Here is a 71419-nt window from a genome sequence, read left to right as displayed (position 1 = left end):
CAGAGAAAGCTTTTGAAAAAATTCAACTCCCATTTATGATAAACAACCCTGCAGAAAGTAGGTATAGAGGGAACTTTCCTCAACATAATAAAGGCCATATATGACAAACCCACAGCCAAAATCATCCTCAATGGTGAAAAACTGAAAGCACTTCCACTAAGATCAGGAACAAGACAAGGTTGCCCACTCTCAGCACTCTTATTCAATATAGTTTTGGAAGTTTTAACCACAGCAATCAGAGAAGAAAAGGAAATAAAAGGAATCCAAATCGGAAAAGAAGAAGTAAAGCTGTCACTGTTTGCAGGTGACATGACACTATACATAGAGAATACTAAACATGCTACCAGAAAACTACTAGAGCTAATCAATGAATTTGGTAAAGTAGCAGGATACAAAATTAATGCACAGAAATCGCTTGCATTCCTATACTCTAATGATGAAAAATCTGAAAGTGAAATCAAGAAAACACTCACATTTACCATTGCAACAAAAAGAATAAAATAGCTAGGAATAAACCTACCTAAGGAGACAAAACACCTGTATGCAGAAAATTATAAGACAAAGATGAAAGAAATTAAAGATAATACAAATGGAGAGATATACCATGTTCTTGGATTGGAGGAATTAACATTGTGAAAATGATTCTACTACCCAAAGCAATCTACAGATTCAATGCAATCCCTATCAAACTACCACTGGCATTTTTCACAGAACTAGAACAAAAAATTTCACAATCTGTATGGAAACACAAAAGACCCCGAATAGCCAAAGCAATCTTGAGAACGAAAAACGGAGCTGGAGGAATCAGGCTCCCTGACTTCAGACTAAACTACAAAGCTACAGTAATCAAGACAGTATGGAACTGGCACAAAAACAGAAACATAGATCAATTGAACAGGATAGAAAGCCCAGAGATAAACCCACGCATATATGGTCACCTTATCTTTGATAAAGGAGGGAGGAATGTACAGAGGAGAAAGTACAGCCTCTTCAATAAGTGGTGCTGCGAAAACTGGACAGGTAACGTAAAAGTATGAGATTAGATCACTCCCTAACACCATACACAAAAATAAGCTCAAAATGGATTCCAGACCTAAATGTAAGGCCAGAAACTATCAAACTCTTAGAGGAAAACATAGGCAGAACATTCTATGACATAAATCACAGCAAGATACTTTTTGACCCACCTCCTAGAGAAATGGAAATAAAAACAAAGATAAACAAATAAGAACTAATGAAGCTTCAAACCTTTTGCACAGCAAAGGAAACCATAAACAAGACCAAAAGACAACCCTCAGAATGGGAGAAGATATTTGCAAATGAAGCAACTGACAAAGGATTAGTCTCCAAAATTTATAAGCAGCTCATGCAGCTCAATAACAACAACAACAAAAAAACCCAATCCAAAAATGGGCAGAAGACCTAAATAGACATTTCTCCAAGGAAGATATACAGACTGCCAACAAACACATGAAAGAATGCTCAACAACATTAATCATTAGAGAAATGCAAATCAAAACTACAATGAGATACCATCTAACACCACTGAGAATGGCCATCAGCAAAAAAATCTAGAAACAATAAATGCTTGAGAGGGTGTGGAGAAAAGGGAAGACTCCTGCACTGCAGGTGGGAATGTGAATTGGTACAGACACTATGGAGAACAGTATGGAGGTTCCTTAAAAAACTACAAATAGAACTACCATATGACCCAGCAATCCCACTCTTGGACATATACCCTGAGAAAACCATAATTCAAAAAGAGTCATGTACCAAAATGCTCATTGCAGCTCTATTTACAATAGCCCGGAGACGGAAACAACCTAAGATCCCATCATCGGATGAATGGATAAAGAAGATGTGGCACAAATATACAATGGAATATTACTCAGACATAAAAAGAAACGAAACTGAGCTATCTGTAATGAGGTGGATTGACCTAGAGTCAGTCATACAGAGTGAAGTAAGTCAGAAAGAGAAAGACAAATACCGTATGCTAACACATATATATGGAATTTAAGGAAAAAAATGTCATGAAGAACCTAGGGGTAAGACAGGAATGAAGACACAGACCTACTGGAGAACGGACTTGAGGATATGGGGAGGGGGAAGGGTGAGCTGTGACAAAGCGAGAGAGAGGCATGGACATATATACACTACCAAACGTAAGGTAGATATCTAGTGGGAAGCAGCCGCATAGCACAGGGATATCAGCCCGGTGCTTTGTGCCCGCCTGGAGGGGTGGGATAGATAGTGAGGGTGGGAGGGAGGGAGACGCAAGAGGGAAAAGATATGGGAACATATGTTTATGTATAACTGATTCACTTTGTTATAAAGCAGAAACTAACACACCATTGTAAAGCAATTATACTCCAATAAAGATGTAAAAGAAAAAATAAATAAAATAGATGTGATGTAGAAAAAAATAAATAACATTAGAAATGAAAAAGGAGAAGTTACAACAGACACCGCAGAAATACAAAGCATCCTAAGAGACTACTACAAGCAACTCTATGCCAATAAAACGGACAACCTGGAAGAAATGGACAAATTCTTAGAAAGGTATAACCTTCCAAGACTGAACCAGGAATAAATAGAAAATATGAACAGACCAATCACAAGTAATGAAATTGAAACTGTGATTAAAAATCTTCCAAAAGGGGCTTCACTGGTGGCGCAGTGGTTGAGAGTCCGCCTGCCGATGCAGGGGACACGGGTTCGTGACCCGGTCTGGGAAGATCCCGCATGCGGCGGAGCGACTGCGCCAGTGCACCCTGACCGCCGAGCCTGCGACTCAGGAGCCAGTGCTCCACAACGGGAGAGGTCACAACAGTGAGAGGCCCGCGTACTGCAAAAAAATTCTTCCAACAGGGCATCCCTGGTGGCGCAGTGGTTGAGAGTCCAACTGCCGACGCAGGAGACGCGGGTTCGTGCCCCAGTCCAGGAGGATCCCACATGCCGCGCAGCGGCTGGGCCCGTGAGCCATGGCCGCTGAGCCTGCGCGCCCGGAGCCTGTGCTCCGCAAAGGGAGAGGCCACGACGGTGAGAGGACCGCCTATCGCCAATAATAATAATAATTCCAACAAACAAAAGTCTAGGACCAGATGGCTTCACAGCTGAATTCTATCAAACATTTAGAGAAGAGCTAACACCCATCCTTCTCAAACTCTTACAAAAAATTGAAGAGGAAGGAAAACTCCCAAACTCATTCTATGAGACCACCATCACCCAGATACCAAAACCAGACAAGGATACTACAAAAAAAGCAAATTACAGACCAATATCACTGATGAACATAGATGCAAAAGACCTCAACAAAACACTAGCAAACAGAATCCAACAGCACATTAAAAGGATCATACACCATGATCAAGTGGGGTTTATTCCAGGAATGCAAGGATTCTTCAATATACGCAAATCAATCAACATGATACACCATATTAACAAATTGAAGGAGAAAAACCATATGATCATCTCAATAGATGCAGAGAAAGCTTTTGACAAAATTCAACACCCATTTATAATACAAACCCTGCAGAAAGTAGGCACAGAGGGAACTTTCCTCAACATAATAAAGGCCATATATGACAAACCCACAGCCAACAATGTCCTCAATGGTGAAAAACTGAAAGCACTTCCACTAAGATCAGGAACAAGACAAGGTTGCGCACTCTCACCACTCTTATTCAACATAGTTTTGGAAGTCCTAGCCACGGCAATCAGAGAAGAAAAAGAAATAAAATGAATACAGATTGGAAAAGAAGAAGTAAAACTGTCACTGTTTGCAGATGACATGATACTATATGTAGAGAGTCCTAAAAATGCCACCGGCAAACTACTAGAGCTAATCAGTGAATTTGGTAAAGTTGCAGAATACAAAATTAATGCACTGAAATCTCTTGCATTCCTATACACTAATGATGAAAAATCTGAAAGAGAAATTAAGGATACACTCCCATTTACCATTGCAACAAAAACAGTAAAATACCTAGGAATAAACCTACCTAGGGAGACAAAAGACCTGTATACACAAAACTGTAAGATACTGATGAAAGAAATGAAAGATGATACAAACAGATGGAGAGATATACCATGTTCTTGGATTTGAAGATTCAATATTGTGAAAATGACTCTACTACCCAAAGCAGTCTACAGATTCACTGCAATCCCTATCAAATTACCAATGGTATTTTTAACGGAACTAGAACAAAAAACCTTAAAATTTGTATGTAGACACAAAAGACCCCAAATAGCCAAAGCAGTCTTGAGGGAAAAAAACAGAGCTGGAGGAATCAGACTCCCTGACTTTAGAGTATACTACAAAGCTACAGTAATCAAGAAAATATGGTATTGGCACAAAAAGAGAGATACAGATCAATGGAACATGACAGAAAGCCCAGAGATAAACCCACGTACCTATGGTCAAGTAATCTATGACAAAGGAAGCAAGGATATACAATGGAGAAAAGACAGTCTCTTCAATAAGTGGTGCTGGGAAAACTGCACAGCTACATGTAAAAGAATGAAATTAGAACACTCCCTAACACCATACACAAAAATAAACTCAAAATGGATTCGAGACCTAAGTGTAAGACAGGACACCATAAAACTCTTAGAAGAAAACATAGGAAGAACACTCTTTGACATAAATCACAGCAAGATGTTTTTTGATCCACCTCGTAGAGTAATGGAAATAAAAACAAAAATAAACAAATGGGACGTAATGAAAGTTAAAACCTTTTTGCAAAGCAAAGGAAACTACAAACAAGATGAAAAGACAACCCTCAGAATGGGAGAAAATATTTGCAAACGAATCAACAAAGGATTAATCTCCAAAATATATAAACAGCTCATGCAGCTCCATATTAGAAAAACAAAAAACCCAATCCAAAAATGGGCAGAAGACCTAAATAGACATTTCTCCAAAGAAGACATATAGATGGCCAAGAAGCACACAAAAAGCTGCTCAACATCACTAATTATTAGAGAAATGCAAATCAAAACTACAATGAGGTATCACCTCACACCACTTAGAATGGGCACCATCAGAAAATCTACAAACAACAAATGCTGGAGAGGGTGTGGAGAAAAGGGAATCCTCTTGCACTGTTGGTGGGAATGTAAATTGATACAGCCACTATGGAGAACAGTATGGAGGTTCCTTAAAAAACTAAAAATAGGGCTTCCCTGGTGGCGCAGTGGTTGAGAGTCCGCCTGCCGATGCAGCGGACACGGGTTCGTGCCCCGGACCGGGAAGATCCCACATGCCGCGCAGCGGCTGGGCCCGTGAGCCATGGCCGCTGAGCCTGCGTGTCCGGAGCCTGTGCTCCGCAACAGGAGGGGCCACAACAGTGAGAGGCCCGCGTACCACAAAAAAAAAAAAAAAAAAAAAAAAAAAAAAAACTAAAAATAGAATTACCATATGACCCAGCAATCCCACTACTGGGCATATACCCAGAGAAAACCATAATTCAAAAAGACACACGTGGGCTTCCCTGGTGGCGCAGTGGTTGAGAGTCCGCCTGCCGATGCAGCGGACGCGGGTTCGTGCCCCAGTCCGGGAGGATCCCATATGCCGCGGAGCGGCTGGGCCCGTAAACCATGGCCACTGAGCCTGCACGTCCAGAGCCTCTGCTGCGCAACAGGAGATGCCACAACAGTGAGAGGCCTGTGTACCACACACACACACACACACACACACAAAAGACACATGCACCCTGATGTTCATTGTAGCACTATTTACAATAGCCAGGTCATGGAAGCACCTAAATGCCCACTGACAGACGAATGGATAAAGAAGATGTGGTACATACATATAATGGAATATTATTCAGCCATAAAAAGGAATGAAATTGGGTCATTTGTAGAGACATGGATGGATTTAGAAACTGTCATACAGAGTGAAGTAAGTCAGAAAGAGAAAAATAAATATTGTACATTAACGCATATATGTGGAATCTAGAAAAATGGTAGAAATGAATTGGTTTGCAGGGCAGAAATTGAGACACAGATGTAGAGAACAAACGTATGGACACCAAGGGGCGAAAGCGGTGGAGGGGGGGTGGTGCTGTGATGAATTGGGAGATTGTGATTGACATGTATACATTAATATGTATAAAATGGATAACTAATAAGAACCTGCTGTATAAAAAAATAAAATTAAAAGAAAACCAGTGTTCACAAAAACAAAAACACTTTTGCAAATGCTTTTAGTTTTGGTAATTGCCCCAAACTGTAAAGAACCAACGTGACCCTCGAGTGGGAATGGAGTCTCAAACTACTTCCTCCAGATAATGGAAACCTAGTCAGCAAACCAACGGAACAAGCTCCCTGGGCTCGCAGCTACATGGGTGACCTCCACTGTGCGTGCCAAGTGAAGGAAGCCAGGCCAAAAGCCTCCATTCGGTGTGATTCCATTTGCGTCACATCAGTTCTGAGGAAGGCAGAACTATAGCGTCAGAGGAGAGAGCAGTGGTTGCCTGTGCCGAATGCGGGGTGGCGGGTGACAACAAAGGGAGTCTGAGAGAATTTGACTGGGGGCGGGGTGGTACTGATGGAACTGTTTCGTCTTTTAATTGTGGTCGTGGTTACACAGTGCTTTGCATTTGTCAAACCTTACAGGACGTTCATTAAAACCAGTGAATTTTAGTGTGTATGAAGTTTTTCAATGTTTTAGTAAAAAGAGTGTATATTAAAAAAATCATTCATAAACATACCATTATTAGTAATAAATTTTGGTGTGTATTATTTTGTGTTTATACAAAAAATGAGATCAAACTTTTGCAGCTTATTCAGTTAAAGCATATATTGGACAACTTTCCATATCATTAAACATAAATCAACTCCTCCATTTTCAAGGTTCCACGGCACTCCACTCATAAATGTACCATGGTTTATTTATCCCCATAGTTGGGCAAATAGGTTGCTTTCCATTATCTACTATTTCCATTATTTACTATCACAAAAATGTTGCAATGAACAAACCTTCGTGCAAACCTACTGCTCTTTTTGTAGATAAAATGCATAAAGATGGAACAGTGGGCTTAGCTCTACGTTGACAAACTGCTGTCCAGAAAGGCTGCCACACTGTATAGCCCACCAGTTCTATGTGAGACAAAAATTCCACCGTTTTAATTTGTATTATCTGATCACTAGTAATCTTTCTTTTTTTGTATGTATGGCTGTTAACTATTTGATATTCTTTTCCAAACTCTTTATGTCCTTTGCCCCACTCTATCTTGGGATGTTCATCTTCTATTTCCTTATGGATTTGTAAACATTCCTTATATGTTAGTGATAGTAACTCTACAATCTTGATCAGGCCTAGCAATGACTTACTCTATGCTTTTTGTCTTTAGTATTATGTTTACAAAAGCTTTCTCTACTATTTTAGCCTGCATTTTATGGTCGTAAAAGACAGAAGCTCATGCAGAACCTCCACAGAAAGGAGGTGGGATGGGGAGGGGGGAATTGTTAGAGTGGATGTAGGTGACATGAAAATCCGGGAAGCCCAGGAAGCCTAAAGCACTGGTCTCCAGACTCAGGAGCACACGCCACACTGCAGTGTGGGAAGAAAACATCAGCCCTCCTACTTGAGTACATATGCGTTTATAGTTTTTATAGGAAACTGGAACAAACGTACGTAAGATGTACAAAAATACGTGTTCAGTTTATAGAATAATAAAACAAATACTCAGGTATCCATCACCTGGGCTAATAATACCATTAATTTGTTATCTCATCCTTTCAGATGTCTGCTTTTTTCCCCACATGCTACCCCTGACAACCACTTGCCAAATGTTTGTGCAGTAGTACATGTAGATGTGCAAGTAAGTAAATATGCGTGCACTGGAGGAGGCGTGTCAAGTTGTTGACTCTGAGGCCCCACTTGTCTCTGCCCGCCAGCTTCTTGCTCTACCCACAGACCTCCTCTTCTGAATGGTTTGCACCCAGCTCGTGGTGGCTGCGCTGGCCTGGCTCCGGCCCCTCCTCGTCATGACCTTCTTGCTTCATTCAGCTCCTGTTGCTCATCGGCAGAGCCTTCTTCTGTCCGTGCTCCAGAGCCGGCTGGGACCGGTCCAGCTGTGAACTGGCAGGCTCCGGGCTGCGGAGGGTTTGACCGTGTGGTGCAGTAGACTGCACTGCCCACCAGAGACCCGCGTGAGTGGGCTGCTGCCCTCCGGTGTGTTCATTTTAAAGGAGGATGTAGCATTAGAATCTCTGTCTTCATTTCGTTAAGTTCATTAAGTTCCAGTATTAATTTTTAGTAATCACCACCAGTACAATATACTACCTTTGTTAGGCAGTCAAGTTTTGTAAGCCATGTATCTGTTTCCATACTTTCATTTGTGACTTGATCCACCTGTTGAATGCTAGGTAAGCACTACACTTTAACAAATCATTATGGCTTTGTAATATATTTTAGTAACAGTAAGACAAGTCTTTTCTCCTTGCTATTATTTTTACTGTCTTCCCTTACTTTCCTGTATCTTTCCTTGAACTATTTTGCACATTTATTTTTCCAGATTAATTTCAGAATCTTTTTTGTTGAGCTCCCAAAAAACACCCCTGCAAATTTTTAAAGTTTATTGAGGTGTGTATGTATAAACTAAATTATACCCTTCATGCCTGTCCCTGTTAAGGGTGGAAGTTGATTCTCTCAGAGCTCCGTAGCCCCACTCTCTTCTGTAACTGAGAGCCTTTCTGGCGTCTGAGCTGACCAGGAGACGGGCAGATTTAGCTTCCCTCAGCTTCATTTAATTACATCGGCTGTTCTCATCAGCCTGACTGCGCAAGGGCAGGATGGAAGTCAAATGGTCCTCAATCTGGTTTCAATTCAGTATTTGAAAATGCTCAAATGGAAATACTGCATTTAGCCTTGATAAAGCCTCACAGGCTAACCAAACAGCCTATTTCTCCTTTTTGCTGGAATTATAGCAACTCAGTGGAGAACCCTTGGTATCCTATGCTGAACAGAAGTTCTGATAGGGAATGATATATGTCTTTGATTAAAAATTTTAAATGGAGTGATCAAATAATTACCAGAAAATGGAATTTGTTTACTTGAGAGATGCTTTCAAATTATGTGTTTCAAGGAAGCAAAATTAATTAAAGAGCTTCCTGGTCAGGGGAAGATGAATTACTTCATTATTCTTAACTTTTTCTCTTCTCTATTGGGAGAAAATTAGTAGGCTCCGTGGTATTGGGGGCGGGGGGGGGGGAGCCAATGTGCTGCAGAGCAGTGGTCCTCAAACCTTAATGTGCATAAAAATCACGTGGGGATCTTGTTAAACTACAGATTCTGACTCAGGACACCTGGATGGAGCCTGATTCTGCGTTTCTAGTCAGCTCTCAGGTGATCCTGCTGGTCCAGGGACCACTTCTGGGCATCAAGGCTGTAGAGGGAGGTCTAGCTTTGCTGCAGACTTGCAGACAGGTCCCCCATGGCCCTTCCTCTCCTACACAGCGAGGACATACGGGATGGTCTCTGCCACGTCTGATACCGTGATGACACAACAACCTCAAGGTCATCCGAGAGAACTCAGCACCCAGCAGATGCAGAGCCCAAGGCTCTCGAGACTGGGAGGCTCTCGTACCACCTACACAGTTCAGCTTGGCCCCGTACCTCTGCATCATCCCAGTGGAGACTGGATAGGGGGCCCCCAGCTGAGGACCACCCCCTCAAGCAGTACTTCACACGGCTCATGTGTAAGGGCAGCGCCTAGGCTTGGTCCACAGAAAGGGACTCGGCGGGCACAAGAGTCACCAGTCCCGCAGCTGAAACTGACCCAGTGCTGCTACCTGCAGCCCGAGGGGAAACTGCCTGCTCTCCCCTGCAGTTCGTTCCCCGCTCGGCGTCCTGGGCCCCAGAAAGCGCCCCCATGGCCACTGAGCAAACTGCTCTGCCTCTCTGAGCCGGTCCGTGTTGGCCCCACCCTCCAGCTCGAGTCACCAGAGCTGCTGAGTGGGGCCGAGGAACCCTCATCTGGCCGCCTGCATGACCCCCGGCCCCATCCCGCCTCTGCTCCGTCAGAGCTCTCCAGAGCTCTCCGAGAGGCTCCTTCAGCCGGCTCTCACCTGCAACCTGGAGGAGTTGGTACCTCGCCTCCCCGTGTCCGAGCTGCAGTGAATCGCTGCGCGATAGCCGATACCTTCTCCACATCGCACTGTTTTCTTTCAAGTGCCCTTCGTGGGAACTCTCCTTCCCCTCCTCAATTGTTTTCTTTTTTTTTTGAGTTATAGATTACAGACAATCAAATGCAAACACCCGAAGTTTATACTTAACACCTCCTGAGCTACGCAAGTCATCACCCAGATCCAGCCACAGAGCGTCTCCACGGCTCCGGAAGGACGCCTGCGCTTCTCATAGTAACCGCCCACCTCCTGCCGCAGGTGAGCACTGTTCTCATCACCACTGTAGATTAGTATTCCCTGTTCTCACAGCATCTCATCTCATCCTCAGTTATCCCTGTTCTACAAATAAAAAATCCAAGACAAGTGAGTTGGTCTTTCTAACCTGGTCCTGTACCCGAGCAGGACCCTGTGGGGCCTTCCCAGAACAGACCCCTCCCCCACGCCCAGATCCTCCACCAGCCTCTCACCCGCAGGAGAGTTTTAGCCTCCTAGGCTCTCCCTGAGTTCCAAAGAGAAAAATTAATCAGAGAAGAAAATACAGACGAAAGGAAAAGAGTCATGTAAGACAAAATAAGAAGAGTTTAGCTATTAAAGTCAGGGACCTTTAGTTCCTCCTCAAGGGCTGTAGATAATATTCTGAGCCATTTCCTTTGAGCTGCTTTGCAGATATTGAAACTCCCACCAAGTGGAAGAAGTTGACCGCATGCTGATCACAAGCAGGTAGACTTCAGACCAGCTGGAACCAGGTTGACAGTGTTGACTCTCGATTACCTCGCCACTGACCAATCAGAAGAGTGTCCACGAGCTGATCACGCACCCCACAACGCCCCTCCCTCACCCTGTCTTTAAAAACCTTTCCCTGAAAGCTGTCAGGGGAGTTTGGGCCTTTCCAGCCCTAGCTACCTGGATGCCTTGCTCGGTGCCCTGTGATAAATGCTGCACTTCACCCACACCCTGTGTCAGTGCATTGGCTTTACTGCGTGTGGGCTAGTGGACCCAAGTTTGGTTGGGTAAGAGGCCAACCTGAGTACTGCCTCCCCCATGAGTGGGAGTGGTAACCCCTGTGTCCTCCTTGACTGGGTGCAAACACAGTCACATATGCAACCCGGACAGGATGAGGTGTTGCACCTCCATGATGAGGTGTTGCAGCTCCCTGAAAGCAAAGGACCCAATTTATAAACTTGACTTTTCACTGACTGCATATTCAGTGATATTAAGCAAAAATAGATATCTTTTTGGTGTGATGAGTTTTTTTTTTTTTTTTCTTTTGCAGTATGCGGGCCTATCACTGTTGTGGCCTCTCCCATTGCGGAGCACAGGCTCCGGACGCGCAGGCTCAGCGGCCATGGCTCACGGGCCCAGCCGCTCCGCGGCATGTGGGATCCTCCCGGACCGGGGCATGAACCCGTGTCCCCTGCATCAGCAGGCGGACTCTCAACCACTGTGCCACCAGGGAAGCCTGGTGGTTATTTTTAAAAGACTGAGTTGGTATCTTCTATAGATGTGCACACATGTGGGACTGGGTGGGGTGGGAATGGGTGGAGATGTAGAAGAAAAAGGTCAGCCGCGTTGAGAGTTACTGAAGCTTGGTGACGGGCGTATCAAGTTCACTAAACTAGGCCACTCTTTGAGTATGTTTAAAATTTCCCACAATAAAAAGGAAACTCAAGTTTTCCTTCAATTAAATATCCACAGAGACGTTCTCCTGAAGTATGACACAAAGTGAGTGACTTTTAAGACCCCCTAGGAGGGGCAACATTAGCGCCCTCAGACTCCTAACGTGAATCAAAGCAACGGTCACGGTGGGCGCCTGGCGGATGGATCAGATGAAGCTCTGCCCTCGGCACTTCCAGGGCCTCCCCGACACTCAAAATAGAGTCAGAGTCCCTGCCATGGACTCCAGCGCCTAATGAATGTGGCTTCCGGCCCCTTCTCCAGCCTCCTGCCCTCCCTGATTCACCAGCCACTGTCACGCTGGGCTCCTTGCTCTTCTTGAGCGTCCCATGCTCACTCTGGGGTCAGGGGCTTCCCCCCAGATACTCACATGGCTCACTCCCAGTTTCCAAATGGTCACCTCCTGAAAGAGTCCTTCCATGACCAGTCACACTAATACCCATCCTCGTTACTCTCCAAGCCCTTACCTTCTTTTATTTTTCTTCCCCACTATACGATTATCTGACCCCACTTTATGCATTTATCTGTTGATGGTCTGTCTGCCATACTAAAGACGAGCTCCCCCAGCTAGGAGGGTTCCCTCCTGTCTCCCAGCACAGAGAACAGTCCTGGCACGTGGCAGATGCATGATAAATACTGAAGGAACAGACGAACAGCTCGCTCATGACCTGTTGTTGGACCCTCGAAGGCAAGTAAGCACCACCCTGTGAGCCGAGCACAGGCAGAGATGGCACAGAATTAAACCAACTTGGCCCAGACTGGCAGAAACTAGGCCCAGGAAAATGTGAGCAGCCAGACACAGCAACTGGCCCCTTAGGTCAAAGTGGGAGTGACACTCCATTGTTAAAGCCAGAAATCCTCGATAGGAACAGTCACCATCTGACAGAGCAGCTGCACCTGTGGCCGAAGGCCTCGCTGCAGCCAGCAGCCCTCCAACAACCCGCTGTCCTGAGCATCACATTCTAGAACGTGGAGGACTGCCCTCCTCCTTGGAAGACTCAGAGCTGCTTGAAGACTAACAGGCCCCTGCACCCACCCCACTCCTGAGGAAGAAGCTGCTCTGACCGTGTACTCATGCCCTGCTGTTCCTGTCAGGACCAAACGCCCCAAAACTTCTGGTTTCAACCTGATGGTTTTTCCCAGAAACTTTTTTTTCTATATTTGAATACCATTTAAGAAAACAGGTGTGAAGAGTTCATTAAGGTAATGTGACCAAACAGCTCCAGGCTCAGGTATGTATGGGGTGGGGGTGGGGGACAGGAGATGGGGGAGTTCCAGGAATTAAGATACTGCAAGGCAGACTCCAGTGTGGGGAGCAGGGGGGTGGAGGCAGGGTAGAAAACACTTATCATCAAACCCACTTGCTGACACCACCTGTTAAGCATGCCTCAAATCACTGCCCTCATCAGGACCAAAAATAACACCAGGCATCACCTCCTGAGCATGTGCTGGTGTTCCACACGGCTTCTCTAACCCTCACAGCGACCTTACCACACCAGTGCTATTATATCCCCAGGTGACAGGTAAGAAAAGTAAGGCTGCGAGAGGTTACCTTAGCATCGTCAGGATGGAAACCAGGCTGGTTTCAGGGCAATGAACTCCTGAAGAGCAACGCACGATGAATGGACAGGCTGCGTGCAGGCGCTGCACACCAGCCACCCCTGCAGGGGAGGAGCCCGAGTCCGGCCAGCTCTGAGGGTTACTGGCCGTGTGGTCCCCAATTCCACGTCACCATTCCCAGAGAACGAAGTCTCTCCACCAACACACCTGAAATGATGCCATCAATCAACAATGGTGAGGGGACAACTGAAGTTTGCCCTGAAAGCTGTTTTTTTCCTCTAGTGAATCCACTACCTAACCTTGGCAAGAGGGGGCTATTTCGGGCTACCTTCAAGTTCAATAATATAATTACACAAAATATAACAAAAATAACAGCTACATAAAAACTGAGCAGCACTGAGCTAGTTTAACAAGTGTTCATAACTGGAGCCTGAGAACACAGCCTGCGTGGGTCCTTAATACTCTGGAATGATACCCACCCAACACTAAACAGCAGTTGCCTATGAGGAAGGTGGGGCAGTGCTGGTTACAGAGACTTGAGCTTGACCTGCCATGTCTAATTTTTTAAAGGAACACACCGGTGGATTTCCACAAGAAAAGATTAATGTTGAAGATCCAAAGGAAATGCATCCAAATAGTTTCCTGGTGGTGGAACAATGGTGGTTTAAAAATTTCTTCAACTTTTCTGTATATTCCAAATTTTTATGTTATAATCATGGAAAGACAAACTTTAAAGTACATTCTTAAATGAACAGAAAATACCTAAGTTCTAAAGAGGGTATGAAGGAACACGTGGCTAGAGGTTATTAATTGTACCTCATTAATAAATAGGAATAACCACCCGTATCTTTACAGAGTAATGTAACTCAGAACTAAGAGTAAAATGTATCAGCTAAATGGATGAAAAATGCTTGTGTGTGACTGCTCTTTGAAAGGGTAGCTCTCACACACACAATTTAAATTGTGCTATATGCAAAATAAAACACTTCTTCAGAGCACTATTGATTTGAAAATTTTAATTTTTTAATCTTGTATTTAAAAACAATGAGATATTTTACAGTCTCTCATGCAGATGCATTCACAATTTCAAATCATTTACTGGGTTCACATTAGCTGTCCACCCCACACGGGCTTTCTACCGGTATTCAGTGAGTCTCGGCTCTTACACCTGAGGTATTAGCTACCTCACGGACAGCCAGATGCAGAAAGTACTTCCGGGCCTGCTGCATGGACAGCATTCTTATAATTTTCGAATAAATGCCATTTCTTAGAATATTAATTCCGCTGAACAGTCCAGCACAAACACCATAGCCCATCCAGGTCAAGGTCTGCAAGTGGCACTTTGCTGAGAGGCAGCCTTGATTTTAATTTCCCGAGATTCACAATGGAAAGGCTGCCCCATGGGTGCACAGAGCCCCCGTTTTGTCTGGGTTCACAAGGTCCCCATGAGTGCCCCACAGCACTGGGACAGGCAGGGACCTGACTAGAAATTGGGACCCAAGTTCTAATCTAGATTCAGGAGTGAAGCCAGCACCTTAATCTCTGGGATTGTCCGCTCATGAGTAGAGAGATTTGGATTGTCATCTCTGAGGTGCCTTTCCCTGCTTCTAAGCCTCTAAACTTGACACTGGAATGAAGAGCAAATAAAAGTTTCTTCAAAAGCTTCTGTTCCTTTTCTGGATCATGACACAAGCTCTAACCTGCAACAGCTGAGAATGAAGACTGAATTTTCTCCGGCACAAGCTGCTGCCAAGTGATCCACACAAATGTTCTGTGGCTTAAAACAGACCATCTTTTCAAACGTCTGGCATTTTAGATACTTAAGATCTTTGTTACATGAGAGTAGTCTTTTATTAAGTTCCTCACGTTCTTGACAAGGTTCCTGGGAAAGTCATTCCAAACCAACTACTGAGTTGAAGTTTATATAAACTAAATCTTGGTATTTTTTTAGTAAGGGAACCTAAAAGGAGAATGGCACTGTATGAGTTCACTAGGGCGCTTTCACAAAGTACCACAGCACCGGGGCTTGAACCACAGATGTTTATTGTCTCAGCAGTTCTGGCGGCTAGAAGTCCCAGATCAATGGGTCGGCAGGGCTTGTTTCTGGAGGCCTCTCTGTGTCTTCACATGGTCTCCTCTGTGCCTGTGTCCCAATATCTTCTCATAAGAACACCAGGCATGTTGGATGAGGGCCTTCCCTAAAGGCCTCATTTTAACTTCATCACCCTTTTAGAGACTGCCTCCATTGGGTTAGGACTTCAACAAACACATGAATCTGGGGGAAAGTTCGGCCCATAACCACTATAGAGTTTATGACTTTTCTTTTTCACATGCCTTGACATAAATATCTATAGTAGGTTTTAACATTGAGAATTTAAAAACCAAAAGACAGCGCCATGCCACGTGCACAGAGCACAGAACTGATGTGCAAGGAAAGCCCATGTCTGATGAGGCGCCACACCTGTTACGGTCTGTTGAGACTTTCAGAGGCTTTGCAGCAGTTTCAGGTGGAGAATGGTGATAAATGGTCAAGTCCAGACAGCAGGGAAGTTTTGAGTAGTTTTTGTTTCAGAAACAAAAGCCAGCATCTTCCTGAATGGCTGTCTGCCTAGCACTTTGTGGATGGATACACCAGAAGATGACGCACCTAACTCGCCCAGAAGCAAACCTGCCCCCCTCCACCCTCAAAACAGTCTCTCAAGGCCCCAGTCCCCCAGCCACCGCATCAGAGGCACCTGGGGTGGCAGGTGTGAACGCAGGTCTTTGCATCCTTCCTCAGCTCAGTGAACCCAGCCCTGGGCCTGGGAACCTGCACTCTAACAAGCACCCACCTACCTGCCCCCTCGAGTCTGGGGGTCTCAGCCCAGAGAGCTATAAGCTGCCATCTCTGCACCCACAAGAAAGGCCACGGTTGTCCAAGCTGCAAAAGCACACCTTTATTTCAGACAAGTGCAATTCGGTACAGGCAGGAGGGTACTCTGTACACACTCATGGTCTGTATCCTCTTACACCCATTTGGCAGGTCCCTGAAAGCCTGGCACATCGTTCAGCTAAAAATCACATGAAAGGTCCCTAGGGAATCTGATCTAATGGTTTGCCCCAAACAACAGCTTTTCTCTACATTAATAAAATCAGCACCTGCTGACAGGGGAACACAATGCAAACCTGACAGTGGTCTTCATTAACAAGCAAGACTACACTAATGCTTTCAAGCATAAAGGTTAACTGTGAATGTAGAGAGCCTAATTTGATTGTTATCAGCCACCAAGAACTCAAAGAGGAAAGCAAGGTCACTATGGAAGTTACGCTCTTCCTGGAAATTCACTACAACCTGCCAGAGCAAGAGTCCAAGACACTGGAGGGACAGCCATGCTGATCAGAGGGCTCTGCTCACGTGGAGACCCCACGGCTGCGTCTTCTCCAGCTGTGTCCTTCCCTGAGGTCCATTCCGCTGGCTTCACGGCAACTTGGTCCTCTGGTCTCAAGGCGACCATTTGGGAGACTTCTGGTTAAGAATCCATCCTTGCTGAACCCAAGAGTAGCATGCCCTGCCCCAGATTTAGGTGTTCTCCTGGTACGAAGGCCATTCTGTAGGTTGCATGTATACACATATAAGTATCAGCCCCTACGGGAGACAAAGCTTCCTTCCTCTTTAGCAGAAGAGCGCACGGCCGCGCTGCTTTGGCTAGCTCTTTTTCCTGTGTTCCCTCATGTGCGCAGCAATCAAACCAGCTATTTCTGCATTCTTCTTGTTCTGGCCAAAATAATCTAGAAACTCACCATCTGGTCCAATCAAGTACATTATGATTGTATGATCCACCTGCAGAGAAAAGGGGGGAAGGAGAGGATGACAAAAAGTTCACCAAAATAAGCTGCTTATTTTACTGAATAAATGCTACAGGATAAGAGACTTCACATTACTAGTTAAGCAACCTTTGTAGCATCTATTATTTATGGAACAGGCCTGAGTCTATTATACTAAATACACAGCAACGAATTATCTAAAATCTTTCCAGAAATTTGCCGACTATTGCCTGACACATCAGCTAGAACTTGGAATTCTTTTGGTTCAATCCTTAACACACTCATCCACACAATTTCTGAGAAAAGAATGCACTTCTAAGAAATGGCCACTGCCAGCCTTCATTAAACAGCCAATGCTTGGGGAACAGCAAAGCCTGCTTGGGAAGAGCCTACATTTATGACTAAAATATTTCATCTGATCCCTTAACCATATTATAAAGAGATACCGCACGGGATTAAAAGTGTTGGTGAAAAATACTTTCTTTATTAAGTTCTAGGGTATATTCTTTTATGTTTTAGGAAGAACTGGTGATCATTCAACAGGCTAAATTCTGCTTACCATGTTATATTACAAACAAAAACAGAAAAGTAACCACTAAATATATAATATATAAATTCTAATACAGTATTTAGTCCTCATATTAGTGATTCAAATGGAAACATGACAACGAGTGTTGTCCTCCCCTAAGAACAATCCTACTACGCTGAACAATCCTACCTGAAGCACATCACCCAGAAGTTCCTCAGGAGCCGTAAGTGCTACACCCCCAAGGAGTTACCTTAAATCCATTATCCACTTTCATGGCAAAGTTCTTAAAGTGTTCCTAGCTCCACCTAAAGTTTAGACTAGCCATCAATTTTTTTTACTTATATGCTTCCACAAATCCAATTTTAAATGAGTTGAAGACATGGCACTTAGAATCCTTGGAATTTATTCCAGGCTTGATTGCTGTTTGGCAAAACAAAAAGAAAGACAGGAATGCGATCATACATACCAAGCTGGAGACACCCCAAATATACCCAGACACACGATGTGTCTGTTAGATTACCGTGCTTTTATACACACACATTCATAGAGAGTACATGGAAAGAGCCACTTGCTTATTTACATAAGAAAAGAATGTAGACCCAGAGGGCTCAGACAGTTGGTGATCTTGAGGAGGCTGGGAGTAATTCACTGCGGGAGGACAGGGAACCCGCGTTTCTCCAATTGTCTGACAGTCAGAACTAGGTCTCCAGGTGTCTCTTAAAGCCCTACTCCACAGCTTACACCTCTCTTTCTCCCCATTTCTTCCTCTTTCCTATTCTGTCTATTCTCTCTCCCCCTTAAAAGACCAGAATTTCAGCATGTGTTGGGCTTATTTTATGAGTGTTCTTCACATAAATTACTTTCTAATACATAATAAAAAAATTGTTCTACTCAAACTGTCAAACTTGTCAGTGGTCACGTCTCAGTGTTCACTTGGATTGTGGGCAGAGCAAATCATATGTAAATAAGAATGGAAGAATACACAGTAAATGTATACAATGAAGTCTTCCACTCCCTCCAGACTCCCAGAGTCCCTCAGTTCTCCTCAGAGGGCACCACTACCACCAGTTCCTGCTGTTACTCTTCGAGAGAAACCCTCTGCGTCTATTAGTGTGTCGACAACCACCTATTTCTTTTTAGACAGAATTAACAACACACTATACTTGTTTTCTCACTTAGCAATATACTGGACGTTGTTCTGTATCAGTACATATATAGTAGCCTTTTAAAGAATGGTTGCTTGGTTTCCAGTCTTTTTTACAAACAATGCTATAGGTTATCTCTGTAAGACAAATTCCAAAAAATGAGGTCTCTAACCTAAAAAGTATTCCACTTTAAATGCTGATGATACTGACAAACAGCCTTCTTATGAGGGCGTATCAGTTTAATTCCCATCAACAATGCATGGAAGTGCCAGCTCGTCCAATTTCACTCCAACACTGCAGCATTTTCTCTTTTCCTAAATTAGATTTTGACAGTATCTTTGGCCTTTCTGATCTAACAGGTGAAAAATGGCATCACATTATACAGTTCACATTTCTTTTATTGTGAATAAAACAGAACATCTTTTCTTAGGTGTGAAAGCTATTTGTATTCTTTTGCAAGAGTATTTCCTAATTTTTAGAAAATAATGTAATACTATACATATAACGCAATGATGTGCACATTTAGCTTTCAGTGGAATTCTAAACGCTTGTAACCTGCGTTACATATACTATAGGTCAGAGGATGCCACTCGTATTCAAAGCCAGAAGCTCACCTCTGTTGCTATCGAGATTAAGAAAACTTCATTCCTTTATATCTCAACCTTTAAGGTACTCCCTCATTCCCTTCATGTCCTTAAATCTTAAGAGAAGTTTCCCATACCATGTTGCGGATTAAAATCTGTAACCTCAAAGGACAGAAGTCATACTAATGAAAAACCCAAGAAACTGGAGAGTGTCTCCCCCTACTGGTTGATTTGGCAAATGTACAGCAGTGAACTCACTGATTCTTATCAAACGTCACATTCTTATGGCAGTAGACCAGTATTTACTTGTCAAAATGGGGTCTGGGATGGGTTCTAGAGGATCCAAGAATCTCTGTAAGACGTATATATTTACATCTTGATTTTTAAGACTAAAAAACTTAATATCCATATTCTGGATTATCTGCATGGCTACCTTAGAGTGCAAATCTCAGTGCCCAAACCTTATGTGATTTATGTTTATGAGTTCACTGGCACCTCGCCGTATACACACGTAGGCTACACAATGAAAGGTTTCAAAGTAATTTAAATAAAAAACCACGAGGGGCGGCTGACTATAGAGGTGGGTGTCTCAAATCACATTCCTGTGGTGAGCAGCGCTTCGGTTTCAGCCAAGTATCTCTTACTACGTTAACTGAATGTTTTACTTGTTTTTTTTTTTTTTTTTCTTTTTTTTTGGCGGTACGCGGGCCTCTCACTGTTGCGGCCTCTCCCATTGCGGAGCACAGGCTCCGGACGCGTAGGCTCAGCGGCCATGGCTCACGGGACCAGCCGCTCCGCGGTATGTGGGATCTTCCCGGACCGGGGCACGAACCCGTGTCCCCTGCATCGGCAGGCGGGCTCTCAACCACTGCGCCACCAGGGAAGCCCATGTTTTACTTGTTTATAAGTTGTTTCCTCTAATTTGTAAAATTAATTTTAACTCTAGAATTATGAGCTATAAGCAACAAGACTAAAGGGTGTTACCTAGTTTACAACTGTACATATGTAAACAATTTAATAAAACTATTCAGCACTGGAAGTCAGACTGACTAGCTCAACTGCTCCCACTATCATCATAAGTTAAACCTCAAAACCAGTCAATACAACTCTTTCATAGGAAGAGTAACGAATTCTGAAAAGCTCTTGTTTCTCCACAGCTTCCTTTCTGCTCTCCTCTCATTCTTCTCATGCTGCTGGTGTGACAAGAGGAAACCACAGTAGGGTCCCTCTACTTTCCTTAAACTTAGGGTGTAAGAAGAAAATGCTAATTTTTCTTGTCTTTTTCTCCCATGAACCCAAGTTTCCCTAAGTCTATGAGGCACCACAACTAGAAAATGTGTGGGCTTAAGGCAAAGGGACCAGAAACGTGCTTTTAATTTAGGCCAAAGGCTACAGTGCTGGGACTTCCCTGGGGGCGCAGTGGTTGGGACTCTGTGCTCCCAGTGCATGGGGCCTGGGTTCGATCCCTGGTCAGGGAACTAGATCCCACATGCGTGCCGCAACTAAAAGTTCGCATGCCACAACTAAGAAGCCCGCCTGCCGCAACTAAGACCCAGCACAACCAAATAAATAAATAAATAAAACATTAAAAAAAAAAAAGCTACAGGGGCACATGTGCTCCAGGTTCAAAAGTGGTGAGGAAATCACAGTGGGCCATAGAGACAAAGCACCACAGTGGGATGTCCCCTCTGCATGTCACTCTTGGGAGCTGGCCATGGCGTTGCGGGAAGAGCAACGACTCAGGATCCTGACCATCTTTCTTCCTACAAAACCAGCTCTGCGGCTGGAAAGGTTCTTATGATTAATCACTTTGTCTAACCAATACTATAGAGAAACTAGAGCATGACAACTGAGGAAAAAACCTGAAATGATACTAAAATACAATGTCAACTCTTCATGTGATAGGGAAAAACGTCCACACTGAGAAGGAAACTGGGTGCGTAGGGGTGGCGCTTATGCTTCACTGTGAAACCACTGACTAGAACAGGAACAAGGTGACCCAGGACTCCTGGGCAGTGCTGATGAACGTGAAGACGGCTCTTTAATGTAAGAGCTATAGAAGAACAACCTGATAGAATTTGTTCTTCATCATTAAAAAAACTTCATTAAGTTTTTAATTAATTAAAAAAATTAATTAATTAATCCTAATTATGTAGAGCATAATAGCTGCAAATGCAACTAAACAGAAAATTATGCAAACGCATAGTTGGTATGAAAAGAAATCTTATGGGAAGTCTAGTTGCCTATGGCTTTCTTTTCTCTTGCTTTTCAGAATTCTTACTCACTCAACCCAAAAACGCAGTTCCCTACGGCCTAACACTACTTCTCAAAAGGAGTATATTTCTTATACCTCTTCATTGAGGGCAGAGAGAACCAATACGATGTTTATCAACTAAAATGAGCTTTGCCCCAAACGATTATATTATATTATATTGAATCTAAGATATCCCTGATTTTATATTGCTCTATAATTTTATGTGCCACTAGAAAAGCAGGCAATTAAACTCTAAGAACAATGAATATAAATTAAACAATCATCCTTCAAAAAATATATATACTTCTTCTATCCTTTCAAACATCCCTAATTATTAAGGAATTTGCTATGATCTCAGATTATCTTTCGTTTTAATTTCATTTTTAAAGCCAGTCATCACGGAAAGCTATGTGAATGTCTGGGACCTGGGAGCCTGTCCAGGTGTTGAAAGCTGTGCATTTGCTTACTATGTAGTCCTCGTCTTCATCCTTGGGGCCAGGGCTGTAATACACTCTGAATGCTCTGGCCACTTGATCGATCTCTTCTTTTGTGCCAGTTAAGCCAATCAGTTTGGGAGAAAATTCTAAATAAAAAAATGAGAAAGACAGTGAAAAAGAAGCAAGCGAAACAACCATCCCTACACTTCAAAAAACAGTATCCGTTATACAGCAGCCCTACTGCCACTTTCTTCCTGTGAGTCCCTAAACATTTCTTCATGTTTCAAGGAAAAACAAATTCGCATAGAACAAATGAAAATTCTCCTCTGTAATATATGTTACATTCACCAAGATAGATCACACTGGAATTAAACTAGAAATCAATGGCAGAAAGATATCTGGAAAATCCCCAAACGCATGGAAATTAAACACACTTCTAAATAACACATGAGCCAAAGAAGAAATCTCAAGAGAAATTTTAAAAATATCTTGAATAAAATAAAAATGGAAACACAACTTATTGAATCCATATAGTAGAAAAGAAGATCTAAAATCAATAATATAAGTTTCCACCTTAGGATCTAGAAAAAGAGCAAATTAAATCCAGAGTATGCAGAAGAAGAGAGTTAGAGCAGAAATCAATGAAACTTAAAACAGGCTATTAATAGAGAAGAGCAATGAAACCAAAAGTTGGTTTTTGGTAATATATAAGTCAAATCCTTTCATGACTAGTAAAGAGCTGGAGGGAATATATTCTAATTATTTAAATCACAATTTTTGTTAATTTAGTGGTTCTTAAATATTTAGGTGTAGTTCTGAGATATGCTGAAGTTTGAAGATGCTATTATGAATCAAGCGCGACAGTTTTCCATTGTATCATATGAGAAAACAGTTTGCCTGACAATTAGTTCATACCAATCAAAATACCCGTATCTCATTTTCTAACATAAAACCTCACAGCATGCACTTGCTATTAAGTTTTTGGAATTCATGTAAGTAAGCTGGGGAAGTCACTTAAAAGACCTGGATTCATCAGACTACTGAGCCGAGTCCAACATTTAGCAGCAGTACCTTCTTCCAAAGGTAGAGGTAGCCTATTTTTATTCTTTGGACTAACTCATTCTAAATTGGAAAACTGCTCAGGTGCTGAAAAAGCAAGGTGGCTTGTTCTTCTTCCCTACGCTCTGACTAAATGAAGAGAAGGTGAGTGAAGCCTGAATTAGTTGCACATCCAAACCTTTTCAAAAAATTGTTGAAATTGCAGTTAATTTTCTGAATACCAACTTAAATATTTAAAAATCCCCCCCAAATGCAACTAGAAATGATCATATCATCAATCACTGTATGTACCTGCTGATGAAGAATATTACTGTAAGGTTTTGGTATTTCCATTAAGTACGGCAACTCAAATGTCTACTCATTTGGGGATTATCTAAGGTTTGGTTAATATGTGATAATAAACAATTGCCAACACACATTTAAATTGGAGATCATTTATCACCCAATGAGTTATACCTGCTTTAGAAAATAACGATGCTATTGCTCAAGTTTCTGACATACCTGTAAACTGTGGACATAAATTCTGCTTATATATAATAAAAACTCTACAACTTCAACGAGAAAACAAACCCTTGTAACCTTGGGTTAGGCAAAGATCTCTCATATATGAAACCAAAAAAATTATCTATAAAAGAACAAGCTAATAAACTGAACTTCATCAAAATGGAAACTGCTCTTCAAAAGCCATGGCTGACATGACAAGCCATAGACCAGGAGGAAATATTTGCAAATCATACACCTGATAAAAGACTTGTATCAGGACTATAAATGATAAATAAATAAGTAAAAATAAACAGCCCCATAAAAATGAGTAAAAGATGTGGAGACGCTTTACCAAAGAAGACATACAGATGGCAAATAATGGCATGAAAAGATGCTTAATGTTAAAAGTTATTAAGGGAAACGCATTAATAAAACCACAATGAGATACCACTAAGCACCTACTGAAGTGGCTAAAATTAAAAAGACTGGCCCTACTAAGTGTGCGAGGATGTGGAGGAGCTGGAGCTCTCACACTGCCAGCGCAAGTGTAAAAACGTACCGCCACTTCCGAAAAAAGTGGCAGTTTCTTAAAAAGTTAAACATTCACCTATCATATGACCCAGCCACTCCACTCGCAGGTATTTACTCAAGAGAAATGAAAGCGTGTGTCCACACAAAGACGTACATGTACATGAGTGCTCAGCAGCTTTATCTGTAATAGCCAAAGACTGGAATGTCCATCAATGGGATACTACTCAGCAATAAAAATGAACTGTTGACACACGCTACAACATGGATGAATCTCAACAGAATAACACTGAAGGAAGTCATTAAAAAGAAAGAGCATATACTGTATAATTCCATTTACATAAACTTCTAAAAATGCAAACTAATCTATATTGATGGAAAGCAGATCAGTGGTTGCCTGGAGACACGAGGTGGGTGCAGAGGAGGGACATGAAGGAGGAATTAGCAAGGGACATGGAAGCTGCTGGGGGTGATGGATATGTTCACTCTGACTGTGGTGATGGTTTCCCAGGTGCACACATGTGTCAAAAGGTAACACACTGTGCACCTTAAGTATGTACTCTTTTTATATGGCAACTATTTCTCAATACATGAGTTAAATAATAAAATATACAGGTCTTACATAAGACACATTTTAAAATAACTCAAAGTTTTAGTGGATATGCATTAGAAGGTATCATACAATAAAAATAAATAGAAAACTATTCATTAGTCCTTCTGACCAGTAGCTTAAATCAATTCCACCATAATTAAAATGGAAATTCCTGATTTTTAAGCACGCATGTTCCACACACTAGTACAACAACAAAACCTGTCTGATCAGATTTTTATTCTCATCACTTTTTTCAGCTTAAGAAACTTGAATTCAGAGAAATTACCCAAGCTCACAAGAACCTAAACATTCACCCTTAATTCTAGCATAATTTATAGTCTTTAAAAGTACCTTTTAGGGCTTTCCTGGTGGCACAGTGGTTGAGAATCTGCCTGCTAATGCAGGGGACATGGGTTCGAGCCCTGGTCTGGGAGGATCCCACATGCCGCGGAGCAACTAGGCCCGTGAGCCACAATTACTGAGACTGCGCGTCTGGAGCCTGTGCTCCGCAACAAGAGAGGCCACGATAGTGAGGCCCGCGCACCGCGATGAAGAGTGGCCCCCGCTTGCCACAACTAGAGAAAGCCCTCGCACAGAAACGGGAGCCAACACAGCCATAAATAAATAAATAAATAAACAAATAAATAAAATTTGAAAAAAAAAGAAAAAAGGCAAAATTCCTTAAAAAAAAGTACCTTCTAATAGTTTTTAAGTGCATGTTGAGATGTCTGAATTGAAATTCTTCCTTAAAATGGTTATGTGTTTATCATTAATATTTTAGATTTATAAAATATACACTATGAATTCAAAATGTGCTTATATTTCATAATTTTTCTTTAATCTCCCAATGAACATATTCCCAGAATGTCTGTCTGTCCTAATTTTACAAAGGGAAGAGTAAGGTAATCAGAAGCAATGTGTCCCCTCAATTCAAGGGTCTCTTTACTTTGTTGATATATGAAGTTCAATCTTTCCTCTGTGACAAAATAAAGAGCCCTGCACCAGGAACTGAGAGGCCTCTTCCTTATTTATTTACTTACCGGCCTCAGTCACAATTCTGAGACTCTTTTCATCCACCTATAAAACTGGTGACAGTACCATATATCCCCCGTATCTTACAAAGCATTCCAAGGTCCAAATAAGCTGATCTTTCAAAAACTGTAAGAGCTAAACACATGTAAACCATTGTGAATAAACACACCTTTTACATAATTTGCGATGGCTTCTTTTGTGTCCCTCTCCGGGTCAATAGTGATGAAAAGTGGAGTTAAATCTGGCAGAGTTGGAATACTATCTGAAAGAAAGTTCTCATTAATCAGTATTCACATTTTAAGGGAAAAGAAAAACAGCAATTACAGCAGCGTGTAGGGAGTGCTACAGCAAGGTGTTAAGGCAACACAGAGGGACATCTAACACGGATGGGGAAGGGGATGGGACAGCCTCCAGGAAAGGCAGATATATATATATCTGTGGTGCAATCAGATAGATAGCCTATCAAATATCTGCACCCCTGCACACATGCTGTTACTCAGAATCACATCACGTAGATATCCTGTCTCCTAATCCAATGCAATGTTTGTAGGATTCCCCCGCCCCACCCACCATTTCTCAAGGGCAAAGAAACTATTGATAAGGACTGAATATCCTGGAACAATTCATTTTAAGAAGGATATACATCACAGACCATACCACAGATTTCCTAGTCTAACCATCAGTCACCAGGGAAAAAGCAATGGCAGTGTCAGTGATGAAAGGCTACAAAAAGAAAGGGACACAAAGCAGAGTTAAGGGAGACCCAGACCACACCAACATTTTTAAGCAACCTAACATTTAGCATCAAAACAAGCTTCCTTTGGTAAAGAATAAGGTCATGGGAATCACAGCCACTAACAAGCCTAACACTGAGATTTATGTTCTCACAAACTGAATAATTACAACCCTCCACCTAACAGTAATATAAGAATGTGAAAAGCATAGTAACATTAGGGACATCAAGTAAACACATACTTTTTTATAGCAAGAGATGGCTTTCTTACCTATTTCATCCACAACTTGAATCATTTTTTCTAGTTCTTCTGGACAGATATCAGGGCAATGAGTGAAACCAAAATAAATCAATACCCATTGACCGAGGTAGTCCTTATCAGTTTTGGGCTCGCCAGTATGAGTTGTGAGGGAAAATGGGCCCCCAAGTAAAGGCTTTCCGATGCTTCGCTGCCGTTCCTTCTCCAGCTCTTAAACACACACGAACACACACCGAAGGGGAAAAAAAAAGTCAATCTAACCACAGGTACTCAAATGCCTGATCTATGGTTCATTCTATACTACTGACTGAGGGCACAAAATATGGAAGAAATAGCCTCAGTTTTCAAGAAGCTTAAAAAATCTTTTAAATAAGCATAAAACAATAAAATAAAATCAAACGCTATTGTATATAGTAAGGACTACAAGAAAAGAAAGTGGTAAAACTATTTTCTTCCTCCTCCAGAACAATTCAGTCCTTAGCCATCAGGTGTGGCCACGATGGGGGTGAGGGCAGGGCAGAGCAGAATGTCTGAGCCCAAGTGGGCGAGGTGGGTGGCCTGGCAGTGGGTGTCTGAGCCTGAATGTGCTGAGAAGGGCAGCTGTGTGAGGAGAGGACAGCAGCGATGGGAGCTCAGTTACACACAGGGGCTTGACCAAATAAGTAAATACATTAAAGAGCTATGGATGAAAAAGGAGTTAGATCGATGGAAGGAGAGAAAACTAGAATGAACGCTGAAGTATTGGAAAGAAATGGGAGGTACAATACAAACTTATAGTTTCAATATATATAGATACAGAAATAAGTATAGATGTAAATAAGCACATCTCTCTCCTAGCTCTGTCCACTGAAAGGACCCAGGGGTGGATACACCCCAATAGCAATGAGCTCATATCCTGACTTCTAATATCCTCCACTAAAAGGAAATGAGGCTTTTTAGAGAAACGGCTGATACCAGGACTGGGGCAGAGAAAGTACACAAACCTAGAACATCCTTCTATGTCAGAATTAAGGAAGAACCCAAAGCACATAGGAGGCATGTCAAAAGGAAACAGAAGCCTGTGTCGAAGGGGCTCCCACTGACCAATATGGGACGATGTGAGCGTCAAACCAAAGAGAATGATGGATTACAACTCACTGGCTTGCTAGGAAATCATGAATCACACTGATATAAATAAATGAATTGAGAGTTTGATGGGGAACAGAATATTTACATGTATAAATACATAATATTTACATGTGTAAATGTACATCACAAAATACACATTAATTACATTTCCAGTAGAGAAGCCTGACAGACACCACCTTAAACAAGTGATCAAACTGAACTTAAATCAGTAATGGGACAAACTGAAATCATATGACACCTGACTAAATGCAATGAGAACACAGCGTCCTGAATCTAACCATGAGAAAACATCAGACAAACCCAAACGAAGGGACAGTCTACAAAATAACTGGCCTGTAATCTTCCAAGCTGTCAAGGTCATGAGAGTCCGGTAAAGGTTGAAAAACTGTTACAAACTGAAGGAGACCAAAGAAAAAACTAGGTATGAGGTGTGGCTCTGAACTGGATCTTTCTGCTATAAAAGGAGGGCATCAGTTGGGACTTCCCTGGCAGTCCAGTGGTTAAGACTCTGTGCTTGTACGGTGGGGGGCATGGGTTCAATCCCTGGTTGGGGAACTAAGATCCTGCATGCCACAAGGCACAGCCAAAAAAATTAAAAATAAGTAAAATAAAGGAGGGCATCAGTTGCACAGCTTGAATGAGGTCTGAAGATTGAACGGTGTTAACATATTGATGTTAATTTTCTGATTTTGATGGCTGCATTGTGGTTATGTTGGAGAATGTCCTTGTTTGTAGAAAATACACAAAGTATTGGGAGATGGTGAAGCATCATGTCAGCAAATACTCTCAAACAACTTAGGCACACTTTTTTTTTTCAAAGAAGATGTTGGGGGTAGGAGTTTATTAATTAATTAATTAATTATTTGGCTGTGCTGGGTCTTCGTTTCTGCGCAAGGGCTTTCTCTAGTTGTAGCAAGCGGGCGCCACTCTTCATCGTGGTGCGCGGGCCTCTCACTATGGTGGCCTCTCTTGTTGCGGAGCACAGGCTCCAGATGCGCAGGCTCAGTAGTTGTGGCTCACGGGCCTAGTTGTGCCGCGACATGTTAGATCTTCCCAGACCAGGGCTCGAACCCATGTCCCCTGCATTAGCAGGCAGATTCTCAACCACTGAGCCACCAGGGAAGCCCCAAGGCACACTTTTAATACTGTTTCATAATACAAGTTTTTATAAAACAAAATTATTAACTAAAGGTGAAATTCCAAACTAAAGTCATAAGAAGCTTGGTTTTTTCTACAATCGTCTCTACCATTACTTTCCTAGTTTGTCAGGTCTGTTTCATTTTGAAATTGAAGGAACTTAACTGTTTATTAAAATATGAAAATCATATCAATAAAACACTGCTTGCTACACAAAAGAAATATACCTGTATATCAATATGGATCTTATATTCCTAAAGTTCTAAAGCCTATGAATTTTCACTCCCAGCTGTAAACATTATCCTTTATATAATGTCATCAAAAGAGACTCTCTAAAGAATCAAAACAGAGTAAGTGATACTTTAAAGGTTTACTGGAAACTTCTAAAACAAATCTTAAAAGTCCTGAAATATTCACTAAAATATAAAGTTCTTGTAAACAGTTTCTAAACACTCTGAGTGTTAGTCCAGAGCCATTCCTTGCGGTGAAATTCCCTCTGGCCTGGCAGAACCTCATCTAGTGAATCCTTCACTTCTGTGTCTGTTTCACTGTCATGGGCGCCTCAGTGGCTGGACTGCACCTTAGTCATCTTTGCACCCTCTAGACTTCTTACTATCTACATCCAGATCTGTCCACAATAAGTCTTTTCACGTGGTTAGACAGTGGTGCCCTGAACACAAAAGACAGTGGAAAAACAGGTGAAATCCAAATAAAGTTTGTAGGTTAGGGAACAGTACTGTATGAACTTTAATTTCTCACTTTTGATAAATTAGCCATAGTTATACAAGATATTAACATTAGAGGAAGAAAGGGAAAGATACATGGAAACTGTCATTTTTACAACTCTTCTGTAAACCTAAAATTATTTCTAGATAAAAAGCTTAAAAACAACAATGACAAAAAGATGACAGTCCACAGCCAGGAAGGATTTTATTCAGCGCTGACCAGATGATATCTACTTACTCTCTGTCTTTTCTTTCTTGAAGTACTTCATCCCAGCCAGTAAAACTCCTCCAATAGCAAATGTGATGGCTAAGGACTTCCAGGAAACAGGCTACTGGGGCAGAGATTTCAAAAATAAAAATACTAAAAAGATGAAAACAATTAATCACACTAAACTTATTACAGTATTTTTGAAGATACCTACACACAGGCCTCGATCTTGTTAAACGGACAGCATGTTTCACGTTATTTTGGGATGAGAAAATACTGAAAGTTTCTGGGGATGCAGTTGCATCTGGGCTCCTAACACAATTACAAAGGCACTTTTTTCCAAGGGAAGGTTCCCTAAGTCGATTTCTTTTCATGTGGAAAAAAAGACCCAAGGCTCAAGCACCATGATTGTTACCACGTGTGACCCAGATCCCACCTGCTGATTTAAAAACCAGTTAATCACCTGCTTGTGCTGATACTGAGAATACATAGAAATAAACCAAATAAATTTAGGAGGTTAACCTAACTCTGGCTTCCAAAAGTAACAAAGCCGAAGTAGAAGACAGCTAAAAGTGGAACGTCTTGCAAACTGCATCATTATTTCTTTGTACTTTTTCCAAGTCCCAAGATAAAATAACTCATTAACCTTCCCCCAGCTCCGAAGACCACTTCTCTTGCCTATCACTAGAGCCTAATGGCTCTTAAGTTCTTTTGGGGTCAGAACTAGAACCCGGGAGAAACCAAAGAAAAAAGGCATATCCAGCACGCCACTATGACCCACATGTGCTCAATTTCAGCATATACACACCAGACCTCCGAAGGGAGAGCCAAGTGATAAATAATAAAAATGCTCTGACGCGCTTCAATCTTGGGAAACTTAAGGTTGAGACCCAGCCCCCACGGTTAGAACACCTGAAACTTATTTTCTTGGCGCAAAAGCTAACTAAAATCCAAGCCCGGGTATCTAACCACGTGGAGAGGGTGTCGGTTCTGAGGTTCTCTTTACCGCTGAGGGTCCGTGCAAACCGGAGGAAAATGCGGGATGCGATTCTGTGACCCAGGGAGGTCAACCGGCGGAGTGGAGGACAACTTGAGGCCGAGTGGTTTCTGAGGTTATGACCCAGTGGGGTAGGAAGGGCGCGCAGGGTTGACTGGCGAGCAAAGGCAGGGCTCCAGGTGTGCACTCACCCGGGGCTGCGAGGGGCGCGTGGGGTCTCCGCCGCCCTTCGGCTCCGGTCCTGACGACCCGGGCGGGGGCTGCCTCGCCGTGCTGAGGAGCCGGCAGCGCAGGCAGCTGCCAACGAGCCCCGAGGCCCGCCACGCCTCCTCTGGCGGCGCGCGGAGCCGCCCCAGCATGACCTTCGCGGTCCCCTCCCCGGGGCCCCAAACCCCGAGGCCGCGAGGCAAGAGAAACCAAAGTTTGCTACTCGGAAGCCGCATTATCCGGCCGGGCGCACGCAACAAGCCCGCCATGAGCTCGAGAGACCGCGCCTCCTTTGCCCCGCCCCTCGACTTCCGGCACCGTTTCCGCTTCCTCCGAAAGTGAGGGAGAGCCGCTCTTTCCTCTGCGCTCGATGGTGACGCGGTCGGCTAGCCGGTAGTCTGGGAGCCCTTCGCTGCGGAGTCGGCGCGCGGTAGGTGGTTCCTCGCGGCTGGAGGCGGGGCGGGGTGGGCCGGGCTGGGCTGAGGCCTACGCGGGCGGGCGGCAGGGCCCTCGGGAGCTGGCAGGGCCCGGAGGAGCGGGCCGCACCGGGGATCGGGCTGCGCGGCGGGAGCTGGGCCGGGAGGCCTGAGTGGAGCTCAGGGGCCCGGGGCTTCGGCGACCGCAGCCTCTCCTCCCCCACCGGGTGCCCCCAGCCTCGGAAAAGAGAAAACGGCGTCCGGAGACGGCCGGGACCGGGCAGTCTCCGTCCTCAGCCTGGAGGCCGGTCCTTGACTGCTTTACACCCCTAACGTAGAAGCGGACCCATTGCGCTTGAAATAATGTGCGACTTTTTTTTTTTTTTTTTTTTTTTTTTGCGGTACGCGGGCCTCTAACTGTTGTGGTCTCTCCCGTTGCGGAGCACAGGCTCCGGACGCGCAGGCTCAGCGGCCATGGCTCACGGGCCCAGCCGCTCCGCGGCATGTGGCATCTTCCCCGACCAGGGCACGAACCCGCGTTCCCTGCATCGGCAGGCGGACTCTCAACCACTGCGCCACCAGGGAAGCCTTGTGCGACTTTTTAAACACATTTGCTGATTAGGATATTTGAGCGGTTAGGGTGACAAGGACTAGTCAAGTATGACTGAACTGCCTGGGATTTATATTCGCAGGGTATAAGGAACCTGAATAGAAATACCGGCACTGTACGGAGTGGTGTCTCTCCTGCGTCATGTCCCAGCCCATGACTTGGGCTCCCTGGGCCCTAGGATTTCTACAAGCCTGTATTTACGCAAGCCCCCTGTTAACGAGGCGGAGAGTGTTCGTAGGTTGACTTTTCATTCCTTGCGAAAGTTTAACTCGCGTTCATTCTGTCTTGCCTTTGTTTTTGTCTCAGCATCTGCAGTCTTAATCTCTCTCCTCCCCGCCTCCGTGCAGATGTGCAAAATACAAAAAAAGGAGGAAAAAAAAAAGCCTTCTAACGTTCTTAACTTTGGATCCCACTCTCGCGGGGCCTTTTTCAGGGCGTCCGCTGAGCAGAAGCATCCGATGCCTGGTGATGGTGGCCCCGGGGCGGGGTAATTTTTTATGAACTGGCATCATCAGCCAGTGTTCTCCTCTGCTCGCCCACCAGGAGGTTTGTAGTAGTCTGTAATTACCTGTGTTTCTTGATTCCTGAATTGAGCTGGACTTCTCTGGAATATCGGCTCAAAGTAAATGTTCAGCACTTCAAATCATTTTTAATCAAACTGATTTTTCTGTCTTGAACTTGCCCATGCTTCAGATCTTCTCCCCCGCCCCCACCTTATTTCACTGTGTTTGTTTCTCCAGGGAGAAGGTAGTCCTCAAATTGACAAAAAGACACAAAAGTACCCTGCTTATTCAGGCAGTGCGTGTGTAAAATTATTGTTCACCTCTTTGCTCAGTTGTAGGTTAATTGATCAGACAGCCGTCAGATACATTAAAATTGAATTCAAGATTTTTTTTCAGCTGGTCTGTTAATTTTTATTTTCCAGAGTGATTCTTTTAATAGCTGGACCCTTTATTTGTTTACCAAAGCATTTTTATACAACTTCTTCATATTAAATTTATAATGCTAAATAAAATACTAGCTTCTAAAACAGTTCCTGGCTGAAAGTAGGTGTTTTATAGCTGTACATTGGATGAATTGCTAACACCTCTGAGCCTGACTTCATGCACCTGTAAAACGTTAGTGTTAAAAGATACCTAAAACACTGTCTAGTGTACACCTGTCACTTGTGAGAGGAAAATCAGAATGGTGTTGGTATTGCTAAGAGAGCTCACTGAAATGGAGTCGGGAGGCCCTTGAGGATGTGTGACTTAGGCATGTCTCAGCCTGGATGGAATCTGACCTTTGACCATTTATTGTCCTAATGAAGTCATCCAGAACATGTGCTGGAAACTCACGATACCTAGCGGACCCCTAGTCTGGAATAATTCGTGATTCCTTAAAGACAAATATTTCTTGACTTGTGTCAGAGTCAATCACGGTTCTCAACAGGCAGCTAACTCTGTGGCTTTTCGTATTTATGAGCCCCTGACTCTTTCTCTTCCCCAGAACACTCTCAGTTCTACCTGAATCTGTGTCTCCCAAATTGCAGTTCTTAAGACCCCAAATAAATTCATTTCTTACTTGTAGCCTCCTGCATTGTGTTTTGTTTGACACACTTTTATTACTCCTCTTAAACCACCAAGATCACAAACGAGTTTTTTTTCTTTTTTTCCCCAATTTAGATACTTTCCTTGAACGAGACAGGATGTAGATACTATCATCTGGTATTTTTTCTATCAACAGTGACAAGGCTGATCAAATTTTGTGCTTGACATAACCTTAGGCTGTTTGACTAGGACAGCTAGGCCTAACTTCCCGGCCCTGTAGTTCACTTGCTTCATCTCAGGTGCAGATCTCCGCCCTCGCCCTGCGTGTCTAGCCACAAACATTTCCTGCCTCACCTTGCCTGTTATTGCTGTATCTAGCACAGTGAATTTCAAGGCTATCCCCCCCCCACTTCTTTTTCCACAGCTACCTAGCCCACGTGGGTCTATGTATAAAAACTTGGCTCACGGGCTTCCCTGGTGGCGCAGTGGTTGAGGGTCCGCCTGCTGATGCAGGGGACACGGGTTCGTGCCCTGGTCCGGGAAGATCCCACATGGTGCGGAGCGGCTGGGCCCGTGAGCCATGACCGCTGAGCCTGCACGTCCGGAGCCTGTGCTCCGCAACGGGAGAGGCCACAGCAGTGAGAGGTCCGCGTACCGCAAAAAAAAAAAAAAAAAAAAAACTTGGCTCACGCATCCCTTCCCTGAGATGCTTCTGGCTTAGGCTTCGAGCATCTCTTTATGGCAGTAGTTCCCCTTAAGTGTCTCTCCTTAGTAAAGTCTAGGCTTGTCACATTTTTTTCCTTTGACAGTAGTTTGAAGGGCTGTCTTTCTTCACATCCTCACCATAGATTCTTGAGGGCTTTCTACAAGGACCTTCAGCCTTCTGCCAGTCTTAATTATCATAGAAGTTTTTTATATCATCTTGTAGCAAGTTTTCAGCAAGTAAGCATCCCTGGGCATTTCCTTCTATTCTTGAAAATCATTGGTGCCTAAGGTGGTTTTCGCAGAATGCTGACTGCTTATCCTGCACCATGAATTTTTGTAGGACCTTTTTTGAGGAAATCTTGTTAAGTTTTCTGCATTATTCTGGTCTATAAAAAGTTGGGGTAGTTTCATTTATCTTGAGGTTCACTAGGCAGATATATAATTAAAAAATAATTTTCTTGGGCTTCCCCGGTGGCACAGTGGTTGGGAGTCCACCTGCCGATGCAGGGGACGCGGGTTCGTGCCCTGGTCCGGGAAGATCCCACATGCCGCGGAGTGGCTGGGCCTGTGAGCCATGGCCGCTGAGCCTGCGTGTCCGGAGCCTGTGCTCCGCAACGGGAGAGTCCACAACAGTGAGAGGCCCACGTACCGCAAAAAAAAAAAAAAATAATAATAATAATTTTCTTAACACGTATAGAGTGCTTTATGGTTTACAAAGTAGACCACTGTGCATTAGAGCTCAGTTGAATCTCACAAGTGATGAGGGTTATTTTGCTCTAAGAAACTGGAACTGCAATCAGTTCTAGGTTTTCAGCTTCACAGCTTCCAGCAGTTCATCATAATACCCCTTAACTAAAACTTAGATAACTTAGCATATGTAAATGGTGCAGGCAAAACTTCCAGAACCAAGTTCACTAGAAACTTGCTATTTTGCTGTCTTTTCAAAAGCAAATTATTTTCTTAGATCTTCTAATTCTTCCAGACTTCATTTTTCCCTAAACTTTAGAATGCTTTTAAAAACTTTATATTATAGACATTTAAAAACATGCATAAAAGTAGAGAGAATAAACCTCATGTACCCATTTTAGCTTTAACAATTATTCTCTACTCATCTACTTGTTTGTGTGTATTTGGTGAAGGATGGGGAGTATTTTGAAAAAGTTCTATGGCACTGGAATGCTTGTTACTTCTAAGTCTCCCCACTGGAGGTGTCTTTGAGTTGTTGATCTCTCTGTCCACCAGGATCAGTCTTTCTGAGCTCCCTGGCATCTCCCTGAACCATAAAACAAAAGACTCTAAATGAGCCAGAAGAGTCAATTCCCGGCCCACTTGGTTCTTTTTTGCCCTGACTCACTCACTGTTGATTCCAATTGTCTTTCCGTGAATGTGGTCTTGTCCTCCCTTATCTCTTATCTTTTCTTTAACAGATCATGGTATAAATTTAAGTTTCTGTTTTACAAAATAATTTCTGTGTTTAATAAAATGCATATTTTTTTCTATCCTTAGCCTTATCTTTGAAAGCTATATGTAATGAGCATTTGGAATCTCTTTTCTACCCTAGAACACATTACTGCTTTGAAGTATGTGGCCCTTGCTGGTTCTCTTCACATTACTTGACTTTCTTTAAAAAGCTGGCAAATCTTCAGATACCCTGGAGTTTCCCTAAACTAAACTATGTTCCAGTGGAAGGTGCATCTGATAGGGCTTTTGGTATCGCATGACAGAAACCTTAAAGCCAGTTCACTTTGGCTTTACTCAGAGGAGATTTTGTTGGCTGATAAAACTAAATGACCAAGAATAGTTCTAGCAGGAACAGGTGGATCCAAGTGTTCAACTAGTGTTTCCAGGACTTGACTTCCTTCCATCGGTCACATTGCTTCCTTCTAGGTTGGGTTTCTTCTCAGTTAACTTTTCCCTAGCAGCTCCAGTCTTAGTTATCAGTTTTAGCAGAAGTAGTTCCAGTAGTTTTGCTAGTAGTTCTAGTGAAAGTCCCAGGGCTCATGCTTATTGATCTCACTGACCAGAGGGAAACTGGGCTTTTAGAGGCCAGGCCTGGGTCCTGGGTCTGCCCCTCTCCAGGCGGGAGGTTGAGGTTAAACCACACAGACTGAGAGTGAGAGTGGGTAGGTGCCTAAACAGACATTGGGATGCTGTGACCAGAACAGGAAATGAATGCTGGGTCGGCAGTGACAGGTGTCTACTGGACAAGATCAAATTAATTGGGACAAAATACCCTCTAGGAGATGTACAGTACATATTGTTACCCTAAAGGCGCTGAGTTTAAAGGTAAAAACAAACAAGCAGGGGATAAAAGCATTCCCAGAAACCATTTTCTCTTAAACTCTGGTGATAACGTTCCAATGATAACACTTGCTAAATTATCTTCTGGTTTGATTCTCTTATTAATCTATACTTGGAATCCCAAATATTTGAAGCCTTAAAAGACTAGGGGTTTTCAGCTTAAATGAGTTTTGTATTTATTTTAATTGTATCTCACCTTTCAAATCAGATTATCTCATCTATACTATCCCTCGTACATATTAACTGAGTTGGTATTTAGTGGGGTTTTCAGATGGGACTGCAGGAAGAAATGAACAACAACAACAAAAAAGTATAAGAACACCAAGGAATTTTTCAGGGTTTCCATCATTTTTTCTGGTTCTGTTTTACCTGTTTTGGGGCTCATTCTACCCAACCAGATTAAGGAAGGAATTTAGCTCATAATTGGGTAGATCACATAGAAAGTGTGTCATTATTGACAAACAGTTTAGACCAAAAAGAGACCCTTAATTCTCAAAAGTGTCAAATAGAAATCTGGCCCTTGTTGCTGATTGTGGAGTTGTCACCTCCACCTCATAGGAGCACTCTGACAGGATTTCACATGTCTGTAGAGTGTTAAAAAGAACTCAGTAGGAATATTCAGCAAATGACTGGAGACCAGGAGTCTGAAAGTAATTTTAGAAACTACAAGTGAATTTTTAGAAACAACTAGGTTTTAATAACCTAGACACCACAACACAATTTATTACTGTAGTTTTTATAACAAGAATAGTTGATAATTTAGGGTCCTAGCCTTTTATTTTAATCCTTAGTGTTCTTGGCACTTTTAAGAGATTACAAATGATTATAAATTTAGATTGTAAACAATCTAATAAAGTAATAGCTTTTTAAAGTCTAAATCCCTAGCATTTGTGGTCCACTGAGGAAGAGATCATGTATGAGAAAAAAAGAATACATATTTCCTGTTTTGTTTAGAGAGAAGGGGAATGTGTTATTCAGGTTTTAAAAAGCTGGTACAAATTTGAATCCAACTTTTGAAGAACCAGGCATCACTACTCACAGAAGTGAAAACAGTCATATCAATATCATAGTTTTTGTGCCGGATTTTTTTGTTTAAATTAATCCTCTCATCTTTTTTTCCTCTCTCTGTTATTGCATATATAAAATATGAGAAAATTATTTGAGGTGACCTACCCATCAACAAAGAGAAAAGATCTAGCCTAACGTAATATACTCCTAGTGGGAACTAATGTATAAAGTACAATGAATGAGTGTAATATACAACTCCCCCCACCAAAAAAAAATCTTGAGCTTTTGATAGAATTATTTTGGTGTTTGTGGAAGAAGGGGTGTGTGTGTGTGTGTGTTTGTTTAAAACTAGTGTATATTTATTAAAAATTACAAATTATACCAGATTTGAATTTGACTTTACTAGAACTAGAATGCCTGTTCACGAATAGGATAATACCCTTTTGTAACTTGCTGTTCTTCTGCAGAATAGAGGTTATCATCTATTTTACAGATGAGAAAACTGAAGCATTTTGAGGACTTGGTAATTTGGACCTAAGACCATCAGACTCTAAAGCCCATGCACTTTTCTCTGTGCCAAGCTACCTAGTGGATTGACTATTAAGTTTAATATTCATTTTACCATTTTATTCAGTCCAGTTAGAAAATGAGATGTTTATAACTTTATCTTTCTCACTTTCCTTGCTTAATTTAGAAAACTATTTGGAGATTATGGATGCTAAGCCCGAACCTGGACCCCTCAGTGAGAGTTCAGAACTTCTTTTCTCCTTTGGAGTTATAGCAGATATTCAGTATGCTGATTTGGAAGATGGCTATAATTTCCAAGGAAGCAGACGGAGATACTACAGACACAGTCTTCTTCACTTACAGGGTGCTATCGAACACTGGAATAAAGAAAGCAGCCCACCCAGTTGTGTACTTCAGCTTGGAGACATCATCGATGGATATAATGCACAGTATCAAGCATCAGAAAAGTCACTAGAACTCATCATGAACACATTCCAAAGGCTGAAAGTCCCAGTTCATCACACGTGGGGAAATCACGAATTCTATAACTTCAGCAGAGACTATTTAACAAACTCCAAACTTAACACAAAGTTTCTGGAGGACCAGATTGCCCATCATCCTGAGACTGTGCCTTCAGAGAATTATTATGCTTATCACTTTGTACCGTTCCCTAAATTCCGGTTCATTTTACTCGATGCTTATGACATGAGTGTCTTGGGCGTGGATCCGTCTTTTCCAAAATACCAGCAGTGTCTGAAGATACTGAGGGAGCACAACCCAAATGCGGAATTGAATAGTCCTCAAGGTGAATTATTCCTTTGAGCTGAGAATCTAATACATTGTCTTTAAATTCTTCAGCTACCTTTTATTCAGCAGGAAGATGGACGATTAAGGTAAAAGTATATTGTCCTGTTGTTCAGGGTCAGGATTTCTCACACGCCTCATGGCACATGGATTGGTGGCATTTGGTTCAAGATTCATTTATTTAACACATAACTGAGTGCCTGATGTTCTGGCCGGGTACTTTTTCTAGGGCAGCTATTCAGAGGCGTAGGCAATACTGACAGTCCCACTTTTTTAGGGATGGAGTAGAGGAAACGAGGAAAGTGGACGGGACAGATAATAAATGCAACAGAAATAAGTGATCAGTGCCACCAAGAAAATAAAGTACAATATTATAGAAAACGACTAGGGGTACCATTTTAGTCAGGTGGCCAGAAATAGCCTCTCTAAGGAGAAAAGCATTTCAGCTAAGTGATGTGAAGGAGTCAGCCTTGGGAAGAGCGGGTGGGGCAGAGCACTCAAGACAAAAACCAGTGCATAGGCGCAAAGCAGTGTAAGGCACTGTTACTGAAGAGCACAGAAGGGCCCATGGGGTGCAAGGTGATTTTACAGTGGCTCAGTGGACACAGAAAACAGTCTGTTGTATATTTAGTGTAATGGGAAGCTGGGGAAGTAAGCAGAGGAGAATTGAGATTAGGAGTAAGATACAGTGTGATTTACACTGCTCTAAATTGTTAGCTAAGTTTGAATGCCCAAATGAGGGAAAATCAGCATTTGATGGGTCTAAATTACTAAATTTGTTTCAGGACTTGCTGAGCCCCAGTTTGTCCAGTTTAATGGAGGATTCAGCGAAGAACAGCTGAACTGGCTGAATGAAGTTCTTACATTCTCTGACAGAAACCAAGAAAAGGTGGTGATTGTGAGTAAGTATTTAAATGATTTGATTACACTGGCATTTTAGAGAATGGGTCTAGTTAGGTTTTAAAACATACTAACAATATTTAATATTGTGATATTTTTATAAAATGAAAGCTTAGTTTAAAATTTTTTATTGAGAAACAATCTGAATGTAAAATTAACATTTAAGCTTGAGTCAGGAAAGAATTGTAAAATAAAACATCTTGCCATATATTAGAGCCTGTGAGTTGGCCCTTTAAGTTTAAAAGTAGTATTTCCCCAAATGGGTTCAATTGGTGTAGTAATACATATAAGTGAAAAACTCCATCCAGGCCCCAGACCAAATCCCAGCCTCAGGAGACCTACCTGTGAGTGCAGTGACCTCTGCTGATGAGGTGAAAGCAAAGCTGGTGTCTTGGGACGAGTGTGAGAGGCTCATCTGGCAGGTCTGTAACTGTGTCCACCATATGATTGCAAGGAAATAAAATGTGTTGTTTTCGTTTAGAATTGTTTTCCACAGACATACTGCCATTAGAGGTTATAGGAACCTGGAGGTGCTTAAAATAGACGTGTGTGTATGTGAGCGTGTGTGCGTGCGTGCACGCACGCACACACGAAGAACTGAATCTGGATTTGCAGTATGCCTGGTGTACTTGGTTTGGGGGCTGGGATTAGTTCTCTCGGTTAAAATCGATGTGGCCTGATGGATGAGAAGATAGTACTGAGGGTCACAGGGACGGCATGCCATTCTGGCTCTTGTTTCTATGAACTGTGTGACTCTGGACAGATGTTGAATGTGCAAACTGCAGGTTCTCAGGATGGTATCAAATGGACTTATGAACATGAAATCCTTTTGAAAATGACAGGCTCTTCAGATAGTTGGTAATATAAAATTATATTTCAGGGAATTCCTTGGCCGTCCAGTGATTAGGACTTGGCGCTTTCACTGCCGAGGCCCGGGTTCAATCCCTGGTGGGAGAATTAAGATCCGGCAAGCCACTCGGTGTGGCCAAAAGAAAACCATTATATTTCTACTAATCAGCTTTTACTTATTTATCTTTCACTGATGTGGTAAAGATATGAGATGGAGTAGGGGTATTTCTAGAATATCAAATGTCATTCAAGGCTTAGAAAATTATAAGGTGCCCTCAGGGGTTATAGGCATGATGTGACACTGTTTGGCTCTGTAATAAGTGGTTTCCAAAATGGGATACTTCTTGTCTCTGCTTTTTAGTTTTCACTGCCATAATGTACCTGTTATTGTAGAGAATACTGGAGCTAAAAGGGACCTCGAGATCATATAGTCAAACCTTTTAATTTTAAAGATAAGGAAACTGAACCCAAAGAGATTAAACTATGTAGGTCAAGTCATAGAGCTCCTGAGACTGGAGACCCCTTTCGTCGTCATCTCCCTCCGTACCGTATTCTTCCCGTTTCTTTGCACTTCTGTCAGTGCACCTGTCTGCGTTAGCATCTCGTACGTTTCTTCCATTTTGCTCTAAGCTCAGACACTGGATGAACAACTGAGTGCCTCGGGTTTTCTTTAGCAAAGTTTAAAATGGCTAATAGACATTTTCTTTTGTTTCTGTTTGCTTCTTCACTTTCATTTTGGCTTCTCGGAAGTATTTGGCCTGCTCAAGTTTTGGCCATGCAGTTGGAAGGATAGAATTGCTATTAGCTGAGATATGGAACACTGCCGTAGGAGGGGTTTTGAGTGAAGAGTTCAGGAGTTCAGGTTTGAAAATATGAAGTTGCAGATGCCTATGAGACATCAGGAGAGGTGGTGAGTAAGCAGTAGGGACGTATGAGTCGGAAATTCAGAATAGAAGTTTGGGTCAGATATATAAACGTGGAAGTTGAAAGAATACAGATAGTATTAAAACTGTAAATTACTAAGAGATCACCAAGCCATTAGGTATAGACGGAGTAGTGAAGCCTGAGGACCAAGCCTTCGGGCACTCCTGACAGGACACTAGGGAAGTGAGAAAGCAGCAGAGTGAGGATCAGAAGCTGTTGAGGTTGGGAGAAAACTAGGGGGACAGCGGTGTTCTGGAAGCCAAGCATTTCAAAGACGAGGAAGCGACTAATTGTGTCCGATGAGTCCAGCATGGCATCTGGGTCTACAAAGTCACACAGCCTCCTGGGACTCTCAGCCCTTATCACAGCTTGAAGAGTGGTTTTGTGTGTGTGTGTGTGTGTGTGCGCGCGCTCTGTTACCTCCCCTTTTTTTACTTTTATTATAAACTAATAGATATTAAGCAGAATAAAATTTTCAGAATAAAATTTCAGGATAAAAATAAACAGTAATAGAGAAAAAAGGAAAATGATTTAATGGGAAGAATCAAAGACCAGTGAGCTGTTGTACCTGTACGTTGGAGTGAAACCGTGGCCTGATGTTGATGTGGCCTCGTAGGTGCCTTGAGATCAAGAATTTGAAATTCTCTTGGCTGTATCTCCGGTGGAAGCTAGTATGAATGTTCCCTTCTTTAACTTAGTTTTCTCATCTGTAAAATGGCTATGGCCACCTTGATCTCATGGAGGTATTTCAAGTAGCATAAGTCAGTTCTTTATAAAACATTGAGTGTTTATATAAATGACATATATATATAAAATCCATTGGCCCATCCCTAAACTGTTCTTTTACTTGGGAGTAGCTCTTTCTGTGTGTGTAACACTCATACTCTTAGGGAAGTCAGTGAGACTGGATTCCAGTGCAGCATCCGCCTGATCTCTGGCTGCATTTACGGACCGCCCTGCCCGGGATGCCCTCAGTCTCCCATGGTGGTGCTTGTGCATCTTGAGACTTTGTAGGCCGTAGATCTCAGGCTTTCTGCGTATACAGCAGCCTCTCTCCCCTTGGATGCAAACTGTCTCGCCCTTCTTTATGCTCCAGAAACGTGGCTCTAGATGATCTAGTTTTTCATGTATGTGGATTCTCTCTGGTCTCGGTCCATATGAGTAGCAATACACATTTTCTTTATCCTGAGTACTAGTTTTTAGCCTTTTTTTGGTGAAAAAGGTATTTCTTAATTGGCTCATAACTCTTCTTCTCTTTAACTAACAGGCCATCTTCCCATTTATCCCGAGGCCTCTGACAGTGTGTGCCTGGCCTGGAATTACAGAGACGCCCTGGCAGTCATTTGGTCTCACAAGTGTGTGGTGTGTTTCTTCGCCGGTCACACTCACGATGGTGGCTACTCTGAGGATCCTTTTGGTGTGCACCACGTCAACATAGAAGGGGTTATTGAAACGGCTCCAGACAGCCAGGCCTTTGGCACAGTTCATGTCTATCCTGAGAAAATGGTGCTGAAAGGGAGGGGCAGAGTTCCAGACAGAATTATGAATTACAAGAAGGAAAAAGCTCTCCATTTTTAGTGTGATTTTATTTGTTTACTTTGATAGAAAGAGACTGACTTGGCTTTGTGGGTTTGTTCCGCCTTCCTCTCCCCACATCCTGAGTCTCATTGTTTAGTATTCTGTTTGCATAACAAATGGCCATAACTGACTTCAGTGTGTGTTAGCTCGTAAGATATTCTGAAATGTCATTTTTGGATAATATATCCCGTGTTGAAAACTGGAAAGGAAATGAATGAAAGTAGCATGAATAAACCAGGGAGGAGACTGAGGTGGGGGGGATACAGTCCTCCAAACAGATTCTATTTAGCCTTACCTGAGGTTTTTTTACTTTTTACAAGGAGAATGTATTCATTCACTGTATTAGCTATGTAAGTTAAAATTCATAATAAAAAAGAAATAAAATAAGCTCAGGTAAACTTTTTCCGTTTACCCAGTTGTGTGAATGAGCTTTAGACATTTTATGCTCAGAGTACCCATCATATTTGTCCTTTTATAGGTTTATACTCCTGTTTCGTAAGCCAAAAGCATCACTAGTTACTTCACAGGTGAACGAATAGCACCCCCATTCACACAGGTGAATGTGTGGTCTCCCTTGTGAACCTCTTGTGAGTTCAGCCAAATCAGGACCGAGTGCCAGTGCAGCTGTGTGCCTGCCAGCATGTCTGTTTGGGCCCCCAGCTGGTGCTATAGGAGACTATCGTAGGTAGATGAATTTACCCTTGACTCCCTTTATAGACAAACGGGGCATGTTTAACTGAGCTGTCATATATTCTAAGACTTATTTGCAGAAACACTTACTCAGTGGCAAATGGGGACTGTTCAAATGTAGAAAAAGTTTGATTCAGGGCCTGAAAAACAGGAAGACAAAAAACCAGTACTAGTCAACGTAAGTGTGTCTGCTGAGTACCGAAGCATTGTGGGGCTGCAGAGGCGTATCAGTTTCCGCTGGCTGCTGTAACAAATTACCACAAACTCGGTGGCTTAAACAACATATATTTGTTCTCTTACAATTCTGGAGGTCATAAGTCTGAAATTGTCTTCACTGGGCTGAGATCAAGGTGTTATCAGGGCCATGCTCTCTCGGAGGCAGAATCGGTTTCCTTGCCTTTTCCAGCTTCTAGAGCTGCATCTCTTGCATGTCTTGGCTTATGGCCCCTTCCTCCATCTGCAAAGCTAGCAATGCAGCTTTTTCCAGTCTCTTGCTGCTTTGTTGTCACAATGCCTTTCTCCCCTTCCGTCTGTAGTCAAATATCCCTGTGCCTCCCTCTTATATTGTAATTACATTGAGGGCCCACCCAGATAATCCAGGATAATCTTCCCATCTCAAGATCCTTAATCACATCTGGGAAGTCTATTTTGTGATGTAAGGTAACATTCAAAGGTTCTGGGGATTAGGACCTGGATACCTTTGAGGGTCATTATTCAGCCACTGACGTGACTATAATGCGCTCCCTGCCTTCACTGACTTTCCACAAGTGAGAGAGAAACAACCCTGCATACAAATGTATGAAGAAAGGACAGTGGCAACATGGAGGAGGGATTTAATTTTGTTTGAAGGGAATAGGGATGACTTGAGGAAGGAAGAAAAATGGTTTAAATAGATGTGCAGGTGCATTTCATGTAGACAGAACAGCGTAGCGTCATAGGATATGCTGAGTTCAGGAACTGCAAGTAATGCTATGAGGATTCACCAAACAGCGCTGGGGGATGGCAGGCGGTAAAGTGGGAAAGGACAAGCTAGGGCTTGTCCTGAGTGACGAGCCAGAGTTAGAACTAAACTTGTCAGGCAGTGAGGAACCCTCCGGTGTCTGAGCTGGGGAATGTGTGAGGAAATTTGTGTCAATTCCAGGCAGTGGATAATGAGAGGCTGATATAGGAGAATGACAATGGGGAGAAAAAAGATTGTGAGGGTGGGAGGACAGAGATTTTGACAAAGAACTATTAAACTTACTAATAATACTTAAATTCAATTGAAAAATAGAGTTGAAAAGCAATTTCAGTAATACTGTTCAAAAGGCAGTACTTTACCAAGTTACTGCCTTTTACATGCTTCTGGAGATACGAAAGAAGGAACTGTGTATATTCACAAAATTCATAGTATTATATGGGAGATGCAAATATGATGAAAGTGTATTTTGGACATTACTTTAAAAAAAATTGAAACATTACAGTCTTTTAAGCACAGAATCAGGCATTACTTGGAGGATGGGTAGGTCCTATATAGAATTTGGAAATAAATCTGTTTCTTCATGTCTGACTAATAGTTATACTAACGGAGGTATAAAAACCATAAGTATACCAGAAAACTGAAATCCTTTATTTGTATTTCACTGACCCTTAAAATAAATTTTACTTTAATTGCTTTAATATCAACTAGATTTTTTTTCCTTTACCCTGTAAATCTTGATAGAGAATTTCTGACTATCCAGTGGCCATTATGTAAAACAAAAAACATGCCTATCTCCTTTAACAAATATTTATAAAATACTTAATATCGTATTAAAGGCTATAAAAATAGGCAAACTACCAGACTCATTTTCACTCTACTAATACTTTTTGAGTCAAATATTTCCTAAATCTCATGAAACTGTCTCCACTATGGAGTTTGATGCTAGCATATGTAAAAGAGTTGCCATCCAGATGCTCTAAGACAGCACTGACCAACAGAAATGTAATGTGAGCCACATAAGTAATTTGAAATATTTTAGCAGTCACATTTTAAAAAGTAAATAGAAATAGATAAAATTAATTTTAATTATGTATTTTATTTACCCCAATACATCTAACATATTATTTTAACATGTAATCAATATAAAAATATTTTACATTCTTTTTTATACTAAGTCTGTAAAATCTAGTGTATATTTTATACTTATAATCCATCCATTTGGACACTAAATTTTCATTGGAAATACTTGGTCCGTATTTAGACATAAAATTTGCAGCTGAAGAAGTAGATTCACATATCCAAGTTGTTCCAAACATACTTAAAACAAGTGTTCCAAACACACTTACAAGTTTTCTCATAACTGAATTGATGTTTTTAAATAAAAATGAAAAAATTCAAACTTCTTCAGTGTACATTTCAAGCGCTCAATACAACATGCAGCTAGTGGCCACCAGACTGCACAGCTCTGAAATGGTCTTCTCTACAGGGCTACTTTTGACATTAAAAATATGTGTCTAGATTTTGGTCTTATTTTTCATTTAAAATGTAATTAATATTCTCTCTGTCCTTCTTTTTGGTCCCACATTCCTTTATTCTAGCTAACTTTCTTTCCAAGACATGCTTGTTCACTTGGTTCATCTGGAGTCCTCATTTAATTCACAGCACTGTACCAGTTCAGTATACTGAGGTTAGTTCAGGGGTACAGCCCTCTCCTGAACTCTTTCTATCATTATCCAAACCCTGCTTCCCTCTATGTTATCAGGTGTAGCCCTTTGTCAGCTCTTTATATTTTGAATGCTCTCATATTATCTCGGTTATAAACCTTGCAACTATATAAATAAGTAGGAGGTCTGGTAGTAACCCTATTTTATAGATAAAGAATTATCCATGGGAGGTTTACACATTTGCCCAAGTCACATGGATAGTAACGTAGCTGAGTTAGAATTCATATTTCTGAACTTTTGTGTTTTGCCTTTTCCACTACACTGTGACACAACAGAATGTCAGACTCCTTCTCTTACTAGTCCCTTCCAGTCCTGTGTTGTAGGCAGCCTAACTTAGGATTTTGTAAAAAAATCATCTCTAGTATTAAATTACCTGAAATAAATTCCTAGGAAACTGGCATGTTACAATCATGTTTACAAAAAATTGTAAACTCTCATTTTAAGAACAGGATTCTTCATTTAAATTACTGTCTTGCAGTGAGTTGGCCAGGAGGACCGCATCTCCTTGTTTATATATACATAGACCCATGAGATAAATGGGGAAAGAGCAACTATGATAGCAATAGCCAACTGAATTCTTCCACCAACTGGATTCCTATAAAGACACACAAAAATTATTATAAATAACAATCCAATAAAAATTATGAATTGCTTTGGTAACGAATATGAAGATTGATTTTACTAAAACACATCATTACATTTTTGTACGGTCTTTTTAATTTTTTAAATTGAAATATAATTCTTATTTCTGCATTTATAATTCTGCATTTCAGTGACCTCAGTTGAAGGTCACTGATAAAGCAATGTTAAAATGGATCTTTACATAATGATTTTTGTGTCCTGTTTAAGAAAACTTTTCTTCCCCAAGGTCTTAAGGATACTAGATTATCTTCTCTAAAAGTTTTATTGTTTTGCTTTTCACATTAGATCTATAATCCACCTAGAACTGATTTTTATGAAAGTTTTAAGGTGTAGGGGTTGTTTCACTTTTTTCCATATGGATATTCAATTGCTCCAGCACTATTTATTGAAAAGATTGCCTTCCTTTGCTACCCTGGAGTGCCACCATTGTCCTAAGTAAAGGCCATATACATACATACATACATACATATATATATATGTGGATCTGTTTCTAGATTCTGTTGTTTCATTCATTTATTTTTCCAGTATGGGTTTATCTTATACTGCCATAGGATAATTATTTAGGTGTTCTTTATTTTAATATTGAGGTCTTTAATTTCTCCCATAATGTTTTATAGTTTTGTATGCAGAGATTTTGCACATCTCTGCTAGATTTATTCCTGGGGAGTTGATTTTTTGATGCTATAAATGATAACTTTTTGTTTTTATCATTTTCTGTTACTTGCTGATAAGAATAGTTGATTTTAGTATATTGACCTAGTATCCAGCCATCATGCTAAACTCACTTATTTGAATAACTTTTTAGATGTTTAGAAATTTTCTACATATGTGATTTTGTCATCTGTGAATAAGGAAAATTTAATTTTGCCTTTCCAATCCTTGGGGGCTTTTATTTCTTTTTCTCGCCTTACTGTACTGGCTAGGACAAGCGATAGAATAGTGTTGAGTAGAACTAGTGGCAACAGTGGCTACTTCTCATTCCTGATCTCAGAGGAAAAGTTTTCAGCTGCTCACCATTAAGTATCATGCTGTGGTATAGATACCCTATAACAGGGTAAGTTCCTTTTTAAATCAATTTTTATGAGCTTTTATCATGAATGGATGTTGAATTTTATCAAATGCTCTTTTTGTATAGGCTGAGAAGATAGTTTATTTTCTTCTTTCATTCTGTTAATGTAGTGAAAAACACTGGTTGGTTTCCAAATGTTAAACTAACTGTATTCCTAGAATAAACACAACTTGGTGGCTGGGTCATGAATTGCAGGACTTGATTTGCTAATGTTTTTTATTTTTTGCTAATATTTTGTTTAGGGTTTTTCCATCTGTGGTCATGAGTGAGATTGCTGTGTAACTTCCTTTTTCTTTCGTTTTTTTTGGTTGGGGGGTGGGTAATGTTCTTGTCAACTTTTGGTGTCCAGATTTTTCTGCCCTCATAAAATAAACTGGAAAATATTTCTTCTTTTTCTGTTCTCTGGAAGAGTCTGTTGAAGGTTGGCATTATTCCTTCCTTAAATGTTAGGTAGAATTCTGCAGTTATGCCATTTGGTCTAGAGTTTTCTTTTAAGAAAAGTTTATATTATACCCTCAATTTCTTTAATAGTTATGAGACCGTTCTGAGTATTTCTTCTTGTGTCAGTTCTGGTAAATTGTATCTTTCAAGGAATTTGTCCATTTCATCTACATTTTCAAATTTATTGGGAAAAAGTTGTTCATAATATCCTCTTATGATTTTTGCAGTGTCTGTTACATGGGTAAATATCTTTGTCTTTTTCATCCGAGATTAGTTATTTTTGTGCCTTCCTTTCCTTGCTCTCACTTTAATTATTTTTCCCTTTTTAGCCTTGCCAGGGTTCATCAGTGTTATTAATCATTTCAGAGAATGAATATTTGTCCCTCTTATTCCTTTATTTTTTAATGCTGATTTTTTCCTTTCATTGGTTTCTGCTTTTATATTTATTTTCTTGTTTCTTTGGGCTTAATTTACTGTTCTTTTACTAACTTCTTGAACTGGAGAGTTCCTAACTTCTTCGAAGTTTACCTCATTGACTTTCAGCCTGCCTAGTTTTTGTTTTGTTTTGTTTTGTTTTAATATATGTATTTAATGCTATAATATATGTATATGTATATTAAATATACATATTTAATATATGTATATAATGCTAAGCATGCGTTTTACCCACATCCCACAAATTTTAATATGTAGTCGTCTCCTTATCATTCAGTTCAAAATATTTTCTAATTTTCATTGTGATGTGTTCCAAATGTTATTTGGAAATACATTTCCTAATTTCCAAACATACAGTGGTTGTCTGATTATTATTTTTGTTAATGATATCTAGCTTAGTTGCACTGTGGTCAAAGAACGTACTCTATAAGATTTCAGTTCTTTGAAATTTGTTGGAACTTATTTCATGGCTCAACATAAAGTCTTTTTGCAAATATTCAACGTTTACTTGAAAAAAAAAGTGGATTCTGCCATTCTTGGTGCTGGTATTCTATATATGTCCTTTAGGTCAAGTTTCTTATTGTGTAGCTCAAATTTTCTATATCTTTATTGATTTTTTAAATCTTCTTGTTCTGTTAGTAACTGAAAGAAGTGTATTAAAGTCTCCCAAAATGATTGTCAATTTTTTAGTTTTTCTTTTTCGTTCTGTCCATTTTTATTTTATCTATTTTGAGGCTATGTTATTAGTTATGTATGCTTTTTAATAAGTGGTGTTGAGATCAGCAGAGAGCCAAAAAGGAAAAAGATAATATTGGATCCGTTCTTTTTGCTGTTACACTAGGATAAACTCTAAATCGGTCAAAGATTTAAATGTAAAAATGAAACCATACATGTATTAGAAGAAAACTTAGGTAAGTTACTTACAACCTGAGAGGAAGGAAAGTTTACCTAACTATGACTCCAGATCCAGAAGCAATAAGGGAATGGACCGATAAATTTGGTCACATTAAAAAAAATTTTTTTTTTCATGGCAAAGTGTACTTTGCATAAGCAAAGTAAAAGGACAATAAGAAACTGCAAAATAAATTTTTCAGATTATATCACAGACAGAGGGTTAATAGCCCTAGTATGTAAAGAGCTTCTAAAAGTAGAGAAGACCAACAACCTTAGAAATTGGTTAAACCTATACTCTCAGAGATGAACCAATATTTATAGAAAAAAAAATGCAAATGGCTCTTAATCATATGAAAATATGCTTACCTTTGCTCCTAATAAGAGAAATACAAATGAAAACTACCCATTTCTCAACTATCCAATTAGTAAAAATTCAAAAATTTGACAATACACTTTGTTGGCACTATTTTGAATCACAAAAGATTGGATACAACCTGAACAGTAGAGGACTGGATGAATATACTGTGGACCTATCAGCAGAATAAGGAAAGTCTTTATATACCACAGGGTGATCTCCAGGATGTAGTAAGGGGAAATCAAGAATACAGTTGTGTATAATATGCTACCACTTAGCTAAGACAAGCAGGAATACCAATGAATGTACGTATTTGCTCCATTAAGAAACCATGGAAGGGGACTTCCCTGGTGGTGCAGTGGTTGAGAGTCCGCCTGCCGATGCAGGGGACGCGGGTTCGTGCCCCGGTCCGGGAGGATCCTGCATGCCGCGGAGCGGCTGGGCCCGTGAGCCATGGCCTCTGAGCCTGTGCGTCCAGAGCCTGTGCTCCGCAACGGGAGAGGCCACAACAGTGAGAGGCCCGTGTACCGCAAAAAAAAAAATAGAAACCATGGAAGGATGAACCATAAAGTTGAAAAAAGTTTCACCTATAGAGAAAGGGAGGACATAGGGTTGGGAGATAGAGAAGTTAGAGTTCTTTGAAGGTACTCTGTCTTGTAGATTTGACTTTGGAACCACGTAGATGTTTTATATAATTATAAAACAAAATTAATATATTTTTAATAAAGTATCCCTAGAAATTGAAAGTAAAATGAAATAAATGAACTTAACTGTCTATTCACTTGGTGGGATTAGCACACAGTTACTATTCCAAGTAATTTGAATGTACATCCCTTAGAGAGATGTTCCCTAGAAACAGCAACACAAAATACCTATTTTCAGTAATTATATTGTTATTCTGAGATTGTGTTTGTATTGTGGGATGAGTCAGATGAGTTATGTTGAGGTCACTGAGACTAGAGATTTTTTGACATGATTAAAAGTAAATACAGATTTAAGATTGCTGATAAGGTCAGATGAAAACTTGTGTTCCTGAATTTGAATTCTAGGATCGATATGAACTCATAAGGGATTTTATCTTTAACTATATACGTAAAAAAAAAAAAATATATATATATATATATCTTTATATATGTAATACACACACATATACATATGTGTATATATATATATTTATGACACACATACATATATATACATACCTATGCACACATAACGTGAATTTTCCTAGTTCTGCCCACTAAAAGAACCCAACTCAACCCAGTAGCAGTGAGCACCATTTGTGCCCAGAATGTGACCTCTAAATACCATTATTACCTACTGAAAGTAATGAGGGCTTTCTGGAAAAATGGTTGATTCCAGGTCTGGGGCATAAAATGTATAATCTTAGCTTGGAACATTTTGTCATACCAGAAAGCAAGGAAGCAATCAACGTTTACTAGGGTCGTGTCAAACAGAGTTCTGGTGCCAACCTGCATAAGTGCCCCTGGTCAAAGATGAGACAGTTTCAGCAACTGCCATGGACTGAGAAACATCAAATATCTTGAAATCCATGACTTTATAATGGTATTATTAAATAAACAAAACTATTGGTCACTTTTGGAAGGTGCCCAGGCAAGAAAAACTCATTATTCTGAAAACTGGTGAATTAAGAGAGTCAACTCCTTCTCCTCTTATGATCTGTGTCTGAGTAGTCCAAGAATTGATAAGTGGAAGTTTTCCAGATAATAATCAAGGAATGGTATACTTAGATTATGACCATTTTGCAACTCAAATGAATTAGTGGATTTAGGCAGTGATCATCAAAGATTTTATATTAACATTAAAGAGAAACAGCTAGGTGTTATGCACATTATGATGGAAGTACATACCACCACCCATGAAGTGGTCTTGCTTAGTGATGATGATGGTAAGAAGAAGAAGAAGGAGAAGGAGGAGAAGAAGAAGACGACCAGAATCTGGCCAAGTTTCTAGATCTTACCACCAATTTATAGGAAACATGAAGCACAGAGGAACAAGCATTTGTAATACAATTGTGAAAATATAAACATTGGCTGGAAAACTCGTAACACTGAGGAATTACTGTTTTACTTTGTGTGTGATGATGGTAGAGTGGTTATTTTTTAAGTGCTTATCTTTTAGAGATACATACTGAAATATATAAAACATAAAACAACATGTTTGAGATTTATTTCAGAATAATTAGGACAGTGATAGATGATACAAGATTGGATATATAATGATAGTTGTTGGAGCTGGGTGATGAGTACATCTGATTCATTATATTAGTCTCTGCTTTTGAATGTGTTTGAATATTTCAAAATAAAAAATTAAAGCAGAATTTTTTTTAATTGCCAAAAAGTCCTCCTTTTTTCTAATGCTGACCTTAAAATCTACTTTTTACAATTAAACTATCTATACTGGCTTCCGTTTTATTGGTGCTTGTATAGTATGTTTTTTCTATCTTTTGACTTTCAGTGTTTCTGTTTCTGTATATTTGTGTTCTCTTTTGTAAGCAGTGTTTAGTTTTTAATCTTTTATCCATTTTGAAAATCTTTATTGGAATATTTGGAACAATTACATTTAATGTAGTTTCTCATATATTTGAGTTTAATTCTCTGTCTTAACATCTGCTTCTTATTTTCCCCATCTGTTCTTTTTCTCTTCTCCTTTCCTGCCTTCTGTACTCCTTTTCTTTCAGTGGTTACCCTAAGGATTACCACATGAATCCTTGACTTATCAAAATCTAATATAAATTGATACTTTTAACCTTCCCAGATAATTCAAGGACCTTAGAGCACTTTAGCCCCATTTATACCCTTCCAGCTTATATGCTACGGTTGTCATGTATTTTTTTTTCTATTATTGTTTTATAAAGTTAATATTCACTTACATGTACCCACAGTTTTATATTTTGTTTGCTATTCACTTTTCCCTAAATATCCAAGGATCCTTTTCAGATCACTTTCCTTCTCTCTGGAGAATAGACTGGCAACTACCTGTGATGACACAGGAAACTGTGGTATTCATAAAAGTATGAATGATCATGAAACACTGAACCAACTCTTGTTAGCTTCCCTTGCGAAAAGGAAAGATTTCTCTCAAAAGATTCCTGTTTCCAGTTGTGTCAATATTCTCACTTACCTACTTGATCTGACCAACCTTAAACGCATCTGATTTTAACAGTTGAGTTGAAAACTTACTTTGATGAGCTGTGGCACAGGCTCAGCCATGCTGTGATAATCACCAGACCAAAGAGCTCCCTATAAAATAGCATAGATTTCATATTTTGAAGTGGCTGCGAAGTGTCATTTTCTCCCTGACACTTGATTCTGCTGACTGTCTGATGACTTCCTCCAAGATATATAGCATGTACAAAATATTTTCACGTCTAACCATGACTCATAAACTACTTTTTTCAGACCTTTTAAAGCCCTATATGAAAATAAATTTCATCTTATGAGGCAGATAAGAACTTCATGACTGTTCCCCAATTTATAGGTGAACAGAGAAACAACAACAAAAAACAAACAAAAACATATATAAATCACTTACTTCATGTCACGGGGAGGAATACCACAACCAAGAAGACAATCCCAGATTTGATCAGGCACTCTTTTCACATTGTGTTAGAGGGGTCACTGTTAGGCAGGTTGAGCTCAAATCAGTAAATTTAAGCACAGATTGCAGGAGACTGGGTCACGTCTTAGTGGAGTGGAATGACTTGTAGTGTGAGTCTAATGATTTTGGGGTGGGTATATGCTTCTAGAAATATGTGTTAAAAGGTTGTATCTTTTACATAGCGTAGAAAATAATAGTATTTGGCCAAATACCACCAGAAGCCCCCACTTGGATTTCACTGTGCCTCATGGGCTTCAGGTTGGTGGAGGTGATTGAAACCATTTGGTCCACATTCCCATCAACTGACCCAACCTGATGTAGTTTTCCAAAGATTAGGGCCTATAATGTAGCAGCACCTCACCAGTGGGACTTAAGCTACAGGTCTCTCAATTTTGGTGTTGGCAGATGTTACCAGTGGGATAGAAAGGAAAGGAGGGGGGCTATTCGTGAGACCAGGGAGTCAAGGGTGGGAGGAAGCAAAGGAGGAGGTGATAAAACAAGAGCCAATGGTGGTGACAAAAGGAGGAGAGGACATGAGATATATAAGGGCAAGGCTGGCAGAGGCTGACCTCTGATGGGGCTGATCACACGTGTAAATGAGATTCTGGCTTGAACCAGGACTGAATCCAAAGGCTGATGGAGTTTTCACCTCATTAGACTGGACTGAATGTTACTGTACGCGATCCTTGCTCGTTACAAGGGGGTCAGGGTCCAACTGCCCGACGATAATATAATGCAACGTGTAGCAGTGATCACAGGTTTGGTAGGCAGTGCTGGCTTTGAATGCTGGCTCTATCATTTCCTCAGTTTCTTCAGCTTATAAAGGAGATAATATCTTCCCTGCTCCTTATGGTGTTGGGGGAATTAAATCATCGTCATGCACAGATAAGGTGTCGTAAAGGAACAGATTTCTCAGTTCTTCCCCACCCCTTCCAAAGAGCAAAAAATCACTGCTCACCTGCCTTCTTCCTCATGCAAGATGTTCTGTTTTGTATGAAGCAAGAGGTTGTACGCCAAGCCAACAGCCCACACGATACAGAAGAATATGTGTATTGCAGAGACACTCTTCCAAATAAAGTTACCTAAAAACAGATATCCTGGTGCTGTTAATCGTGGAATCACATCCCAGAGAAAAATGGTCTCTTTGTATTGTTTTGCCATAATCTGCCTTCAAGTAAAGCATTCAGAAAAGGCTGGCGTTTTTTTGTTTCAATTTGCCCTCAAATCAAAAGGTTAAAACAGAGGTTAAAACAGTATTTATAAACTTAAGTGGACATTTATTATTTTGATTGTCCAGCATCTCCCCTTCCTATGATGACGACCCTTATTTTTTCTGGGGATCCACCCTTCCCACACTCCTGGTCTATGTGTCCCAGACAACTGGACCTTAGTGAGGTCAATCAATGTATTCCATCCCCTCAGTGACAGTGATTTGTCTCAGGATGAACAGATAACGAATCAGGGCCAACAACTCCATTCTGAGCTTTTGTGGAGCTATCAGGGAAGTGGCTTCTAGATTCTGTTGGACCCAGCATGGTGAAGCTGTGACCTTTGTGTGGCAGGGCTACCACGTGGAGCCCAGGGCTGAAGTGCAGTAGATGTGGAACTAAGACTGCAGACAAATTTAAGTTCTGAGCTGCCACCAGTGCCTGAAGCCAGCACCATCCCAGCCTTTTCAGTAAAGGATCCCAGTACATCTCCCTTCATCTTATAGGCCATTTGAGTTGTTTGTTCCTTGCTTGCAACTAATGGAGTCCTAACTGATACACCTTGAAGATGTAAACAGAGATCTAGGGGCCTTGTACAAGGAGCCCGAGCATCTGGGGGATGGGAGTTTTCCCCACCCAGGTGGGAATCATTAGTCTTTATTCTAAGGCCCTGAGAATTTTCAAGCCCCACTAGTAGAAGCTGATTTAAAGAAAGTGACAAATAACCTGCCGGACTAACATTCCCCATTAATAAGAGAATGTTAGTAAACAATGTAAAAAAAATTTTTTTTCTGCTCTAAGACACTGTTTCATAGAATGAAACTGTCCAACTAAGGTTTCCTGAGTTTTTAGGGCCATAAAAGGTGAAGCAGCTACATTTTGCCCCTAACTGAGGTAGGTGGCCTGTGGGCAATACAAACCGCTATTTTAAGTGAATTTTTTATGTGTATACTCACCTGGGATATACATGTAAGGAATCCAAGGAGCAGGTTACAAAACAAACATATGATAAAGCCTCTGTGTTAGAGCCATTCACTGACTCAACAAACATTAGGTACCTGCCATATTCCTGGCCATGTTTAAGCTAGACTTGGGCAAAGATGGGTTAGACATGATCCTTTCAAGGGGCTTACAGCCTAGATGGAGGAAACATATATAAAAGTGTGCAAGAAATTGCTGGAGTTACTGTGATGGTACATAAGGAGATTAGAGAGAGCAACATGTATCAGTGAAAAATCTAAAGATTTGTTATAGACGTTATAGACAGTTTCTCTACAAAAGTAGCAGTTCAGATCCATAGGCGTTAAATGAATTCAAAATCAGAAAATGACTAATGGGAGTGGTACTGGGAGAAGAACTGTATAGAGTAAATGCATAATAGACAATGATGCACCACTAAGTATGGAGACAAGGTTAGCAGTTTGATTGTTGCCCATCTTCCATTAGCTTGGTGGCTTAAGAAGTCAACGCGGTGACTGAAGCCCTTCTCTCTCAGGGGCTAAACGGCATAACTGCTGTACCGCATCAGTATGAGATCCTGGGTTCCAAATTGATAAAGGCTGTCTTAGTATGGCACGGCCTTATCAAGTTTTCCTGAAGATGGGTGAGGACGATCTAGATTGGAATTCGCCTCCTCTTATGATCAGAAGGGAGAAGAGAGACGTGGAGAGCTCCAGTTTTCTCCTGGGCGTTGGCAGATAGACTGTTGTCATTGAAAGGAAATCAGATTTGCTGTATCTCCATTCAGAATCCAAGGTTCATACCTGTGACAAGAGGGTTAAGTCCAACAAGCAGGGTCAGACCGGCAGGAACTGTATACACAACCTGTTAGCAGAAAAAGAGGAAATTATATGGGTTAAGAAGGATGCCCAAAAAGAGAAAAAAAAAAAAAGAAAAAAAAAAAAAGAAAGAAGGATGCCCAGTATAGGAGGTGTTCAGAGATGTGTAGGGAGTAAAGAAAGATGACAGCAGTGGCCACCACACTCCGTGACTTACCTCTAGCTTTCAGTAGCAGCTGAGGAGGTGGTGACCTCTGCCTTATGGCATTTACCGTGTCAGGCTGTAATTCTATCTGCCTTCCTCCTAGACTGTACGCTATTCCAGGAAAGACTTCTCCATCTTCAAGCTCTAGCATTGAGCAGAGTTTTGGTCTCAAGACACAGTGACCTCCTAATCTCTCGCAAGCAACATCCATGCCTAAATGGCCTTTCCCTACTTTTCAAAAAATGCTCTTAGAAAAGCAGGGCAGGGGCAGCCATAATTAGCCACACGGCCCTGCTGGGTCTGGCTCCATGGACCATCCAGCCCCATATTCCATCTCTGCGAGTGAGACCACATAAAGGTTATGACAGTGTACAGATCAGATGTGCCCAATAAGATCAGGCCCTTCATTTTGGAAACTGTTGTAAGTTGGTTTGGCGTTGGGAAGGCTGGCCCTGAAGAGGCCCTATTTTCAAGCCTCGTTCACGGCAAGCAGGCAGATTCTGGAAAAACCTATTGCTTGTGTGGTGTGGGCAGAGGGCAAGTAGCGGGTAGGAGGTTTATAAGAAGCGTGGGGCCTCCCCAGAGATGTAGCTGCTTAACATCAACTGTGATGCTTAGTTAGAAACCTTTAGTTTATAAGGAAGTTGTCAGAGCTGAACATTTTAAGTGATTTGCTGTCACTATGAAAACATGTCTGTCTTGACCCTGGGGAGAGAAAGCATCTGGATTACAGACCATGTTCATCCTTCCTACTCCATCCCAAATGATGACTAGAATATCAGCCAGTATCAGCATTTGCAAGGACAGTCACGCTGCCGAGGGTTAGACCAAACTTTAGTGTGCATATGAATTACCTGAAGATCTTACTAAAATGCAGATCTGATCCCAGAGGTCTGGGGTAGGGCACTAGATTCTGCTTTTCTAACAAGCACCCAGGGGATACTGGGGCTGTTGTTCCAAGGGCCACTTTTAGAGCAGTAAGGGGTTAGTTTCCCCCTAGTGAAGAACTACATGACTTAGCTACTGAGGGAGAGAGAAACAGAGACATCGAGACAGACAGAAGTTAAACACATACACATCATGCAGTATTTAATTGTGCTCTCCATAAGAAATGTTTGGCAGAGATTTTTAAATGTGCATTCAAATGTATCAGATATCTGTGATTAATAGATTATGGGGTCTGAGCACTTATGTATGAGTGCTCACCAAGCAGAATGGATCCCAGACCATAAGCCATGTTAGGGGCTTCTTGGGAAACATTTCCTCCCTGATGAAAGGGAGAAAAGCACAGGAGGAAAACTGGTTTTGCCTCCTGCCTTGTTTCTTCCTACTTGGGATGCTCTTGTCTGGGCATGAGATGTTTGGAGCTGCAGCAGCCATTCTGTAAACATGAGAGGATTTATCACTTACCCATTGAGGACTGGCAGAGAAGCAAGACAGAAAGCCCAGGTCCTTGATGACACTGTTGACCATTAAGCACCTGCCTCTAGACTTCTTGTGAGATGGTCTGTATTTTTATAACCTGATGCTAGTCAGATTTTCTATTATTTGCTCCTGTATGCATCCTGATACAAGTATCCTCCATAAGCAAGATGTGGTAGGGAACATGGAAATCAGTCAGGTACAGTACAGCCCCCAATGCCCGGTAACATATAATTGATTCATCTGTGCCTTTATTGTTTTATTCACTCAAGAATCAGTATGGGGAGAACTGCCATAGAAAGGTTCTATGCTAGGTTCCCTAAGGACCAGCAAGAAGAGGGAACTGGCCTCTGACCTCTGGGAGCTGGCATATACAGAGCCAACTCTAATGCAAAGCAGAATGAGTTAGTGGTACAGTAAAGGTTCAAAGGAAGGATGGTTGGAACTTATGGGAAAGAGGCAGAGAGATTTTGCAGGTGAGATAGCATTTGAGATAGACCTGGAAGCTTGAGTAGAGTCTGACATACAGGAATTCTCAGGGGAAGGCAAGAAGTGGACTGGGCTTCCCAGACCAAGTTGGGAAGGTGGGTTAGGGCCGTATTGTGGTGGGCCTGGAATGCCAAGTTGGGAGTTTCAACTTAGACATTTTGGGAAATGACAAAAGTTTTTGAAGCAGGAAGCAATATATGGGGAGTATTATAGGAATGGAAGATATTAGAGGCAGCTCAAAGAGTTAGGAAGGACCCACAAGGGTCCATGTGGGAGGAATGGGGGCTAAACTGGGGGTGAGGGAGGATGTCTTTGGGGGCCTGGTGTTTATTATTATTCATATTACATCATCCAAGCATGAGGTGAAGGGTAAAATGTGCCGATACCGTACAGATAAGCAATTAGACCTACATTGTTTTTTGTTGAATTGCTTTGTTCTTTGTTTTCTGAGGGGATCTCAAAGACAGTGGTAAGAAACAGAGATGTTAGAGATGGCTGAGGTTTTGAGCAAGGATGGCTCAGAATGACTGCTGATAACAGAAATGGTGAGTCAGAAGGAAGAGTGGGCATTGGAGGGAAAGATGCTGGGTAGGACCTTGTGTGTATCTGAGGAGCCACTGTAACGTACAGGTGGACAGATGTAGCAGTCGTTCGGAACTTCGGCATTAAGCTGGATATTTGGAACTGCAGGAGAAATAGCATTTGGAACTAAGGACATGGATCATAGTGCTGAGGAAGAGGCAGGGGCATGTGAATCTGGAGAGTAAGAATATCAGAATGTGGTTATATTTATAACCACATATATATTATATATATTACATTATATATAATTCCAAATGCTTTCACTTGTTGTTACTCTATACACAGTCAACATTATTCCAAAGCCTAAAATCATCTCATCAGTGATATTGTACAGTATTGTATATCTGTATTGAAAGAACCGAAATTTAGATATTTCCAAAAACGTGTGGAATGAACTCCCCCTCCTCTAAATGATTCAATCAGAGTATTGGTTCAATGTATACTGTAGGTTTTATGGGCTTTAATTACTTTTTATGAATGTAACTCACTGAATTAGCAGAACCACATACCTCAAGCCTGCCATTTTCTCGTCAAATGTTTGTTGGAGTTTCTGGATAGAAATTCATGAGGATTGGTTCACTTAACCTTGAGAGGTCTGTTCTGTGTCTTCAGAAAAGTGTCCTCAGTTGGCCCATTTTATTCAAAGGGAATACTGCTGAAAGGCACCTCTATATCTGGAAAATTCTGACTTCTCAATCTGATCCTTCTCCTAATATTTTAGGAAAAAGCACTTACTAAGGATTTGATTTCTAAGTTTTTAAATAGACGAAGCAGGGAGGAAATAGATAAACCTGCGTGTTTCACGCAGCCCCACAATTCTTTCAGGTGTGGGAAGGCAGCTCCTACTCACCATCCACACTTCTGCATCTGGATCATTTACCTGGAATGCCAAAACGTCAGCATTAGCGACATGCTGTCATGTTCCATTCCAGCATTTGATCTGCTCTTTATTCAGTTCAGTCATTTTCTAAACGCTGCAGTAGGGACCGAGGATACAAGGAGGAGTATGACATAGCGTGTAGCCGATGGTGACGGGGAAGGGGCTTCTGGCTGAACCCAGCACCTGGTTTGAACACACAGCCACACCTACCTATTTGTAAAGAAGGGCACAGGGGGTCCACAAAGGGCGAGCCAAGCCCAGAATGGGTGTCTTAAGCGCCCTCCAGTCTCAAGGAATGAGGAAAGCTATCACAAAGGGGCCCCAAAGCAGGCTTGGAAGGATAATTAGCTGCATAGGGTTTTTGCTCTGCTTCCTCTCCAAGGCCGTGAGTTCAGCCTCGCCCCCAGGCTGCCTTTTTAGAAAGGTGCCAGGGCCGCTTCTGCTCAGGTCCCTGCAAAGGGACACGCGCCGAACCAGTTCCTTCCAGCATGTGAGCAAACGCGACCATATGATCACACCTGTCTCAGCTGGAGCCGGAGTGTGGGTTCCGGGATCACCAACCCTGACTGCAGCCCTCCCCGTACAGGGCCGGCTCCTGCGACCCCGCCGGCCGCTCGGCCTACACCGCACGGGGCCTGGGGCGGAGCTCGGAGCCCGGGGTCCCGCCGCCCGCCGCCGGCCCGGGGCGCTGACCTGCACGAAGGCCGCCAGCGCGAAGAAGGCGCCCATGAGCCAGTTGCAGGCGCGCCACAGACCCGGCGCCCCGCGCCCGGCCGCAGGCGCCATTGTCGGGCGGCGTGGTCCACGCCGTGGCCCCTCCTTCCGCCCGGCCCGATCCCCGGAAGGCCCTCGGTCGTCCGGTCCCGGGGCCACTGGCCGGCGCGCGCCCGGGTGGGAGGGGCGCCGGTCGGGCCTTCCTGTGTGCCCGCATTCGCTCCTCGTCAAACGTGGAGAGGCGTAGGTATCTGCCCATTTCTCAGACTCGGAGAGTGAGTGACAGAGCGCCGGGGAGGCTGGTTCAGCGTCGCACAGCTCGTCCTTGGGGGCAGGAAGTCGCATTTGAACCCAAAAAGGTGCAACTCCAATGCCAGTTTTCACTAAAGCTGCCTTCTTCACATTTAAAAAAAATTAGAGGAAATTAAAGGGGAGGGAAGGAGGGAGGAAAGAAGGAAAGAGAAAAATAGAGGCGTGTGTGTGTGTGTGTGTGTGTGTGTGTGTATGCGTGTGTATGCGTACGCGCTTTCTGGTAAGTGTTTATGCATTTCTTTCCAAAGCTCAGAAACTTTCAAAGCCCTGTAAGCATTATGGTAATCTCTTAGAGTGACGACAGTTACATTAGCATCTCATACAGCTCACAGCTTTTCTTAAGACAGCCTAGTTTATCTTCATGGGCTTTTATTATCAGAGGTATTTACATATTATACATATTTACAATTCTTTCCCACCACCAAAACCAACAAATTCTCCACACGCGTTGCTCATGAATTTCTTATGAACCAAAGACACTTGAAATATTCACTTTTCTCTCCTCACTTGTTTTATGGTCTTTTTCTGTTTTGTAATTTACCCTTCTGATTACTTCTTCCCGGGGCTCATTTACACATCCATAGGCCTCATCATTTTTGCTGTTCTAAAGAGTCTTTATCATTTCAAATCATGAGCCTGTTCTCCTGTGCTCCACTCCTTTTCGCTAAATCTCCTAAAACTCTTTAGGAATTTTTTTTTTTTTCTTTCTCTGTTTCATTCCTTTCAAATAATGCTTATTTCAAGAACGTTGTCTGCCGGATGCCTGGCCCCGTGCTTGGTGCAGGGACCATGAAAGGGACTTGCTGTACGCTCTCCGGGATAGTTTGGAAATGGGGTCTTTAAAGAGATAATTAAGTTAAAATGGGGTCATATGGGTGGGCCCTTATCCAATATGACTGGTGTCCAAGAAGAGATTTACACACAGACGTACACAGAGGAAAGACCACGTGAGGACACAGCGAGAAGACCACCGTCTGCAAGCCAAGGAGAGAGGCCTCAGGAGACACCAACCCTGCTGACGCTCTGATCTTGCCCTCCCATCCTCCAGAATTATGGTCCGAAAATAGGTGTTTGTTGCTTCAGTCCCCCAGTCTGTGGTACTTTGTTATGGCAGTCCTAGCAAAGTAATACAGGAAGTGATCATTGCCAACCAAACGGAGGTGTGGGTGGCAAGGAGAGAGTGGTATGAAAATGCTTTGTAAACTTGTGTGCTGTGCAACTCCCCTGCAGTTTATATTTTTCAGTGTTGTCTGGGGCATTCATGGTCACTGTGTGGACATGTGTTGTTTTTGCTGGCGCAGGGTTCATTCCCCTTCTTATAGGATCAGCATCCCAGTTACTGGGGAAGGACCCAGCTCCCACTGTCAGGGCATGTATACCAGGAGGGCTGGCGTGCTGGTGCCTTTCCAGAGATGGGCAGGTGACCGTGGCCTGCCGGTTGGCGTAGCCCATCCTCCTGACCATAGCGATTGGGTCTGGGATGATATGTGATGCAGGTTGCCCAGATTCAGTCCTGTGCTGGAGGGAGGGTTGCCAGATAAAATACAGGAAGCCTAGTTACATTTGAACTTCAGATCAACAAGGAATAATTTTTTAGTATAAGTGTGTCCTAAAGATTTGCTAAATCTGGTAACCCTAGCTGGACCATTAAAGAGAAGCTTTCTTTTTGCTGAGGGTGTTGGACTGGTAGCATGTAAGCTGGAGCTGCCAGGAGAAGGCTTTTCGGAGGGTGAGCTCAGGTAGAGGAAGCAGAGCTCAGAGGGAAGGAAGGCAGGAACCTGGTAACATGGCGTGAGCGAGGCTCTGGGTCCAGCCCCGCCGACCGCTGGGCACGGCCTCACCACCCTTCAGCAGCTTTGTGAGCCATCTCAGCCCCTTCCTCACACACAAGCCTGTGTGAGTCAGCCTTTTGTCACTCACGACATAGAATGATGACTTGTAAAATCACGATTCAGTAGTTAGGCCGTTGCTTGAAATCCTCTAAACCTCCCGCTGCATGTTTGTCCGGATTTTGCAAACATAGGCTCAGCCTGAAAAGTCGTGAGAAATAAGTTTAAGTGAGTCCAGTATCCCAGAGAACTCTGCTTGGGAGCTCACTCCATTTCCCTTTTTAACTGCGGTGTCACACGCTGCGGGGATGAGGAGGTTTGGAAGGGACCGGGGGCCTGTCAACGCTGGCCTCCCCCTGCCGAAAGGGCGGCACGCGGGAGCTTCATCCTGCCAGGCTGCTCCCGGGCTGCCAGGTCAGTGGCAGCGTCATGAGAGCAGTCAGAGCCACTGGCGCCAGGCAAGGGGGACTCGCTTCTCCACCAGAACCCGACAGTGCCTGGGTGGCATGCGGACGTCTGTCCTCTGAGAACTTGGAACTAGAGGTGCTTGCTTGAGCGTGGGTGTTGGTGATGGCCACCAGATGATGTGTTTGGAGACAGGGATGCTGGAATAAGAGTCATGCCCCGTGCTCGATGTTGCCCGTCCACCTCCCTCTGTCCACCACCCGGCTCAGCAAGGTTTCCCCTCGCATAGTCTGCTGGTTCTGTGTTGGGGAGGAGCTGGGGTGGGGAGGGGTTTGGAATAGGACAGCAGAGGGACTCTGCCTGGGCTGTACCGGCTGCTCCTAAGGTCTCTGAACTCAGACACGCACCTCACCAGGGCAGGGATTGATTTGCTTCTGCCAAACCCATCTGGTCTCCGTGAAGGACTCAGGTTTCTCCTGTTAGCGAAACGTAGACCATATCATGAAAGCCCTAAGTTTACTCATATCGATTAACACTGAAAGACACCTGGCTCAAACAATGTTCCTCGAAATCCTGGCCGTCCCCTTACACCTCCAGTAGGAGAATGTGTACTGGTTCAAGGCACCCTCCATGTGTTTCCCTTCATCACTGTGTCCCTCAATGAGTGAAGCACTCATTGAGTCATTTATTTCATCTGTTCACTGAACATTTATACAGGCCTTAACTACGTTCAGGCACTGAGCTGATAACTGATTACGTGACCGTGAACAGAAGAGATACAGGCCTTGCTCTGTAGAGCTTACAGACCTCACAGGAATCACCCAAACAGTCAGGTGGTCCCAGCAGTTCGAGCTGTGAAGGAAAAGCCAGGGCCGCTCGGGGAGATGTGTCAACGAGGGGAATCGGACCTCTATCAGGGGCTTCGAGAAACTGTCTGGGGAGGTGACTTTTGGGCGTGGCCTGAAAGATGAAGGGGTGAATGCGGTGATACTGGCCCTGAGCTCTCCAGGGCTGGCATGGGCATGTGTAGACACAGAGGAGGCTGGAGAGGTGCCGCCTCGGGAGGTTGGCTTATCCCTGGTGTTGGGAGAGCCCAGAGCAGCAGGGGGCTTGGCTCTGAGGTCCCTGCAGGAGACCAGGAAAGACGCCATGCAGCACGGATGAGCCACCTCGATGGGGTAGAACCACAGGGCTGTGTGCGGGGACATAGTTAAGAGTTTGGGCCTCATGGCTGAGGACTGGCTGCAGGAGGAGGTGGACTCACCTTGGCACCTGCCCATGTAGGGACCCCTCCTCCCTGTTTCCCTGGCTCCGTGCGGTTTCCCTGGAAGATCAGGGCTTGTTAGCAGTTTATCTCCCCATGTGGGGATGAGAGTCCTCCTCTCCTGCTTCTTTTTACACTTCGCTTTTGTTGCTTTTATAGCACTTCTTAGTTTTTACCTTGCACTGATTGTTACGTGTGTACATGTGTTGTCCACACTCCTGGACTGTCCCACAAATGGCAGGAGAAAAGGACTATAACTTACCTACTTTTATTCCCCTCCCACAGTACCTGGCATACCTGGATACCAATGGTATCCAACAGTGAGTGGGGATGCCTTGAGGCATTGTAAGAATATTGCTGAAAGTTGGGTTTGATGGGAGCGGGGAGTGTGTACTAGTTAACAGGTATTGGGCCTGCTGGGTTAGGCAATAGTCTAAGCACTTTGTCTAGATTAACTCATTTCATGTCCACAACAGGTCAATTAGGTAGATACTATTATTACCCCCATTGAATGGATGAAGAAACTGAGGCATAGACTAGCTTTTAAATACACTGGTTGAGAAAGACCCCAGCTCTCTGACCTGCCAGTCAGAATTGGGTTCTATGGGTTCATGGAAGCAGCGAGCAAGGTAGGCCCAAAGCTCTCCCACCCGTGAGGGAGAAGCATTTCACTGAGTAGTTGCTCCTAACCAGAGCTGGGAGAGGGAGGCTTTGAGGGGTCATCCATAGACACAGGCTGGAGGGGCAGTCCTTCAGGGCCTGCTTTGATGCCAGCTTGCTTATCTCTTAGCTATTTTCAAGACCAGAGGGATTTTCCACCCAAACCTTGACTTTTAGAGGCTGATTAGATGAAGCTGTATTCGGAGGTAGGAAAAGGTGAGTGTCTTTGCAGCCCCCTTCTCCAATCCTGACTCTCTGAGTTTGGACCGGGCTGAGAAATGTGGGTGTCCACAAGGTGGCGGGCTTCTGCTTCCAACAACTGCCGGGAGGAGGGCACAGTGGGCCGGCCGTGCTCCCCTCGGCTCCGCCTGCGTGGCTGTGATGTAGCCTTTCTGGGTGGGTATGATGTTGGTATCTGCCTGAGGTGAAGAGGTACAAACAGAACTTTGTACCAGGAAATAACGTGGTCCCAGCAGGGGTGTTGCTGACCTGGAGCTGAGCTTTGCTGTGTCCTGGCAGAGCTTCAAACTGTTTGCCATCCCAGGATTCCAGGAAAATCAGATATGCTTAAAGAGAGCCATCGCTTCTAATATCGGAGCGTTCCAAAAGTAAATAATAATGACAATAGCTATCAATTATTGAGTATTTACCGTGAGCCCGGCTGCTGCCCTTTCAACATCTTACAGTCACCACAAATTGTGCATTTCTGACCCTAAACTTGTCCTCTTCCTCTATCCCACAGGGCCCACCCCTCAGGCTTCCCTCCCTCCACGAGTGGCATTGTCCCCTTTTCAGTGACTCTGTGTTTCTTGCATACGGCTGCCTTAGCAAATGATCACCAAACTGGTGGCTTAACACCACAGACATTTATTCTCTCACAGTTCTGGAGATCAGAAGTTCAAAATCGAGGTGTCAGCAGGGAGTGTGTCATTTCTTGCCTTTTCCAGCTTTGGGGGCCCCTTGTGGCCACTTTACTCCAGGCTCTGCCCCTTTATCTTGCCTTCTCGGTGTCTGTCTTCTCCCCTCTGTCTCTTATAAGGAGACTTGTCCTTGGACTTGGGCTCACCTGGGGAACGCAGGATCATCTCATCTCGAGATCTTCAGTTATATCTGCAGGACCCTTTTTCTAAAAAGTCACATCCACAGACTCCAGGGGGTGGAACGTGGATGGGCTTTTTTGGGGGCCACCATTCAGCTCACTGCACCCACAGGAACCTAGGAGTTACCCTTGACACCTTCCTTCCCCTCCCTCCTCATTTGGTCCACCACTGGTTCTGGTAGACTCTTCTGTCCAGGGTCCCTTCACCTTCATTGCCAACAGCTAGTCCAGGCCGATGGCATTTCCTCCCTAACCTCCTGATTGGTTTCCCGGCACCCACCCTGCTGTGGACTGAATTGCCCCCCACCCCCCTTCATGTATTGAAGCTCTAACCCCCAATGTGACTGCCTTGGGAGAAAGTGCCTTTAAGGAGATAGTTACGGTTAAATGAGGTCATAAATAGAGTCATAAGGGTGGGGCCCTAATCTGATGGGACTGGGTCCCTTTAAGAAGAGGAAGAGATGTCAGAGATCTTGCCGTCTCTGTGCACGCACAGTGGTCACAGTGGCCATGTGAGGACAGGGTGGAAAGCTGCCGTCTACAAGCCAGAAAGAGAGACCTTCCAGAGACCAACCCTGGTGGCACCTCCATCTTGGACTCCCATCTCCAGGACTGCGAGAAGATGCGTTTCTGCTACTTCAGCCCCCGAGCAGCCCCAGCAGGCTCTGAGCTTCCTCGCACTCGGGCTCTGCATAAGACACATCTCAAACTTCTGCTTGCAGACCCGCCTCCCTGTCCCTTCCTCAAATTGATGCAGGCAGTTCTGAGCATGAGGGATGGAACAGTAAACAGTCTTGTGTGACGCTGACAGCCCCGCCGCCCTGGCTGCCGATGGCTCTGAGGGTAAAGCCCTGCATTTGGAACACGGTCCAGGAAGCCCAGCCTGTCGCCTCTATGCATGCCCTGTCCGCCTCCTTCCCAACTCCTGCCACGCGCAGCACCTCCTGCACACAGCCTTCCTCGGCTTCTCCAGTGGGCAGTTCCCGCCTGGAAGGCTCCCCTCTGCCCGCCTCTCTCTGGCTCCTACACCACTCTCAGCGCCTTGAGCGACCCTGTCACGTGCCCTCAGCAACTGTCACAGCTCCCCTTGCAGCACTGATAACAATGCAGTTAAACAATTAATTATGCAGTTAGTTGTTTGGTGTCTGTGTTACCCACCAGACTGAAAGCACTATGAGGTCTGGGCCTGTTTTTGTTTCCTGTTGTTTTCCCCGCATTTAGCGAAGTCACAATAGCAGGCACTTGTTAACTACTGCTGTACATGAGTGAGCACAGGAGTGAACACACGGCTCTAATCCTAGTAAGCATCTCACTTCCTTTAGATATTTCTATTTCCAGTGTTCAGATGTGAGAAGTAGGGCACAGTGTGGCTCGGTAACTGACCTCAGGGCTCCCAGTTAGAACAGCTGAAGCTGAACTTGGAAACCAGAGCCTTCTGATTTCACAGACAAGGCTCTTCACGGCCATGACTCAGACCCAGTCTGCTTCAGATGATGAGTGGATTCTTAACAACGTAACTAGAAATTCATTAAAGGATAATTTCCTTTATTAAAATAATCATTGCAGTCAGCAGGAGGATGGATAAACAATCTGTTATAGTCATTAATGGAATACGAGTAGCAAGAAAGGGAAGAGGATTACCAATAACACGCTATTGCATTGACGAATTGCAAAAACATTATGCTGAGCTAAACAAGCCAGACACGGAGAGTACACGCTCTAGGATTCTATTTATGTGAAATTCTGGAAAAGTCAAAGTCATCTATGGTGAAAAACATCGGATCAGCGGTTGCCTCTGGGGTGGGGGTGGGAACCGACTGGGAAAGGGCATGAGGGAACTTTCTGGGGTGGTGATGATGTTTTGTATCTCAGTAGAGGTTTCGCTTGCCCAGGTGTGTATGCATTTGTCCAAATTCAGCATATGTATGCATGAGATGTGTTAACTTCTCTGTTTGCAAACTTTATCTAAAAAAAAAAAAACTCAAGCAAATATTGAACTCTAGTTAATGATATACACACCAAAGTGTTTAGAGACGGAGTGTACTAACATCTGCCTCTTACTCCAAAATGTGTCAGAAAATAAGATCGATTGATAATGGACAGAGGGATGAATAGATGGATAGATGTGGGATAAAGCAAGTAGAAAAAATGTTAAATGTAGACTCTAGGTGGTGGTATATGGGTGGTCACTGCACAATACTTTCAACTTTGATCTGTGTTTGAAAATTTTCATAATGAGCTGTCAAAAAAAATAACATAAGCTGAAAAAATGTATTTCAAAAGTAGCTAATGTTTGCTGGAATCGATAAGACAATCCAAAGATGCAGGAATAGAAAATTAATCATTGTCGTTTTGCATCAGTTTCAAGGGAATGATAAGCAAGGAGGCACAGAGAAGGGGCGGGGAAAGTTGGGACCAGGTGGGACCGAATTTTGGCAGGACCTGGGAGAGGAGACTGCGGGTGGGATTCTCCTCAGGCTAGAGTGGCTATAGAATTGAGACTGTAGTATAGACAGCAGCCACCTCCTCCCCTGGTCATCAAGGGTGGCAGAGTTAGCCCTCAACACTTGCTCACCTATGGTCCAGTTAGAAACAATGACATTTTTAAGATGTCATCTTAAAGCTAAGCTGAGAGAAAGTCTAGTAAGTTTTAGGAGTAAAAACAATGAAAATGAAATGCCAGGCTCATGTTTTGAACCGGATCAAGCTACTTTCTAGAAGGACTGCACGCTGACACTACCCCATTTGCAGTAAATTCAAGGCTGCCTTCTCAGGGGCCGCGGATTGAGGAGCCTGGGTGGCTGGGGTGTGATGACTTTGATGGTAGAACGGATACCTCCGCGTGCCAATCCTGTCCCCACCACTCACTGATTACGTGGCCCTGGGCGCATTACTCAGCCTCTCCTGGCCTGTCTTGTCAGTTCCAAAGTCTATCCCCGGTTTTCTGTTGCTCCATTTACCAGCAGCTTTGGACATGGCTGATCAGGCCCTTCTTGAAATACTCATTTCCTGCGGGCAGGGGCCACCTGTCTCTCTTAGGTCCCTCTCAGCCTTCCTGGGCACTCTTTCTCAGCCTCCTCTGCCTGATCGTCATCTTCCCATCACACATCGAACTACCCCCGGCTCAGCCTTCAGCCCTCTCTGCTCTCTCTGCACCCAGCCCCGACGTGCGATAACCCGTGTGAAGGCAAATCCTCCATCCCTCCCCACGGGCTCCTTCCGTTTGGAAGTGGCACCACCAGCTCTCCCAGTTCTTCAAGCCAGACTCCTTGGAGTCGTCCTCGACTTATTGTTCTCTCCTGTACTTAATTCAGCAGCAAATCCTATTGCTTCCGCTTCTGAAATCCACCCTCCTCTCCACCCTTGGGGTCATCACTAATGTCTGTCACCCGGATGATTGCATTTGCAGCCTCACTGAGGCTCACTCGTGTTTTACCCTTTCCCCTTTGCTCATTCTGCACCATGCCTACTGACTTCCCAGCTTCCTCCAACAAATCAATCAGCTGTCACCTTTCTTGATGCTATTTCCTCCACTTGGACTGTCCTTCCCTCTCCTATGGATTGATCTTTCACTGCCTTTAGGGTTCTCTCAAATTGCATCCTATCCTAAAGATTGTACTACTACTCTATCAGAAATGGCATCCTTCTTCACTTTCTATCCCTTTACTCGGCTTTCTTTTTCTTCTAAGCACTTCTCATTGCTTGATATTCTGTGTTTATTTACTCATTTTTAAATGACCTGTCTCTTCCTACTTGAATGTGAGCCCAGTGAGAACATAGGCTTTATGTATTTTACCCATCACTGTATCCCCAACGCCTCAAACAGAGCCTGGCACACAGTAGTTTGCCAATAAAGAACTGTAGGATGAATGAACAAGTGAAGAGATGCCCAGCTCTGTGCTGGCCTGGAAAATGCACCCACAGAATGATTTTCTTTCTTTCTATTTTTAACCTTTTATTTTATATTGGAGTATAGTCGATTAACAATGTTGAGATAGTTTCAGGTGCACAGCAAAGCAACTCGGCCATACATATCCATTCTCCCCCAGACTCCCCTCCCATCCAGGCTGCCACATAACACTGAGCAGAGTTCTCTGTGCTATACAGGTGGTCCTTGTTGGTTATCCATTTAAAATATAGCAGTGTGTACATGTCAATCCCAAACTCCCTAACTATCCCTCCCCCCCACCCTTCCCCCCTGGTAACCATAATTTTGTTCTCTAAGTCTGTGAGTCTGTTTCACCCACAGAATGATTTTCGTTGCCATAATGATGGTCCTTTATGGAGAAAAAGGACAATTTGTGGGGAAGGTCCCGATTCTGGTCCCAAAGTTGGGAGCTAAGTGTAAAAAATCCGTAATCCCTTGGGCAGGTTCCTTATGGGTATGGGTCAGACGTTGC

General features: G+C 42.7%; 3 protein-coding genes across 9 annotated transcripts; 1 reads left to right on the top strand and 2 right to left on the bottom strand.

The window, feature by feature from the left end:
* Positions 1–16308: 16308 nt before the first annotated feature.
* SCO1 (synthesis of cytochrome C oxidase 1) lies at positions 16309–31481 on the bottom strand. Its single transcript, XM_082679100.1, has 6 exons — positions 31194–31481; positions 30036–30126; positions 26820–27017; positions 25985–26077; positions 22152–22267; positions 16309–17188 (listed from the first exon to the last, which is right to left on the bottom strand). The coding sequence occupies exons 1-6, from the start codon at positions 31476–31478 to the stop codon at positions 17054–17056; spliced, it is 918 nt and encodes a 305-aa protein (XP_082535226.1). The 5' UTR covers positions 31479–31481; the 3' UTR covers positions 16309–17053.
* Positions 31482–31583: 102 nt separating this feature from the next.
* On the top strand, positions 31584–44104 carry ADPRM (ADP-ribose/CDP-alcohol diphosphatase, manganese dependent). Its single transcript, XM_082679247.1, has 4 exons — positions 31584–31639; positions 38473–39090; positions 39875–39991; positions 43030–44104. Exons 2-4 carry the CDS (start codon positions 38490–38492, stop codon positions 43338–43340), a joined length of 1029 nt encoding a protein of 342 aa, XP_082535373.1. The 5' UTR covers positions 31584–31639; positions 38473–38489; the 3' UTR covers positions 43341–44104.
* Positions 43226–61559, bottom strand: TMEM220 (transmembrane protein 220). 7 transcript variants are annotated; one of them, XR_014298335.1, is made up of 7 exons: positions 61430–61559; positions 60707–60736; positions 57144–57204; positions 55131–55254; positions 53755–53814; positions 47089–47310; positions 44177–44487 (listed from the first exon to the last, which is right to left on the bottom strand). XR_014298335.1 is itself a non-coding variant. In XM_082679255.1 (6 exons), exons 1-5 carry the CDS (start codon positions 61520–61522, stop codon positions 44164–44166), a joined length of 315 nt encoding a protein of 104 aa, XP_082535381.1. In that variant the 5' UTR covers positions 61523–61559; the 3' UTR covers positions 43226–43271; positions 44121–44163. The 7 variants fall into 7 exon arrangements, 6 of the variants coding, with proteins under 6 accessions (XP_082535381.1, XP_082535376.1, XP_082535377.1 ...); XM_082679255.1 differs by lacking the exons at positions 44177–44487; positions 47089–47310; positions 53755–53814 and adding exons at positions 43226–43271; positions 44121–44170; XM_082679250.1 differs by having other exon boundaries at positions 44177–47310.
* Positions 61560–71419: the final 9860 nt, after the last annotated feature.

This window comes from Grampus griseus, assembly GCF_964374135.1.
Source record: "Grampus griseus genome assembly, chromosome: 20".
NCBI lineage: Eukaryota > Metazoa > Chordata > Mammalia > Artiodactyla > Delphinidae > Grampus > Grampus griseus.
The sequence above is the reverse complement of the archived record's forward strand: the minus strand, read 5'-3'. Positions and strand labels throughout refer to the sequence as shown.

Bases quoted from the DNA above. Each gene is read 5' to 3' on its own strand.
- ADPRM (XM_082679247.1), top strand. From the start codon at position 38,490: ATGGATGCTAAGCCCGAACCTGGACCCCTCAGTGAGAGTTCAGAACTT. The intron at 39,091-39,874 runs GTGAATTATTCC...AATTTGTTTCAG, and splicing joins GGAATTGAATAGTCCTCAAG to GACTTGCTGAGCCCCAGTTT. The intron at 39,992-43,029 runs GTAAGTATTTAA...TTTAACTAACAG, and splicing joins AGAAAAGGTGGTGATTGTGA to GCCATCTTCCCATTTATCCC.
- TMEM220 (XM_082679250.1), bottom strand. From the start codon at position 61,522: ATGGCGCCTGCGGCCGGGCGCGGGGCGCCGGGTCTGTGGCGCGCCTGC. The intron at 60,737-61,429 runs GTCAGCGCCCCG...TTGGCATTCCAG, and splicing joins CGCTGGCGGCCTTCGTGCAG to GTAAATGATCCAGATGCAGA. The intron at 53,815-55,130 runs GTGAGCAGTGAT...GCTATTTTATAG, and splicing joins TTGCATGAGGAAGAAGGCAG to GGAGCTCTTTGGTCTGGTGA.
- SCO1 (XM_082679100.1), bottom strand. From the start codon at position 31,478: ATGGCGGGCTTGTTGCGTGCGCCCGGCCGGATAATGCGGCTTCCGAGT. The intron at 27,018-30,035 runs GTAAGTAGATAT...TGTGTGTTTAAG, and splicing joins CAAGAAAGAAAAGACAGAGA to AGCTGGAGAAGGAACGGCAG. The intron at 22,268-25,984 runs GTGTGTTTATTC...TTTTTTATTTAG, and splicing joins CATCGCAAATTATGTAAAAG to AATTTTCTCCCAAACTGATT.